Raw genomic sequence first — 72,089 nt, 5'->3', positions numbered from 1 at the left:
CTAAACCTCACCCTTTTACAAAAATTAACACAAAATGGATCTTGGATTTAAATGTTAAATGTAAAACTATAAAACTTTAGAAAAAATAAGTATGTGAGACAATAGATCTAGGGCTAGGCAAAGCATTCTTAGCCTTGAAATCAAAAGCATGGTCCACAAAAAGAAAAATTTACAAGTTGGACTTCACCAAAATTAATATTTGCTCTGTGAAAAGTCCTACTTAAGAGAGGGAAAAGGCAAGGTCCAAACTGGGAGAAACTATTTGCAAAACACCTATCTGACAAAGGACTACTATCTAGAATATAAAAAGAACTCTCAAAACTCAACAGTAAAAGACAAACAATCCAATTAAAAAATGGGCAAAACATGAACAGACATTTCATTGAAGTGTATATACAGATGGCAAATAATCATATGAAAAGATCTTCTACATCACTAGCCACTAAGGAAACGCAAACTAAAACCAAAATGAAACATTACTACACAAATATTGACAATACTTAAGCTGCTGAAGATGTAAAGAAATTCAATCACTCACACACTGCTAGTCGGAAAGCAAAATGGTACAGTCACTATGGGAAAAAGTTTGCAGTTTCTTAAAAAAAAAAAAAAAGGAAACATGCAACTACCAGACAACCCAGCAACTGCACTATTGGACATCTATTTCAGAAAAATGAAGACGTATGTTCACACAAAGCCTGTGCATTAATGTTCATGACAGTTTTATTCATAAAATAACCAAAAACTGGGGGAAAAAAATCTTCAACAGCTGCATAGTTAAATAAACTGTGGTACAACCACACCATGGAATACTATTCAGCAATAAAAAGGAGTAAATTATTAATATACACAACAACCTAGATGGATCTCCAGAGAATTAACCTGAGTGAACAGCCAATTCTCAAAAGGTTGCCTACCATATGATTCCACTTACATAACATTCTTGAGATGACAAAATTAGAGAAATAGAGACTAGATTAGTGGTTTCCAGGGGTTACGAAGGGGACTGGGACTTTTTTTAAAATGGAGGGCAGCAAGATGGCAGAATAGGACATCTGCAGCCCTCATTCTCCCACAGAAACACATTGTCCAGAATAGATCACATGCTAGGTCACAAAACAAACCTAAACAAATTTAAGAATACTGAGATTCCATGTATCTTTTCCAATCACAATGGAATGAAACTAGATATCAATAATAGAAAAAATGGAAAAATTAACAAATACATGTAAATTAAACGACACACTCTTTAAAAAAAACTATTGGGTCTAAAAAGAAATCAAAAGAAAATTAGAAAATATCTCAAAGCAAGTGAAAATAAAAATACAACAAAATTAGTGAGATGCCGAAGAAAACAGTACAGAAAGGGAAGTTTATAGCAATGACTACTACCTACATTGAAAAAAAAGAAAGATCTCAAATAAACCACCTAAATTTATACCTCAAGGAACTAGAAAAAGAGAAGAAACTAAGCCCAAAATTAGCAGAAAGAAGGAACTAATAAATATTAGAGCATAAATAAATGAAATGGAGACTAGAAAAACATTTTCTAAATTGATGAAACTAGAAGCTGGTTTTTGAAAAGTAAAACAAAATCAACAAACCCTTAGCTAGACAAGGGAAAAAAAGAGAGAAGACTCAATAAATAAAATCAGAAATGAAAGAGGAGACATTACAACTAATCTCACAGAAATAAAGAGGATCATAAGAGACTATTGTGAACAAGCATATGCCAACAAATTGGAGAAGGTAGAGGAATTTTTTAGACACATACAACCTACCAAGACTGACTCAAGAAGAAACAGAAACTCTGCACATACCAAATAAAAAGACTGAAGGGGTAATTTTAAAACTTCCAACATAGAAAAGCCCAGGACCAGATGGCTTCATGGGTGAATTTTACCAAACATTTAAAAAGAATACCAATCCTTCTTAAACTCTTCCAAAAATTAGAAGAAGAAACACTTTCAAACTAATTCTATGAGGTCAGTCTGAAACCAAAGCAGACAAAGATATCACAAGAAAAAAAACTACAGGTCAATATCCTGCTGAACATAGATACAAAAATCCTAAAAAAAAATACCAGCAAACCAAATACAACAGCATATTTTAAAAATCATATACCATGACTAAGTAGAATTTATCCCTGTGATACAAGGATGGTTCAACACATATAAATCAATTAACACGATACACCACATTAACAGGATGAATGATTAAAATCACATGATCATCACAATGGATGCATAAAAAGCATTTCACAATATTCAATACCTTTTCATGATTAAAAACTCTCAACAAATTAGGTATAGAAGGAACTTACTTCAATACAACAAAAGCCATTTATGAAAAGCCCACAGCAAACATCATGCTCAACAATGAAAAGCCAAAAGCTTTCTTTCTAAGATCCAGAACAAGGCAAGGATGCCCACTCTTACCTCTCCTATTCAACATAGCACTGGGAGTCCTAGCCAGAAAAATTAGGCAAGAAAAAGAAATAAAAGCCATTCAAATCAGAAAGGAAGAAGCAGAACTACCTCTCTTTGAAGATGACATGATCTTCATATGTAGAAAATTCTAAAGACTCTACAAAAACTGTGGAACTAATAACCAAATTCAGTAAAGCCACAAGATGCAAAATCAACATACAAAAGTCAATTGTGTTTCTATACACTAACAACAACCTACTAGAAAATGAAATTAAAATAATTCCACTTACAATAGCATCAAAAATAAGAAAAAACTTAGGAATAAGCTTAACAAAAGAAGTGAAAGACTTGTAGACTGAAAACTTCAAAACAATGACAAAAGAAAATTTAAAGGACACAAATAAATGGAAGGACATCTCATGTTCATGCACTGGAAGAATTAACATTGTCAAAATGTCCACATTTTCCAAAGTGATCTGAGGATTCAGCACAGTTTCTATCAAAACCTCAATGGCATTTTTTACCAAAATAGAAAAAACAATCCTAAAGTTCATTTAGAACCACAAAAGACCCCAAATGGCCAAAGCAATTCTGAGCAAGAATGACAAAGCTGGAGGTATCACACTCCCTGACTTCAAAATATATTATAAGGCTACATCTCTAGATGATCTATCTCAACCAGTCCCATGGCTTTACACACCAGGTACACACATACAACTCTTAAATTTATATCTTTAGGGACTTCCCTGGTGGTCCAGTGGTTAAGACTCCATGCTTCCACTGCAGGGGGCATGGGTTCGATCCCTGGTCAGGGAACTAAGATCCCACATGCCGAACAGTGTGTCCAATAAAATAAATAAACAAAACTATAGAAAAAAATACAAGAATATTTTTTTAAATTTATATCTTTAGCCTCAAATTCTCACCTGAACACCTGACTCATAACCCAATTGCCTACCCACTATCTCTTCTTGATTGCCTAACAGACATCTACACTTAACAAGTCCAAACACATGATATCCCCCCTCAACTTGTTCCTCTCCCAGTCTTCCCCACCTTTCTTAGAGTTCCCTAATAAATGTTGCAAAACATGGGTCCAAATTCTTTGTTGTTCCAGAGTCCCCTCCTCTTTGAATCTGGATGAGCCTGTGAATAATTCTAGCCATAGAATACGGGGGGAAGTGACACAATGTGAGTTCTGAGACTAGGTCATAAAAGACCACGCAGCTTCTTCCAGGTTCTCTTGGAATGTCCATCCTCAGGGACTGCTCCCTCTCAAAACTCAGCCATTATGCTGTGAGAGGCCCAAGTCAACGGAGAGATAAAAAAAATGTTGCTGTTTTAGTCCACTATTTTGGGGGCGATTTGCGGTAACAGAGAACTGGAACTGATGGTAACTTTTTTCTTTCATTATTCAGAACAAAAATTTTGAAGACATCCTTGACTTCTTTCTTTCTCTCACATTCCATATCCAATGCCTCAACACATGCTGTCAGGTCTCTCTTCAAAATATGTCCACAATCTGACCAATTCTCACTACCTAGTCTATAAAATGGTTCTCTAAAGTTCCTGCTTGAAAACAACAGAAACTGACTCAGGCTGACTTTTGCAAACAAATTTAGTGAAAGGAAATCAGATGGCTCACAGAATAGCCCAAAAGGGATGAGAACCAAGTACAGCAAATGGTCTGAAACCAATGAAGTTTAGGCATAAGGAATCATAGCCAAAGAACCAGCTGACACTGCTGGACACAGAATACACCAGCTTCACCAGCATGAATTCTAGGCTGTTCCCACTCCTTTGTTCTTTGGTGTTCGACCTTGAGGGAGGCATATCTTATTGACTGAGCTTGGTTGATGTTCCTGAGTCCCAACTGCCAGGGGATGGAAAAGGGAGAGTTTGGGCATTTGGGCTTTCATAGTAAGAAGTTGGAAGCCAATCTCCCATAAAAACTCATTTCACAATGCTTTCTCCAAACATAAAAAGTGGCTACAAATTCTGAGCAGCCAAGTAAAACTAAAGTTGATGATAAGTTTTGGGTGAGGAGAAGATACATTTTGTATGGTGAACAACAGGTCCTTAATATATGTTAATACGATGGAAAATTAAGTAGATTCTGAACTAAAGCCTTGGATTCAAGTCCTGTTCTACCACTTACTGGATGTGTGACCCTAAGAAAGTCACTTAATTTCCCTGAGACTCCATTTTTTCATCTTTAATGGGAACAATAATGTCTGCCTTGCTTACCTTATAGGTTGTTTTGAGGATCAAATTAGTATGTGGGCATATTAAGGATACTATTTTCATCTCATTCATCTTGTCTGTTGCCTAGTTGAGGGCCAGCCTGGAGTAGGTGTTCCATATATGTCTACAGAATGAGTAATAGTTACAGAAATGATTGGTAAAATGAAAGCCATTAATTAAGTGATCCTACTAAATCTTCCACCTAGGCCAGAAAAGTGTGATATTGTCACCCAGAGCCAGCCTTAAGGAATATCAGATATGCTTGGGAGAAGACCTTTGACATTGATCATTTTTGCCACTAACCTCTTCATAAAATAAATATGGAAACAGCAGAGCAACTTATCGTTTCATTATCTAGTATAAATTTGGCTTATAAAGCAAATTCCTTCTGTGACAAGGTTTAGGGACTCAGTAATAGTTCTTGAGAATCATTCTAGCATAGGTTAGTAATGTAGCTTATTGTCTAGACTTCTGGCCAATGGATTCAAGTTACTCTGAAAAAACAAGAACTATCTAATTATTATTTAAGTATGGATAATAATAACAATCCTTTAACCAAATCCTTTGGAGATAGATGGTTTAGAATTGAGAATTTTTCAGATATTTGAAACGTGTTAGCAGCAAAAAATCACATACTACATACCCCCAACAGGGTCTGGGAAAGCACCTTGTAATTAAACACAATAATATTTCTGCAGAGGTATGTACAAATGTTCATTCTAAGTGGGATAAAGACTGAAATAGTCTCACATCAGTTCAGTTAAGGCTATTTCAACATGAGATTAGAAAAACTTTTGATTTTCAGAGCTTTTTTTGATTTTAAAAACGCAGACAAGAAATAATGAAGTTGTATTTTTCATAAATAAGGGATTGGTTTTACAGCACTTTGAGACAGAAAATGCTCTACCATGTACATTTAAAGTTCCTACAAGCATATTAATATTAATCTATCTCTTAAAATCATCTATATAAAATCACTTGCACAATATTTTTAAATAACTAATTCAGAAAATTCTGGAATTCAGCCAGAAAGATCACTTATTTCAACCTGCTGCCTAATTCAGCGGATCCCTATTAACAGCATCCTAGCCAGATGTTCACTCAGCCTGTGCAGAATACTCCTGTGGATGAAGAATTCACTTTTCATGTGGTAACTTGCTGTACTCTTGGACAACCTTAATTATTAGAATCAAAGTCAACTCCCCTGTCACTTTTACCCTTTGGTCCTAACTCTGCCCCGAGGATCAGGAAAAAATACTCTACCCCCTCTGCCACATGACAGCTAGGCAAATATTTGAAGTGGCAATCATGTACCACACCATTTGCCTCTTCTCCAGCCTAAACATGTGCTCTAACTCTTCCACGTAAAGCATGGTTTCCTCTTCCCTCACACCCTGAGAGCCCACGGTAATCTTTAACTTATCAATAGCTATATTAAAATGAGGTAGCTAGAGCTAGATAAGCCTCCAGCCCAGAATACAGGGAACCTGTTACCTTCTTTGTAAGCTATATGCCGTATTTCTATTAGTTTAGCCTAAAATTACATTAGCTTTTTATGCAGCATAATACTTTTGTATCATTTTGCATTTAGAGTAAACTAATACCTCCATTTTTGCACATGCATTGTTGTGACAATCCAGGAACCTCCTTTGATTTCTATTTTCAGCCTCAATAAAGGGCTTTCATACTGGTCTTTGTTCGATTAAATCATGTTGGTTTTCATTCCAACATTCATTTTGAATCTTGATTTTGTCTTTCAATATATTAGCTATGAGTGCTAGCTCTGCGTCACCTACAAATTTGATGAGTAGACCTTCTAACCTTCAGTAAAGACTTCAAAAAAAATATTGAACAAGATAGGGTCAAGAGCCCTGTGGCATACCACTAGAGACTTACCTCCAGGAAGGCATCCTCAAGTGCTCACTATCTAAAACAGCCAATGAACCTCATACACAAATAACAATACCAAGCTTTAGATGATATGTACTGAATGAGCAGCAAGAAAAAAACACGGTATACAGAGAAGAAAATGACACCTCTCAGAAGAATCAGACAAGGTTCTAAAATGTAGTAATTAATTTCAAATACAAGTTTGGCTACAAAAGGGCACTTTAAAAGATGTCTCTCCTTCCTGAAATGTGCATATATATGTACTAGGGTTGCAATGTAAAATCCATTTCCTAGTGTGGATATCACCCAGAAAGTTTACAAACACAGTATGAAAGGTTGGTAGGATTTGAAGTGTCATATAAAGGGGAGAATAAACCAAGGGGAAAAATTTTACCCCGTTATGGATAAACTACTATAGATGTAACTTCTTCCAGTGCCTGCTTCACCCCACCCACCCCACCCTAACTACTCACTACTGTAAGCAACCCCAACTTACAGAAATCTATATTTTAAGCATATATATATATATATATATGATTAATTGGTTTTCCAAGGGATTATTCACTTTTAAAATGGGTACATACAGAGGTTCATTTACAAGGTAAGTGACCCTGGTTTAATATATGTTCATTTGATTGACACCCCATTTTTTTTTTCAGAATATCAAGAATACAAAATATCCAGGGTTGCTACTGTTTGCTTATATTGTGTAACAAACCTGATGTTAAACATGACCCTTGAAACTTCCCACATCTCTCCAGCCAGGACACTTTGATGATATAGTAAATATTGCTATGGTTCCCCTTTGAAAAAACAGGACTTAAACAAGCAATTTTTCCACATAAAACTTAAAATTCCCTTCAGAAGAAATCCCTTAATCAAAAATTCGTAACACTTTCCAAAAAATGACGTAACTCTGAAGCAATTGTGGTCTCATGAATCATTTTAAACCATGACAGTTTCTGTTCTCTCATTCTGTTTTCTGTTCCTTCTGTCTTTCTTGGTCTGTAAATTAGTTACAGATAGGAACCAAAAAACCCAGAACCCACTCACTGAATTACGTCAGTTGGAATTAGAACTAAAAGAAAATTCATTTTTGAAAAGGAGAAGCCTGAAAGCTTTTGGAATATGAAGCTAATCATTACAAAGTTACCCCCATTTATGTCCCAATGTTTAAATTACAATATTTAACAATGGCAAGTTCCTCTTGATGAAAGAGTCAAGTAAAAAAAAAAAATTTAACTAAACTAGGGTTAGTCATCATTTCCCCAAGTATGCCACGATATCTCATAGCATTAGTTACCACTATGAGTGGTATCACTCAAGTAATGAGTAATTTAATTAAGTAATAACTCTAAAAAGAGAAGTGTAGAATAAGAGGAGAAAAACTAAAGTATGAGAAAAAAAGAAAGTAAAAAAAAATTCCAAAGAAAATCAGATATGCAAATAGCTTCAAAAAAGAAGTATAAAAATGGCAACTGAAGCTTCAGATATGAGTTGATATTAGCCAAGTTCACTGGGGATGAACATAGTTCGTCACTGGGAACAGCATCTGCAAAGGCAAAAACTCTGTCCTCCCAAAACACAAAATCCTTGCCTTAATCATATGAATCTAGGTAACCTTAGTTGGTTTGTGAATTCCTAAAAATATTTCCACTCACCCCACCTCTATTTTACTGGAGGTTGAAATTCACCCAATTCACTCCCTCCCGGACAAAGTCTCCTACTTAAAAAAAAAAAAAAAAAGTGGGAAGGGAGAGACCTACTAAAAACTGCAACCAGATCAAACATCATAGTTTTGTAGCAGATGTATATAGAATATTATTGAAAGGATTCTCAGAACTTTCACCAAGCCCAGGATCAACTTAATGGAAAATTTTAAGGATTTTCCACATTTAAAATTACAAAGCATGTTTGAAACCTGGTGTTTCAAAACGTGATGTTTCAAAATTATCCCAGGAAATTCCATTATCTTGTCACCGATTTATATTGATAAGGTAAAGAATTTGACATAATGCACTGCATTTGGTTGATGTGAAAACAATGCCCCCAAACCAGGTTTCCCCAGTCTGATAGTTGGAAAACCATTACAAAATCCATTAAACCATCTCAGTAAGCAAGAGAGGAAAGGCCATTTTGTGTTCAGTGACCTATACTCAGCCCACGGCTTATGAAGCAGGCAATGCAGTGAGAGGGCCCTTTTTGACTCTATATCTGATCTCCAGGGAGCCAGTGCTCAACTCTTTCCAGGATAAAGTCTGAAGCACACATTCCTCCAACAAAGGAAGACAGTAAAATACTTAAGAGCAGTTTTAGAAGGAAATAGAAAAGTGAAACATCGGGAATGAGGAGCTTCATACCTGTAATACTTTTGCTCTACACAGCCTACATATTTCTTGTATAATTTGATTCCTATAAAATGTCGTATAAGAAAATAATTTCAAATTGTAATGGAAAACCACATGGTTTTAAGACGCCCAACGAAGCGGGCATAAAATGTATACGTCAAAGGACTACTCTCCGGTTGCCAGTGCTTTTCCGGTACAGATACAAGGGCGAGGCGGGGAGAGGGGGGGATTCTCACACGCTATGTATATACACCAAATCTTTCTACCTTTTTGGGTCAGTGAGAACCGGAACGGCTTCTTTAGCATGTATTCTCCACACAGTTGTGTCAACTCCTTGTTCTGAGGACACACAGACACTCCTCCTCAGGGCACACGTTTCTGACTCAGTTTGGTACAAAGGAGAGGGAAATGGCATCCACTGCCTGCCCTCGGGGTGCCGCCGCCTCGAGCCCGCCTGGACTTGTTGCTCTGGCGGCGGCGGCGCGAAGTCCCCACTCTCCGCCGAACGTGGCCCGCCCTGCCCACGACGAGGGCGGCCTCTGCGGGGAACCGGCGTTCCGGGGCATCCTGGAGCCGGGCGGCGGCGGCCGCCGCACGAGGCCCCCCAGCCGGGCGTGCGGGGACCGGAAGCGCCGCGGGTGCGCCCTTCCGCCTCCAGGACGCGGGGGCCGGCCCGGGAGCCGCGGCGAGCCTGAGGCCCCCGCCGCCCCCCGGGAGCCCTGAGGGAGCGTCCCTCCCCCGGTCCTGCCCTTTGTCTTCAGCTCTCCTCCTTCTCCTCCGCAGGAGGCCAGCGCAGGCCCGAGGCGGGTGGACCAGGCCTGTCGGCCCCACGCGCACACAGGCGGGCCCCGGCGGGCCTCGCGCGAGGAGGGGAGCCTGAGGCTTGGAGGCCCTGCGAAGCCGCGTGCTCGGCGGGGGGCCGGGGGGCCCGGTGAGGCCGCCCGGTCGAGGGCACCCGAGGGCCGGAGCCGACTCCCCGCCCTCCCCCTGCGCCCCGCGGCCTCCCCACCCCCTACTCGTTCCGGGAATCAATAGTGGCCGCTGATTTTTCACAATTGCAGCTGTCTAATTCATCAGTGAATAATTAAATCAGAAGCAGCCAGGCCGGCCTGAGCAGGGTCGGGTTTGGCGTCGGAGACTAGGAGTCTCCCCTTCCGGATCCCGTCAAATTGGGGGTCCAGTTGGGAGATAGAAGGGCGGTCGGGGGCAGGCCTCGCCACGTGCCACCGCTGGGAGAGCGGCCCGAGCCGGGGCGCCATTCAGGGTGGGCGAGGGAAGCAGGAGCTCAGGTGTAGGGAACAATGGGGGAGGGGGGGCAGCCTGAGGAAGAAAGGAGGATGAGGAGGGACGAGCGGCTCCCAGGCCCGCAGTTTCCCTCCATGTGGGTGTTTATGCCGGATGCCCCCCCACCTCTCAGGGACCTCGCGTGGGGCTGAGGTTTCAGTTAAGTGCGGACGCTCTCCTCTCCCAGACTTCGCGAAGGGAGTAGAAATCCACCCTCGGGAGGCGATCTGCCTTTGAGAAAGATGGAGAGAAGTAGAGAGAAGCGCCTAGAAACGGCATTGATTTAGACATCAATCCTGGCCGGCTCCCTCCGCCTCCCGAGCCGCGGGGCCGCGCAGCCCCCTCCCCAAGAAGCGGCTGGGCGCGGGCCCCGGGGCCTCCGAGCTCCGCGGGGCCGGGAGGGCAGGACCCGGGCAGCTGGAGGGCACGGTCCGACAGGGGAGCCGCTCGCAGCCTCCCGCGCGGCCACCCCGCGCCCGCGGCCTCGACGCCGGTCTCCGCGCCGAGCCGGCCGGTCGGCGCAAACACCGCTTCCTCGAGGCCAACAGGTCTCCCCGGAGTCAGGAGCGCCGCGGGCATCGCTCTCCCAACCCCGGCGGCAGGACGCTCTCGGAGCCCGGCATCTTTAGAAGCAGCCAAACCACCTGTGCCCGGCCAGGCCCGGCCCGGCGCTGGATGGAGTGGCCCGCGAGGACCGTGGCCCGCTCCTCGAACGACCACGGCCGACCCTGAACCCTACGGTTGACCAGAGTTGCTTTTTTTTTTACACATGTGGAAGCGAAACAATTCAGAATTTCTCAAAAGTGGCATCGAAGCGATTTTCCAAAGATTAAATGCTCCTAAAATAATCCGAGTGTGTTTTCTATTATACTTTTGATTGTATCACCTTGAAAAATCAGCTCGGACTCCTTGGTTATTTAATATCCTTGGAAGCTGATAGCCCAGGAATCTAAAAAGTATATATCATGCGATTTTTTTAAAAAAAAAGAAATGGTCTGATTCGCATAAATGTTTTATACCCCTGGGTTGGTTTTCAGTTTTCCAACAGAAATATTATCTTTGAAATCGGAAATAATATTTTTCAAGTTTAAAATCTGACCAACTCTTTTTTTCTTCAACTCTTTTTTTTAATACTCTGTACTTTAAAAAAAAAATCAACTGTAGTTAGACGATTGAAATTATACGAAAAAAATTTTAAACCCTCCCATTTTCATAGAGAGGGGAAGTGCTAGGTATCTGTATTAATGTCTAAACAATATTGAATCCTCAATCAAAAATTATGTCCAGAGCAAATAAATGATCGTTTTAAGACGGTAATAAATAAAAGCGACGCCCGTGCTTAGTGTCTCAGAGCAACTTGAAAACAGCTCCACTTTCAAAGAGTTAAATTCGTCCTTTTTAAAATCAACTGCAACTTTTGCCTTCCCTTTGAAAGGACAACAAAAAGATTTCACGCACAAGTTGACCTGAACAAAAGGACCTCAAGCCAGTTATTCTTTTGTGGGGTGACAACTGGAGGAAAGGAAAACTTTAAGTATACTTGGATGGTACTTTTGGAAACCCACTGTAAAAAGAAAATGCGACCGCAGCTCCACACGGTTTAAAACCGAGACTTCGGGGCTGTGGGGGAGAGAGAAATCATGGGACAGGAACTGAAGGTCGGTGAGGAGAAAATTCGTCATGGTTTTCAGATTAACAAGTTGCTTTTTTAAAGCTCAACGTTCTTTTAGGGGGAAAAAAAGCCTACGTAGTTGTGAGTCAGGTTTCCGGCTCCCCGCCCCCCCCTCCTCCCACTAAATATATAAATAAGTAAATCAGCCTTTTGATCTTCGCAGCTTTGAATCCTCAAATTCCCCTTCACTTTTTAAATTTCCCCCAAGAGTCAAATTATTTCTCCCACCAGCTTCCAGAGCGGTAGCAGCCTCTAAAACAGAACCGGAAGGGGGGCCCCCAGAGGAGAGTCTGTTGTGAGCCCCGAATTCGAAGGAAGGAAAGTGCCCTGGCAGGGACTGCAGTCCCGGCACCCAGCCCTGGCGACAGTCATCTCGGGTCCAGATCAGAGGCCCGGGCACCCACCCCGCGCAAACTCCTCCCGCAAGGGGGCCGGGGAACCCAGAGAGGGCAGGGAGGAAGGAGGACAGAAACGTACGTGTGTGTGTGTGTGTGTGTGTGTGTGTGTGTGTGTGTGTGTCCTCGAGGACACAAAACTCCAGCAGTCCCCTCTCTGAGGGAGTGGAGGGTGGCGATCAAGGTCGGCCGACCTAGTCCCAAGCCTTCTTTAAAACTAGGCCGGCGGACGCGCAAGAAGCTTTGCTCTGCGGAGGTCGGGATTCCGGCTGCCGCTGCCTGTCCGGAGTCGCCGCCCCGAGCAGGTGCCAAAGCTCCTTGGGGTGGGGTCTCCTCCACCCCTCCCCTCCCCCAAGCTCGCCCACTCCCCGCGCCTGGACTACTGAGGCTAGGTGGGTTAAGCCCAGGCCCCGACACCCCGCTGGGTTCGCCCCGAGACCCTACTCCCCACCTTCGAATCCAGGCACCGGGGCTTAGGGCTCCGAGAGAACGCTCCCCCGGCAGGGAGGGCTCCGGGAGCTTCGTTTTTCTTTTCCTAAGAGGCTAGCTGAGGGTGGGAAGAACACTAACAAACGCCAACTCTCCCCCGACCCTGGCGCAAAGTGTCTGTCCGTCCACCCAAAAGTCCAGGGCAGTCCCCCGCCAGCTCTTCTAACTAACTTGGCCTTTTCGATTTTAACAATATCCACGCAGAGCCAGAAGCAGACGAAAAAAGACCGGTTCGGCCTCAACACCTAGAAAACTTTTTTTCACACTTTCCTAGATTCACCTGGAAACTGAGAAGTATCAGTGAATTTCTGAGCTCAGAGGCCGAAGGGAGTTAGTGGGGCTAGGCTTCGGTTTTGGTTTTCTTCTCCCTGTGCTCAACCAGCCCGAGCTTTCAGGCAGAAGAAAACTGCAGCTAATGGAGATATCAAACAGAGCCACAATTCCGAAGACGCCTTTTCCGCCACTAGCACCCACCGTCCATCTGCAAGTGTAATCACAGAATTGCGGCGTCTTCATCACCAGGGGCTGCGAGAAAAGGGGAGAAAATCCTCCGTCATTAAAAGGAACCCTCTATTATCACTATTATTGTTTGTGTACAGTAACATAAGAATGTCCCCCTCCTCTTAAAATTCCCCCACAATATTAAAACAGTATTTGTCGTTAGATTCCTACAAACGCTTGAGGCCTTTCTGGAAAACCATTACCATTCAATGGCTAGAAAATTGCTCTCCTTCCTTTAAAAAACAAAAAAAAGGCACAGCAGCAGATACAACAGACAACAAAAACTTTCTCCTGCATAATCCCTGCTCATGGAATGACAAAGAAATGATATTGACTTACCCCTGAACGGATGATGTGTTTGATAAGTGGGGGACTTTTTCGAAGGTTTCTGTTCGGGAGCTGCACAGACAGCTGCAATTCATGGGCGACGCTGATTGCCAGAAACGCTATGGATTGGCATGGGGTCTGCAGCTCACAGATCCTGATCAATACCCCTACACTCACACGCCAGATGGTTTGGGGAAGGACAAAAATAAAATAGTCCAAGTCAGCCCACCATTATGTCTTTTTGTATTGCTCTGATAAACCTAGTTGTAGCGCAAATGCGTTCCGCCCAACACAAAACCTTCTTCAGGATTTTGAACATTTGGGTGGAAATAAGCAGCCCCCGTTCTACCCAGGGTTTGGACTGTGGTTACAGTTGTTTAGTAAAAACAGAGCTGTTGGACCCCTTATCCAGATTGGGTTTACTTGTGGTGTGTTTATTTTTTTTTCGTGAATAATTTATAGGGTCTCTGTATTAATTGAATGTTCACGTCTCTCTCCCTCTCAGACCCTTAATATTTTTTAGTGTGAAAAAACATATGAAAAGTCCAGTAAAATTTTCCAGTCTTTTTCTGCACTTGCTCAAATTCAATTTTTTTTTCTTTTACGGTACAATAGCTTATATTTGTTGTCAAAGCTGCATTTTATTTACAGGCTTCTTTTGAATCATTTAAGTGTTTGGTCTTAAAGAAAATCGGCCCTGCGAATGGGGTATTCTAAGTAATGGATATCCTGCTCCTGATATAATGGCTGGTGCAACTGTTTGTCCAGATTCTAACAGTCGTGAAGTAGCACTTCTGCTGCCACATTTCTATACGGTCAGGGGGAACAGGAATGTAACTTCAAATTAAAAGAAAAAATTTTGAGTCGTAGAACTTCCGAAGGTTAGAGCATGTGTGCTTAACAAGGGGTGGTTAGAAAGCAACTCTTCCTTTTTATTTTCTCGAAGAACTATAGAGAAAAAAATCAAAGATATTTCAAAACATATTTGAAAATTGTATTAGTACTGATATTCTTAAAATTATCTTCAAGTAGATACTATTTTTCCGGTTTAAAAAGAAAGGGAGAAAACATGCAAACTTAATTCAGTAAAAATTAGGATGCTGAGTAAACAAGCACATTAATTTTTCTTTTAAATGGGTTTTGGGTTGAAATATAAAACCTCAAACGACTATCAGAAAAACAACGTGAAAAGTCTGCTTTAATCTAGTCCAATGAAATTATACACAAAGAAGCCAATACGATTTCATGATTTCCCTGAGATCGCCAATATTGATCGAGGGAAGGGGAGGGGAGGAGGGAGGGAGGAAGGAAGGAGCGAGGCAGCGAGAATATGCAACTCACCTTTCAACTCCCCAGCACGTGACTGCTCCCAGGCACACCGAGGTGGAATACCCAGCAGCAGATTTATCCTGGTAGCCTGGTAAATGAGTTTATAATTTTGAAATTTTATTTAAATGGCAATTTATTTGCCTTGGTTTCTGAACGGAGGCAGTGCCTACCAGATGTCCCAGCCTGGGGTCAATGGCCAGTGCTTGAGCCTGAAGCCAGGGCAGAGGAGGCTGCCTTCGGCACTGGGGCACATCAGACAGATTTTTCCCCTGTCTTGCTCCTCTCCTGCCTTATTTCAGTGTCTGAGCACTCCTGGACCAACGGGATTGCATTCTTATGAACTTTTGTTCAACTCGGTGTGTATTTCAAACATTAACTTTCAAATTATCCCAAATGTCCAGCTGCCATATATAAGGTGGGGAGGGGGAAGAGAGATGGTAGGAGAGGTGAGGGAGAGAGGAAAGTCAGAGAAACAGAAAACCGAGTGATTTTACCTGTCTAGTACTGTGACATTAAAAGATGTGAGCATCTAGAAAAGTATGTCTAGCAAAGCAGGGGATCATCCACTTTCTTACCCAGGCTTTGATATCACAAGAAGAGGCTATTTGAAAGAATAATTGGCACGGTATTGGCCAGAACTCAATAAAGTTGATCTAGAAATAGTGTCACTGTACGTTCATGTGACAGCATGATGTGGGATGGGGTGGATTTTTTTGCTCTGTAGCTAGAAAAGAGAGGAGGGCAGCCGTAAAAGGTCACCAAGACTAAGAACTGTTTTCCAAATGAATAAAACCTTTCTCTAGCGCCAGGGAGGCATATACAGTATTCCAGACTGTGTCCTTGTTTTCTTATCAAGTTTTCTCTAACAGCTGGAAGTTGTTGGAGGGGTCTGTCTTAAGGAGACCCCCTGCTCTTCTTTTGACAGCTGATCAAAAGAAAATAGGTCACGCTTCTCCAACTTATGTCCACCCTGTCCTTAATTACTGTCTCTTTAAACAAAGGCAACATCTGCGCAACCTCAGCTAGCTTGAATCTTCGCAGGCAAACAGAACGCAACCTGCTTCGGAAGAATCTGTTTCTTGTAAGGTTTTCAATGCCGAGTGGCTCTCTGCCTTCAACTACCCCCTCCACCCCAACCCGGGCCGCAGAAATCTCCACCTTCTCTCTACACCCCCGCTCCACTCCCAGTCGCCGACCAGGGGTTACTAAACAACGGCAATCCTGGGTAGATGAAGGTACACTTTTCAAAGCTGTGGCTTGCGAGCGTTCTAGAACTCACCAGGGCTCTGGTCTTTTCAGAAACAAGGTTTGGATATACAGATATGGGCTCCATGTCATCTATCCACAGCCGTAACCCAGGGCGTTCCTCTCCCGGGATTCGAGAGACGTGTGTGTGTCTGTGTCTGTGTCTGTGTGTGTGTGTGTGTGTGTGTGTTAGGGGAAAGATCCGCGAGTAACGTCCCGGACGTTTACATACTCCCTACCCCCAGGAGAAGTTTGCTAACTAAGGCATCGGCAACAACCCTGCTGTACACTACCCCCCTCCAGCCCCCGCCCCCTCCCACCACTCCTTTCCAACTCGCTCGCGCAGCAAGCACTTGGTCACCTTGAAACCGTAGCTCCTGGTGTTCTAGTTTTGTTCTGCAATCTAGCAGGGGCCCTTCTGAAGGCTCATAACTGAGAGATTTATGGGCTCGCCGGGTAATTAAATGATGTTATTGTGTTAACTTTGCAGGCATTACTGCGGCCCGCGCCGCGGGTGGGCTTGCGTCCGCCGGCCGTAGCTCGCAGGCAGCGAGGGCGCTGGAGTTCCTTCGCCCCGCAGATTCCGCACTCCCCAGTCTCGGGAATTTACCCTACATTAGAATACATTAGCGCCCGCATTTTAAAAGGCTAAACTACTGGCTCCCAGCTAGGGACGCTTAGGAAGTGGCTTGTTAGGAGACGTGGGATTGTTTTTACACCAGCACGTAGCTGGAGTCTTTCCCTCCTGGCTTGCCTCGATAAAAGCTTTGGGGTGAAGCAAGGGGAACTGAAGCAAAGCCCTTTAGCCCAGGTCGCAGCAGCTCCGGAGAGACACAGAGCGGCATCTTTAACGTAATTTCTCTCCCTCACTCGCTCTCTCGCCTCTCTCTCCCCACTACCCTCTCTTCCCCTCCCTCTCTCCTTCTCCTTGACGTTTGATTCCAGTGGCAAAGGAGGAAAAAAAAAAAAAAGGCACAGAGCCGTCAGCCAAACCTGAAACGCGCGGCCCCGCCCCCTCCTCAGCCATTGGCAGCTGTGCGCAGAAGGCCCGCCCCCCGGGGCAGTCGCGGCCACGCAGTGGCTGCTCGCGGCGCCCATCGGGCACTGCCCCGCCCCGGGTCCGGGAAGGTAGGTTGGCTGCCCCGGCGAGCGGCAGAGCCCTTCTGGACAGCTCCCGCTCACCCAAACAGAAGACGTCGGCGCCGGAGCGGGCTCGGACATGGCGAGGCAGCGCGCCGCCCCGAGCGGCGGGACTCGGTGATCCCTCCCTCCTTCCCCGCCCCCTCCCGTCTCCCGCACACACGCCCCGTCCGCCCCCACCCCACCCCCACCCCGGACGCGCCCGCCCGCCCGCAGCCCGGGGCGCACACCCGCACGCACGCTCCCCCTCCACACGCTCACGCACTCCCGCGCCCTCCCTTGCTCCCGCGGCAGAGCTCCGCCACGCGCGCCTTGCCAGCCCGCCGGCCGCCCCCGCCGCCCCCGCCGCCCCCGGGCCCCGATGGACTGAATGAAGGCTGCCTACACCGCCTATCGATGCCTCACCAAAGACCTAGAAGGCTGCGCCATGAACCCGGAGCTGACAATGGAAAGTCTGGGCACTTTGCACGGGCCGGCCGGCGGCGGCAGCGGCGGGGGCGGCGGCGGGGGCGGCGGGGGCGGCGGCGGGGGCCCGGGCCATGAGCAGGAGCTGCTGGCCAGCACCAGCCCTCACCACGCGGGCCGCGGCGCCGCTGGCTCGCTGCGGGGCCCGCCGCCGCCGCCGCCGCCGCCAACGGCGCACCAGGAGCTGGGCACGGCGGCAGCGGCTGCAGCGGCGGCGTCGCGCTCGGCCATGGTCACTAGCATGGCCTCGATCCTGGACGGCGGCGACTACCGGCCCGAGCTCTCCATCCCGCTCCATCATGCCATGAGCATGTCCTGCGACTCGTCCCCGCCCGGCATGGGCATGAGCAACACCTACACCACGCTGACGCCGCTCCAGCCGCTGCCGCCCATCTCCACCGTGTCGGACAAGTTCCACCACCCGCACCCGCACCCCCACCACCACCACCACCACCACCACCACCACCAGCGCCTGTCGGGCAACGTCAGCGGCAGCTTCACCCTCATGCGCGACGAGCGCGGGCTCCCGACCATGAACAACCTCTACAGCCCCTACAAGGAGATGCCCGGCATGAGCCAGAGCCTGTCCCCGCTGGCCGCCACACCGCTGGGCAACGGGCTGGGCGGCCTCCACAACGCGCAGCAGAGCCTGCCCAGCTACGGGCCCCCGGGCCACGACAAAATGCTCAGCCCCAACTTCGACGCGCACCACACTGCCATGCTGACCCGCGGTGAGCAACACCTATCCCGCGGTCTGGGCACCCCGCCCGCGGCCATGATGTCGCACCTCAACGGCCTACACCACCCGGGCCACGCTCAGTCCCATGGGCCGGTGCTGGCGCCTAGCCGTGAGAGGCCACCCTCGTCCTCTTCGGGATCGCAGGTGGCCACATCAGGCCAGCTGGAGGAGATCAACACCAAAGAGGTGGCCCAGCGCATCACCGCCGAGCTGAAGCGCTACAGCATCCCACAGGCGATCTTCGCGCAGAGGGTGTTGTGCCGGTCTCAGGGGACTCTCTCCGACCTGCTCCGGAACCCCAAACCGTGGAGTAAACTCAAATCTGGCAGGGAGACCTTCCGCAGGATGTGGAAGTGGCTGCAGGAGCCCGAGTTCCAGCGCATGTCTGCCTTACGCCTGGCAGGTAAGCCCAGAGGGTCTCCTGGAGCCAGGGTGCTGGGAGAGGGCAACGGGGTGCCTGTGGCCCCGGGTGAGGGCGCTTAGCCACATCTCTGGGTTCTCGTCTCCTCTCCTCTCCACACTTCCTGTTTCTTCTCTATTTCTTCTTCTGTTTCCTCTTTCTCCTCTCCTCTTCTTTCTGTTCTCCCTTTCTCTTACTTCTCTTCCTTCCTCCCTCCGTGTCTCCCGGGCTTCCTGACCGACCCCCACCCGCATTTTATTCGCACTTTGCGCAACGTGCCAACTCTGCCCTCTTCTTCCGACCTTACCCAGCTGTGGGAGTCGCGATGGGGGTGCACCGTGTCCGCTAGGAGCCCTCTCTTTCCAGGACTCACAGGGAAGGGGGATTGCCTTTATTGGAAACCCTGTGCACTTGAACTCTTGCTTAGACAATACATTTCCGAGCTTGCTTAGGCAATACATTTCAGTTTTCCAAGCTGCCTGGTCTCCCCATATGGAGGCAGTTGGTGGGCGGGGGAGGGAGCGGGGGAGCGGGAGGCAAACTTGTTTGGTCACTGACAAGAGTCACAGCCTTGCCCACGCGGAGAACGGGTGACCAGGATACAACAGCGCTTCCCGAGCCCGTTTCCGGCCTTGACATTGGCACGGGGACTTTATGATCGAAAGAGCGGGCTGGGGCCAGCTCCCTTGTCTCTGCCCACAGTGAGGGGAGGGTGCAAGGACGAAGGTTGGGACTGCCACATCCACCTCTCTGGGAGGACGGGAGAGGAGCAACTAAGAGTAGAGAGCGTCCTGCCTCACTCGCCGGCCGCCCTTGCCCGGCTCCCAGCGTCTGCCAGGATTTGCCGAGGTTTGGGGCTTCCGGGAGAGGCTGAGAGCTCGCGGGAAGAGGTGCAGAAAAATTAAGATGCAGGTTAGTTAACGCATCTTGGCCGCGGGCTACAGGCTCCACCTTTGCATTAAGCGGACGCTGATTGTGCGCGTGGCTCGGCGACGGGGAGGGCTGGCGGCCGGCGGGAGAGGACGGGTCGACGCATTGGTTACATTGTTCTGTAGCCGGCTTAGCTCTTTGTGCCTCCTCTAGCGGCAGAGCCGCGAGGTACAGCCCTCTATTGTTCTAGGAGCGCAGAAACCTCCTGTGTGGGCGGCGGGAACCAGAGAGAAAGGCGCAGCCGTGGCTGCGACTGGCACACAGTTGCGCGCACAGTTGCGCGCTTTAGTGCGCACAGATCCAGCGCGGTGCGCGTGGCAATTGCGCTGCCCCCAGGACCCTGCCACGGGCCAAGAGGGGCAAAGTGTCCAGGCGCCCCACTGGGGAGGATGCACGGTACCCGACTGCAGGCCGAGATGGGCAGCTTCTTTTGGACTGAGGCTGTCCCTCCCGATCGTCGGATTATCTGGGGGACAATTCGTGGTGGCAGTGATTTACATAGGTGCGGGTAGTGGGTAGCGCGCGGTTCCGAGCCGCACACAACGCGCTTCCGGAGCTGTGAGCTCAGGCTTCCTCTCCGGCTCCCCGGGGCTTTCCTCGCACCGCTGAGCCTGGTTTATAGGGTGCACTCTACCTACGCCGGACAGGGCTGGGGGATGTGACAGGCAGCGTGTTCGCCCAGGCTTGGGGAGGGGGCGTTTCCACTCTGACAGCCTCCGCCTTTGCCCGCTGTTGGAGGATTCGGATCTCCAGTCAGTAATCTCCCCGCCGTGTTGATCTGAAAAGGTAAAGAAACTAGCCCCCCCCCCCCAAGGGCTTCCCCACATCGGTGGACTCCAAATAGTTCTGCATGGATTTAGAAACCTATTTTATTTTTCTCCTCATTTAGCTTACTCTTCATCCTCTCCTACAATTTTCTCTGATTGCTCTTGGTTTCTCGCAAAGAGTAAGCAGTGAATAGAGAATATCAGTGAAAAACTGGAAGCTTACTGACAATTCCAAACAATGTGGTACCCCTTTGTCTTAGGCCCCTGAAAATACCTTTAGTCCCTCACGGGTGAGTTTTAGCAAGGGCTGGCTTCTTGGGCACAGGCAGCCAGAAGAGACTTGGCAGCTGGTCTTGGGGAGGGGGGACCAGGGTAAGGTAAAGGCAGGATGACAGCTATTCTACTCCGGCTGATCTCAGAGCGCTGCCGCCCCCTCACGCCTGTCCCGAAAAAGACAGAGATTTTAAAAACACGTGCCTTCTGCCAATGTATGTCTGAAAGTGATTTGGAAAGTAATGCTTTTCTGGTTAGCCGGTCTCAAGCATTTTTGCAACAGCATTGCTGGGATGAGGGAGAGTGTGGCATCCCTGGGGGACCCCAATCCCACCACCCACCACGGGAGAGTCCCGGGGCCACTCCTCAGGGGCTGGCCTTGGGCAGCATCGGGGATTTTCAGAGTAGGAGCAAGAAAGCCCCTTCAGTGGGAGTCTGAAAGCCTCCTTCAGCGACTGGGAATTTCCTGCGAGGGACCCCGCTTTGCTCAAGCATTCAAATGTGTGTGTGTTTTATTACCCAGAGTTGAAAGGGGACAAGAGCTTTAGCCTTTTTATCTGGGCATTTGATCAGCAACTACAAGTGTGTTGAGTGGTTATTATTACATAGGAGGCTTTTCAGTTTGGGGTCAGTAGATCAGTCTCTTCAGACACTGATGCAGAAGCTGGGACTGGTATTATGTGCTTGGAGCGCTAGGGGACGGGAGCAAATGGAGAAGAAAAGCTGAGGCCTTCTCCTCCAGGAGTATGGATCGATCTCGCCAGGACGCTGCCGAGGGCCCACACCATTGAGCTCTGGGGGTTAAACAATCCCAGTGACTCTACAGGGCAGCTCTGCCTGACTCCCAGGCCCGAACCTCGCCGAGACCGACCAGCCCCCTGTCTCATCGAGACCAGTTCTCTCTCTCAATCTCTCTCTCCCTCTCTCTCTCTCCCTCCTTTTAATTTCCCTTTCTCTTTCTCATTTTGGGTCTTGCCAGAGGTAAGCAGATAGGGGTTTGAGGGACCACAGAGTTAAGATGTCTGATTTCAGCCAGTGTCGGCAACCTCACCCTTAGGTGAAGTACACCCCCGTCTCAACAGAAGCGCCGGCCGCCTCGGTGTATCCACAGCCCGGGATAGCATTTCAAAAGGGAAGGGAGAAGATGGGGGAACTCAGATTGCCTCAACAGTAGATTTCAGAGAAATGGGCTCCAAGTGCACGACTTCGTTCATAAAGGGTGGCGAGGGCCGAAACTGCAACCATGCGGCCTTGGGTCTCTTCCGCGGTCCCCGGGGCTGGCTCCCGCAGAGCAGTTTTTATTAACCCGGCAAGAGGGGGCGAGGACAAACTCCAGCGTGTTCAAGCACAAACCCTCACTGGCTTTGAGCCCAGGAGGCCTCTGAACTAAGCACACACGAACCAGGAGGGACGGAGAGAACCCAGGCAAGAAAGTGGATGGGCGCCTCGCGGAGGACGATCGAGACCCCGGTGGCGGGAGTGGTTTCCTCCAACAACTGGAAGACAGAGCAGAGACCCTCCGACGACACACCCTGCCGAGGTTTCCGCCTTCTGTGAGTCGGGCTCCCGGAGCGGCCCGCCCCGAGCCTACCTCGCGTCCCCACGGCGAGCGGACGCCCGGCCCTCCCCAGGCAGCAGCTCCCAGCGGCCACTCTGGAGCCAACTCTGTTGAGGCAGAGGAGGGCCCTTAACCAACCCAACGGGATGTCGCCTGGGCCACCTGACGCCCGCGGCAGCGGAGCGTGGCCAGGGCAGAACGCTGCGGCGCCTGCCAGGGGCACCACGTGCGTGCGCGGCTCATTTTGGCGCCAGGGGACGTCCTCAGGCCACCCTAAGCCTAGGGACGGGGGCGGGGACCTCATCCGCAGAGACCCGCATCCCGACTCCCACCCCTCCCTTTGGTCAGCCTCTCGGCCGGGCTCAGCCGGTCTCTCCCGAAGGTTTAGTTCGGGGTCCGAGCGGGAGAGGCCGAATGTAGCCCACGTCGGTACGGAACACAAGATGTTTTCTCCTGCTGGCTGGTCGGATTAATAATTGAAAAGCTCGCTACCATCCTTGCTTGGTCGAGTCCCCGGTGCCTCGAGAACACCTTCCCAACTCGCATTAAGGTGGGCGGGAGCTGGGCCGAGCCGGCGGGACGCGAGGGAGGGTAGTGAACCCGCGGGCGAGAAGTAGCCCGGGTCGCCGGGCACCCTCGATGCGAGAGGCTGCGCATTTATTTTTATTCCAAGCTTTCCACCATGTGGTTATGTCACTTTCTCAAACAAATGTGTATATGGAGGGAGATCGATGCTGATAATGTTTAGAAGATTAAAAGAGCATTAATGCTGGCAACAATAACGTAAACGTGTGGACCCAGATTTCATTGATCTGGAACTTGATCCGGCGCGTTTCCAGTAAGCCCGACGGCGCCCTTTTCCCAGCAGAGCGCTCGCCAGCGGCCTGGGTCCCCGGCGCTCCCGCCGCGCTGCTTCCCCAGCTCCAGGCGGGTTCTCGGGTCTGGCCGCTGCTTCACCGCGCGCGGCCCCAGCCCGCCGCTTCCTGCTCGAGGTTTCCTGCTGTCGCCCGGCTGCCTGCCCTCTCCCCCAGTCCCCGCGCGCGCGCAACGCCGCTTTCTGCGCTCCCTGCCGCGGGCTCTGCGGGTGGTTGGTATACCGAAGGCGTCGCACGGGACGGCGCCCGAGTCCTCCCAGTCCTCTCGTGTAAGCAGGGTGCCTTCGCCTCTGCCCCGCGCGGCCCGCATCTGGTCCAGCAGGGCCGGGGGCAACTTCTTTCCTCCATGGAAAGCATCCGGGAAATTTGGTCTCCTCTCCATATGCGGGAACGTCCAAGCCGAACTTTAGAAACGACGTCTCTAAAGAGAAAAACAAATATCATATATTAACGCATATATGTGGGAACCTAGAAAAAATGGTACAGATGAACTTAACTTGCAAAGCAGAGATAAGAGACACAGACGTATAGAAACGACGTCTCTAAAGCTGCCTGCTAACCTCGCAGCTTCCTGATCCGCGGATCCGCTCCATCCTTGTTGTCATTAAGAAGGAACATTCTCATTAAATGTTCCCATTCGCAGACTTTCTACACTGGTGCATTAGTTGGAGAGTTAAACGAGGCCCCAGTGACAATGGCCTGGGCGTCATCCCTCAGAATGGTCTGCTCTGGGCTAATTGGGTCAACCAGAGAAGAATCTTGTTTCTTGCCCCGGCTGGTAAGAAACACCAGACTGGGGAACCGCACCGCCCCAGCTCCCCTTCCCACCAGCTGGAGAGATCTTCCCCTCTGAGACGCGGGACTCAGGCCTGGCCCTGGTAGAGAGGTTTTCTCTGAGACACCTGCCTTGACGGGAAAAGAAAGAACTTCAAAGCTGTCCCTTCCCTCTGGCAGGAAGACCTCCACATCCTGCCAACCGCTCCTTTTGCCAAATGGCTTATTCTTCCAGAAGGAACACTAAGGTGAATGAAAGAGCTGGGACGGTAGTGGGGGTGAGATAAGAACTAAATTGTTCGGGTTTTTTGAAATTATAAATTCTCCAGTTTTAGAAATACTAAGCTTTTCCTTCAAGAGAAGGTTTCAACCTGGACGAAAAGGAGTGTTTTCCTTCCTTCTCCAAGAACGAAATGAGAAAAAGGAGGAAGGAAAGGAGGGAGAAAAAAACCAAATCTTGCGTTATTCTGCTTTGCCGTGTGGCAAAGGGGAAGCAGTCATTTCTTTCTGTCCTCCCCAGAGATAGGGGGCATCTTCCTTCCAGTGGGTTTCCTTAGAGAAGGGAGCTTTGATACAGCTCCTTGATTCCTAGTCAGAATGAGCCCTACCCCTCTTCTGAAAACCTACAGTGAACTAGGTCAGGTGATCAGATACAGAAACCAAAAAGGGTGCGCTGTTTCCTTTTGGTGCAGAAGACAGCGGGCCCCTCCCCTCAAGCTCCCGGTGAAGGGCTCTTAGGTTCTGGGAGGGGCGAGTGGGCTTTTGGAGGGTGGAATCTTAGACTTTCCCCCAGCCCCATCTTAGAATCCCCAAACAGGGCTGGATTCCTGGTGAATGGTGAGGGTGGGGCAGAGGGGAAACTAAGCCCCCCAGATTCTCTGTGTCTCTGAGAGCAACCCCACTTCTCTCTAGAGACACGTGTCTGCCCAGAGGTAATAGGGGACCCTGGGCAGGGTTTACCCTCTTGAGCTCTAGGCCTGACCCCTGAGGGGGAAAGAGGCTGCCTCTCCAGCTTTCTTCAATCCAAAATTTCACTTCAGGGTCGCCTCTTGGTTTTCTGAGCTTTAGAACCTGTTTCTAAAGGAAAATCGGAGGAAGGGGGTTGAAGAGTTCTCAGGAAGAAAGCACTGGACACCACCACACTATTGCTGGTGACTGGTGTTGGTAGAAACTGTCTTGAGGGAAAGTGGTATCGTGTAGGGGTATCCCTGGAGGAATGGAAACCTCAGAGGAGAAGCAGAGGGATTTCGTTTCTGGGCTCTTGCCAAAGGAAGGAAAATGAGGAGGGAATAAATAGAAATAATTGTCTGGATAAAGGGCCCTGGGGAAAAGGGTGAATATTGAGGAACCCTGGGCCTTAAACTTCATCTACAGCTTCTGCGTTATCCTCGTCCCCAGCCCTCTCAGAGACCCTTGTTTTTCCTGACCTGGGGAAAATTGCTTCCTCTGAGGGGATACTTTTCTTGGTGGGGGGAGACCATTATGAGGGAACCCAACAGGGATATTTATACTGTCAGGTACAGAGCCTGCTCAGGGTGGGCTGGGGACCCCTCAGCACCCCCTTTCATCACCCAGTCTGTCCCCCTAATGCACTTCAGTGCCTCTGGGAAAAGCTTGATTTTTGATTTCCAAGTCTCACTCCAGGTGAAGACTCTGAGAAATGTACACAGGTTCTTGTAGGGGCAGGGAGGAGGAGCTGGGGAGGTTGACTGGGTAACTCAGCCCCTCTGATGCGTGGCAGGGTACAGATGGGCAAGGCGTGGAGGCGGGCTGTGGGCTGTGTGGACAGAGCTTGTCTCACTGGGGGAGAAGTGGACATTGTGGACATTGTTGTGAAAAACCGTCCTACACAAATTGTCCCAGAGGGAAGGGAGGCTCTGCGTTCCACCTTGGCGCCTCTCTCGCCATTTGAAGATCCATTACTCTTCTGTAGAAAGCAGACTTTGTTTGGGTTGGAAGCACACCTCCAACGTAATTTAATCAGCATTGGACTTTGGCTCATGTAATCAAATATACATATACTTTCTCCTGCAGGAAGAAAAATAATTTCTCTGTAACTGGTATTGACTTGAAGTCATGTAATCTCTGGAAAGCATCACGTTTTTAAAGGGCAAGGTAAAATTAAGGGGGAAAGAACCCACAGTTTCAGTGGTTTGCCTTGTAATAGCTAAGAGAGCCAGTTACCGCCTAAGAAAGGACAGAAGGAGAATTCTAGAGCTGAAATGCATGGGCTGCTCCAATTGTAGGTATCCCGCTCCAGCTTCCTCTGTGTAGTCAACCTCCCAGATCTATACTGGTAGGAAACAAGGTTGACTGGCTCACCAGATCCTAGGAATTTGGGCTTTATGTTTATGTTGGGTTGAGGCATCTTCGGAAGAGTCTGGAGCTCCGTTGCTTGCTCCATTTTTTTCTTTCCTCTTTGGAGAGACCACAGGCGGCAGCAGCAGGATCCCAGTGGGCAGCAAGCCCACTCCACCCCCAGGGCCTTGAGCCTTAAGCTCTGCCCTAGAGCATCCCCCTAGAGCAAGCTTGGACTCCCCACCCCCAGGGCGAGGCTCTGGGCTTTACCCAGGTTGGGTCTGTTAGGGAATCTGTTGTAAACACAGATCCATTGATTTGCATTTGTCAGAGAGTAAAGTTAAACCAGTGAAAAGAGAAGCCCTTACCCTTTTATGCAGGGCCAGGGAAACCTTTCATATTGATCCTATTGATCCAACCTTTCCCTTTAAGGAAACCACATAGTTAAAGACCCTCATTCAATAGATTTACCCTTTGTGCTTGTGATATTCCTTTAAGTGTTCTCATCTAGGATAGCTGGGCATTAAGCCCACACTCCAAACCAAACAAAAATGAAAAGGGGGTAGGAGGGGAGGAGTCAAGAGGCAGAATTGTGGGAAGTGAAACTGAATCAAACTGAAATGTGTAATGACTTGATTGGGGAATGTTTTCTCATTCTTCTAAGATGGCATGCAGGGATAAGGACAAAATAGATGGCATTTAGCGATCTCCTCTTTTCTCTTCTCTTCTCTCTCTTTCCCTCCCCCCAAAACAAAATCTGTTTAGATGCTAGAGTAACAACATCACAGGAACATCATTTTCTACTGTAAAATTATTTCAGTCAAGCCACTAGCTTGGTTCGTTTACACTGGTTCACTTAATGGCAGTGATACTTCCACAAAAATTATTTTGGTTCATTTGTAGCAAATTGGGAATAAAATTGTCCCCAGAAATGCAATATTTTGGACTCTGTATATGAGCATGAACACTGAAGTCACTTTCGAAGAGAAGGGCTTGGAGTCGTGTGTTCTGATGGAAGTAAGTAGAAATCAGACCAGGAGTAGGGTACAACTTTTTCTTATTGAGCAGCGTAGATGGAACAGGAATTGCTAAATATTGCTCAGTACCCTTTGTGTTTGCGGAAATGAAAATGAAAGTCCCCTTTGTTTCCAGAACTGTTGGCATGATCCGTTTTTATTTCTTCCTTGACCCTTTTTGTTCTGTAAATAACATCCATTTGTGATTTTTTTTTCAACATGTTCCATGTGCTATTCCTAATTGGCTATCTCTTGGGTTGTGTTCAGACATTCATGTTTGTTTTATGTGATTGAAAAATATTAATGATTCCTTAGGTGAGCTAATGTATTTATCTGCTGAGTGAGTTCAAAGGGCAGAGTTCAGCTATGGTTCAGGTTAATTGAACAGGAAGCAGTGAGCTTTCCAGTCTGTGTTGAACAAGGGACCAGTTCCTTAAAATATCACACTCAGCAAACACACAATTTCAGTGTCTTCATCCTGGAGTCTGATGTAAGAGGCTCAGATCAACTTGGATTGCTTGTTTAAAAACCCAAAGCAAAGCACAGCAACTGCAACAAAGCCCCCGAGTCCCCCTCAGGGAAGAAGAGTTTTCTCATTGGCTAATTGCTTTATTGGTAGCACTGACCTGCAGAGCAGCTGCAGGGGCCTGGATGAAGGCTTAGGCCTCAGAATAATGTGCTCCATTAGAACAGGGCAAGGCATTTTTTGTTTACTCAATTGGAGCTCCCTGCAAAGTGCCATTAACGCCGGCCCGACCGCATGTGTGTTGCAAAAGGCAAAGGTCACGCCAGTCAGGCTGTAGGCACAGCCAGCTCTGCCGTGGTGGGAGGGAGGGCATCCTGTTGGCATTGCCCTCTTCAAGCTTGGCCCAGCCCCATGGGCCCCTCCAGGGCTTTGACCAAAGCAAGCACTTGCACAACTTGTTTACATTTCCCAATTGCTGAATCATGTTATTGATGATTACACAGTTTTGATCTGAGCACCATCAATCATACATGAGAAAAAAATCCTCCCACTGACCCTCTCTTTCTTATTTATGTTCCCTTCATCATTGTGTATTACAGTAAATAGAATTGTGCAAACGGTGCTTTTTAGCAAAGTGCTTGGATCAAGAGGAAGACAGACCTCCAAACCTGGCCAGCGGGTTGTTTAGCAGAAAGGAAGTTTGAGGTGGAACCAGGAGCACAGTCAAGGCTTCTACCAAAAGCACCTTGAGCTAGAGTGCCACCTGCCGGAAGTCTTCTAACTGCAACAAGCCTTGCACCTCTAAGGCCCAGGCTCTTTTCTTCACTTTGTTCCTAGTGTCTGTCTCTCCATTCCCCACCCTACTGACCACTACCCGTATTTTCCTAGAAATTTCTTAGGGGACTTTCTCCTGGTCCTTTGGAACTCTAACCTCTGCCTCTCCGAATTCGTTGCCAAGGAGAAATCAGAGGTTTTGCTGTGATGGGTAAAGGTGTTTCGCCCACCCTGCATACTGAGGTAATAGTCTCCTGCTTGAGAGATGAGGGGCAGAAAAGGCAAAAAATATCTGTGGGAGAGAAGAGGAATGGTTATGTGTGTAAGAGAAACGGCTCAGTTGATGGTGCCAGTGAGGGCTGTACCAACTGTAAGGTGCTCTGCAAAGGCAAAGTATTGTACGAAGGAGGGGGGGTGAGAGAATTAGTATGGGCAGGGAGGACATCAGGAAAGAGATATGCCAGATCGGTGAGCCAGAGGTGGGCTCTGTGAAACCCCCTGGGAAGAGAAAAAGTGAACCAGCCATTCTGCAGTTGCAAAGAAGTAAGCCAGTGAGCTACACTTGGAGCCAAACTGTGGCGCTGGCTGTAGCTCTGTGGGCGGCAGCTGTTTCCAGACTTGCCTCACGTGGATCTGGGCCCGGAGCCCCTGACAGCCGGTCGCCTGTGTGTGGGTTGCTGCCTCCACGCCTTGATGCAGGCTTCAGCACCACGAACAGCGCCACGGAGAGCCCTGGCAGCGAGCGCGCCCAGTCCGGGGTCTGAGCAAGTTTGCATCTCACCCCAGAGAAGGGAGATGGGTCCTCTACCGGGTTAAATCCGGGCAGGGCCCCGATCAGTAGCTCCAGCTCTCTAGATCTCGGAGCCCCAGGCAGAACAGGGCCTCAGATTTTCCTCCCTCGGCCCGTGGCTTCGTTTCTCTGTGGGAGGTCAGCGATAATAAAGGGAGAGGAGGCGATGGCGGTGAGAGGACAAAAGATGCTAAAGGACCCTTTCCTTTCCAAGAGGAAGAACATTACCTCTGTCGGGGGCGGAGGGATTGAACTGTTTTTCTCCATGTTCCTGGCTTCTGCAGGCGCTGACTGCTACTCTCAGCACGGTATTTCAGATTGAGGGTTTCCTTTCAAGGTTTACGGTCTGGCTGCCCTACACACAAATATACAAAAACGGATTTCCCCTCCCCCCCCACCCCTGCCTCCGCGTGAGTTTTGCAAACGTGGTTTTCATTATATGAAGCAAGATTCTCACATAATATCAGCAGTAATGTTGCCAGGCTACCTCCAATAAATCTAGAAAGTGGGTGTGATTTCTTGAGAGTTTTCCTTGATGGGGCTGTCTTTAAGAGGAACCTGTCCACCGCTTCTGTGGGCCAAGGGTTGTGTGACTTCCTCGAGGCCACACAACGGAGTCACATGGCCCTGGCCACGGTGAGAGCTGACATTAGGCACTGACCCCTGACTCTGGCTGTTTTCAATCAGTAGCTCTGCTTTATTTGTGTTTTTATTACAGAGAAAGGAGGCAGGTGGGTCCTTTTGGTCTGTGATTAAGCACAACTCCCATCTCTTTAGGTTTCTAGTAAAATGGCCCTTGACTTCCCAAAGCTAATTAAAATGTAAAACTTTTGCTTGATATCAAGAAACTTTAGTTCAAGCCTAATTTATTGTTAAGGTGGTTCTCGGGGAGGTGGAGCATAGGAACAGACAAGTGTATCCCCTTTAAACAGAAAGTCAAGGGCATGATAAATGAGATTTTCTTCCCTGTGACAATTCATCTTTAAATTCCAAGTGACTCTTGGATGAAAGGAAGAAAATCCAGCCCCAAACAAAACAAATCTGGTAGAGCATTCACTCTCAATGTTGAAAAAAGTCATTTTCTGTGTCTAAATACCTAAACTCTTGCTCTATAAATGAGCAGGAACATATTTGAATTAGATCTAAGAACTGGTTTTAAATCTATTTGATAAACACTGATTACAGCAGTTTCTTCAAGTCATATGATCTTTGAATTTGCAGGCATGCATTTCCTAGTAGTTGTTGGGTTACACTATCAAAACCTTTTCCGGTAAAACATGGATTTGACAGTAAGCAAAGCCTTTTTATTTTAAGTCTATTTTATATGCATCACTGCATCTTATTAAAATAAGGCCGTGCACTCTGCCAGGCCTTATACTAATGCATTTCCTTTCTAGTGAACTCAATGTGGTTTTTAAAAGATATTTTGACAAGACTGCAATGTAAACAGTACCTCCCCAATAGTCTTCTTTGACTCCAAATACTAAAAAAAAAAAAAAAAAAAAAGTGTGGATTAAAAGAACTTTTTGTGTTTCTGAAACAGAGCGACAGATTTCCAAATCTAAAGGTTTTGTTTTTTTTTTTAAGTCTTGGATTCAGATGCCTCCTAACATATACCAGAGTTTATATCAATTCATGTTCAAGGCATGAGAGTGAATTCTTTAGTCACTCTCGGTGTTTAACCCTTCTCATCCTTTTTTTTTTTATTATTGTTCTGAAAAGAAAGAGACACTCTTCCTGTTGAAAACCAATTCTTTGACGGCATTCTGGGCCCCTGCCTCTCCTACCTTCTCAGGACCCAATCCCTTCCTGTGTTTATAACCTCTTCTTAGCATTTTCCCATCCGAATTTTTGTGCTCCAGACTCTCCTGTATTTTTTTTTTTTTTTTAATTTAGTTTTATTTATTTATTTATGGCTGTGTTGGGTCTTCGTTTCTGTGCAAGGGCTTTCTCTAGTTGCGGCAAGTGGGGGCCACTCTTCATCGCGGTGCGCGGGCCTCTCACTATCGCGGCCTCTCTTGTTGCGGAGCACAAGCTCCAGACGCGCAGGCTCAGTAATTGTGGCTCACAGGCCTAGTTGCTCCGCGGCATGTGGGATCTTCCCAGACCAGGGCTCGAACCCGTGTCCCCTGCATTGGCAGGCAGATTCTCAACCACTGCGCCACCAGGGAAGCCCTCTCCTGTATTTTTTTAATGCTCCCCCCAACACCTGTTCCAACTTTAGCTCTTCCCTCCCTTCACTTCTAGAAAGAGTTGCTATAACTCAGTATCTGTTTTTCACCTCCCCTTTCAGTCCCAGCCCTTTGCTGTCTCGTTCTGGCCACTCCTGTTTGCTAAATCTGCTCTTACCAATGTCACTGTTGAGGTCTTTATAGCTAAATCCAATGGATGCTTCTCAGTTCTTACCTTAACTTGGCCTCTCCATGGCATGTGACACACTCCTGACCACGCTTACTGAAATACTGTACTGTCTTATTTTCCTTTTTGGAATTCTGGCTATTGCTTCTCGGTCTCCCTTCTGGGCTCTCTCCATCTAGCTCAGCATTCAGGCCTAGGCTATTCTATTTATTCGTTCATCATACTCACCCCGGAAGATTGCATCTGTTTGGTTGTCATCTTGCTATGCTGAGGACTTCTAGGTCTCTCTCCAGCCCTGATATCTCTCCTGAGTTCCAGGTCCCTATTTCCTTCTGTATCTGGACCTCTTTGCCTGGGTGTCCTCAAACTCAGTCCATCTCAAAGTGAACTCATTTTTCTTAACCCCCAGCCCCCATCACCACCACCACCAAATATGAGTCTCTTCTTTTATTCTCTCTCTCTTTCAGTAATATCATCTTGTACACAGAATCTCAAGCCAAAAACCAGGAAGTCAACTCAAACTCTTTCCTTTTCCCCCAAGTCAGCCATCCTAGCCATGTGGATTATACCTCCTAAATATCTGTCTCCATCCCCTCCACTGCTGCCCTCGCTGGAGGCATTACCAATTCCAACAGCCTCCTGACTGGTCTCCCTATCTCCAGTCTTGCCTTTTCCCATCCATTTTCCAGCCTTAAGCCACAGCGATTTTTCTGGAATCCAAATCTGACCACAGTACACTGTTGTTTAAAACTCTTTGTTAGCTCCCTTTGACCATTGGTGAAGGTACAGATCCCTGAGCAGGACAGACTAACCCCTGCTCACCTCCAGCCTCATCTCCCATCACTCCACCCATTTACTCTGCGCGCAAGACATGCTGCACTTCTAGCTCCTCAAACACACCAGGCCATTCCTTTAGCCTAGAACACTTTTCCCCTCACTCAGCTAACCTCACCTCAAAATCTTGGCTTAAAGTTCCTTGTCTTTAAGCGAAATCTTGGCTTAAAAGTCTAGGAAGTTTTCTCTGGTCTCCTAAATTGGGATCTCCCTGGACTACCTATCCCATTTCACATAGAACACAGATAGGACTACCTATCCCATTTCACATAGAACACAGATAGGTATCACCTGCTTACTTGTCAGTGTCCTCTCCCTGCCCCAGATTGTAGGTTCTATGAGACCAAAGATTGGATAGAGCATGTGATAGGCAGCCAGTAAATATCCATGAATAAATTAATGAAGACCTTCATATGACATTGTTTCTGCCCATTTTACTCCCCCAAGTTAGTGGATGGCATTCGAAAAAGAATCATCAGTGTTGGTGCATCATTTGGAGATAGTATTTCATATTTGATGATATCGAGTTCTCATTGATGTCATTTTCCTTCTAAGCTAAGATACTACAGGTACGTATGAGTTTTAAAGGGAATCTTGAAGTGGGGTTAAACCTCCTATCCAAAGTTTCAGACTGGTATCTCCAGTAAGGTGAGGGATGTGAAACGATCACTAAACACTAGACTAGGGTGTTACCAGCTGACTCCAGTCTGCCAAGGTAACCTGCTCGAACAGGTGGTTCCTGCTGTCCTGCTCATACACTGCCCTCTTCACCACATCGACGTCCCTGCACGCTCTCTTCCTGCTGCCCGAAGTGCCTTATCTCGTCCGTCCCTCTCCAGATCCTCCCCGGCCACCACCTCAGGTCCTCCATCTCTGAACGTTCCCAGCAAACTCTAGCCCATTCTTTTTCCTCCCTTTGCTCCACTCTGGTTGCAGTCATCTGTTCCAAACTGCATAGCAGCTTCTTAGCTGGGGTCTTACACCCCTCTCCAGACCTCTCCTGTATCCCTTCCCTGTGGCTCTGGAGGGGAGATGCCATAGCCCTGTGCCTCCCACAGCTGCTGTCCATGGCTGAGCACAGAATAGGCATTTTTTTTCAACTGAGTCATTTGGTGCATTCCTGCCTATTTTTATGGACTCCCCTAATTTCAGTCACTCGGTTGGGGAGGTGGGGGAGTTAGGTTTTGTATGTCTCCTTATAGCTGGCATTCTTTTCTAGCCTCTACTCTTTTTTTTTTTTTTTTTTTTTTTTACATCTTTAGCCTCTGCTCTTCAAATAGGAGTATTCTTTTTTGTAAATATTTTGATCGTTGACAGAAATACTTGCTTACACAGTCAAAAATAGATTCCTGAGTTAACCTGAAATGACACCTAAGCTTAATATGGGGAAAACAGTGCTCATGATGGCTTGGTAAATACCAAAGGTGGTTCTGCTTCCACACACAGCTGAAAATGTTACCCATTTTAGAATATTTGAGGCTGCAAACACATCAGCAAATCAGAGGGACTATTTTCCTCTTTTAAGTCATTTTAATTATCAGTAAACCAAATTTGTATTTAAATGGCAGTAACTTGATACGCTACAAATTCCTAGATTTTTATTGACTTAAATTTACCTGTAAGGAAAAAAGCCAGAGGTCAACATTTTTGTAAGTTTACCCTTTTTCTTTCTTATTTCCTTTTATTTTGGCAAATGAGTACGTAACGTTATTTGAGATCTTTGAAACCCAGTAGTTCAAAGGTTTTCAGGGATATACACAGTTCTGCCTACATAGTACTGAACTAAGTAATTACACATGGACAAAAATTAACTAGCTTTTTTCACCTTTGATTTTATTGGAATTTTAAGATTTGAGTGGATAAATCTCACTTATCTTTATAATATCCATACAGGATTGAGTGAAGAGAGGTTTTACCATTATCTCAACTTTAGTGAGAAACTGAAACTAAGATAATTTGCTGTACTTCTTAGGTGGAAATTATACATTTCCTGGAGATTTTTTTTTTTACAGTTACGTTTTGACATTCATATTACATGAGTAACAAAGTATGAAGACCAGGCATATATGAACAGAATGTTTAAATTAAAATATTCCAGACCTTTTTTTTTTAAATGCCTTTAATTGAGTGCTTTGCTGTGCTGCATGATAATGAGGTATGCTTGGTAAGCAGTTGGCTTCAGTGACTGTCATCTGTGTGCCTTGCGTAGCCAAACCAAGTTTCCACTGACACAGACGCAGAGACAGGCAGGGGTGGGCAGAGCAGGAGGCAGCTCTGAGGCCTCTCTGAAGAGCCTTGAGCCCTTATTCAGAGGCTGCCCTCTTCTCTGGCTAGGGTACCATGGCCTGGACATGCCTGGCACCAAAGAAAGACCACACACTCCTTTTTTCCCTTCTTCCTGGTGCCTCATCTTCCTCCTCTGCCATCCTCCAAAGGAATTAGTTGGGACCTGGAAGAGAACTGCTGAGTTCGCCCTCCCTGACCAGTTCTCCACCTAGAGCCTCGGACTTGGGCTTCCATAGACAGATTTTGGAAAGTCAATTGAAAGGGCAGAGTTGGGGGTAGGTAGGGATTGGATTGGAGGGGAGAGGGAGGAAAATCTACAGTAGAGATAGGTGGGCTTTTCTACTGGAAGCCACACCATCTCAGGAGCCCAAGTATTCTGCCTCCTTAGAGCTCCAGAAGCCCCTGGGGTATGAGCATCCCTATCTGAGACGGGGAAGGAGCCCCAAGCTAAGAAGAGAGGGAGTCTATGACAGGTCCTGGGAATAGTGTCTGTAGGACCCAGATCCTTCTATCCTAGGCTGTTGGGAAGGGATTGGAGGCACCAAGCATTCCTTTCTCCCTGCCTCTTTCAGAGCTGATCTTAGAGAAGTAGCAGCAGGGTAGCAGAACAGAACAAACGATCTTTGGCTTTGGAGTCAGACAGGCTTGGGTATTAATTATAACTCTTCCATTTACTAGCTCTGATTTAACCTCTCTGAGTCTCAGTTTCCTCCTTTGTAAAGTGGGAATAGTATGTCCATCTCGGAGAACGATGTAGGTATGAGAGATGATCTGTATAAAGTCATTGTTAGGTAACAGGCTGATCAGCTCTCTTCAGGACTTTCCCACAGAATTCCTTGCCTAGAGTGATGACCTGAGGGGATAAGACGGCCTTGGATGTTGGGGAGGAGGAGAGAAAGGAAATAAGGTACAGATTTTATTGAACACTTATTACGTGCTATGTATCAGTTACCTATTGCCATAGTAATACTAAGTAGCAAACCACCCCAAAACTCGTGGCGTTTAACAATAAACATTTTCCCTACCCCCCTTCCCCCTTGGTAACCATAAGTTTGTTTTCTACATCTGGGACTCTATTTCTGTTTTGTAAATAAGTTCATTTGTACCATTTTTTAAGATTCCTTATATAAGCGATATCATATGATATTTGGGGGGAGAGGAATAAATTGGGAGATTGGGATTGACATATACACATCACTATATATAAAACAGATAACTAACAAGAACCTACTGTATAGCACAGGGAACTCTACTCAATACTGTGTAATGACCTATATGGGAAGAGAATCTAAAAAAGAGTGGCTATTTGTATATGTATAACTGATTCACTTTGCTATACAGCAGAAACTACCACAACATTGTAAATCAACTATACTCCAATAAAAATTAATTAAAAAAAAAATAAACATTTTTTTCTCACGTATCTGCAGGATTCAGCTGATCTAGGCTGATCCCAGCTGGGTTTCCCTTTGTGGTTTGGCTGGCTTGATCATGTGTCTGGGGGTGGCTTTGTTCCATGTTTCCTATCCTGGGACCACTGGGGTAGCCTGGGTATGTCCTCACGACGATGGCAAAGGGGAAAGCACAAGCAATAACATACTCCGTAACATTCCATTGGTGAAAGCAAGTCGCATAGCTGAGCCTAGAGACAGAGTGGGGGGCACTTCCAGATTCCATGGCAAGGAGCCTCGTACAGGAAAGGGTGAATTGGAGTTTGAGGGGTTTTGTTTTTTTGTTTGGTTTTTTTGCCATCTACCTCTTACCACATATTTTAGCTCACTTCCATTCTTGCAGGAAGCCATTCCTATGGTTGGGATAGGATAAGGACAGCAGATTTGGCAACAAATAGGAAATAAGTGTGGAAGTATTTCAAAACCCTTTATTACTTTATACTTTATACAAGTAACAAACTATGCCCAGCTTGTTAGAAGCCATGTTTCTTTGTACTAGGCTGATCTGTGGCCATGCCTGACCTGCCCTCTAGATGGTAGCAGGCAGGGAGCCCGGCTTTGCTCTCCTTCATCTTCCCTTTAATGCTGGCCATAGTTGGCACTCAGTAAGTGCAGGTGATCCCCAGGGTCACACAGCTTTGGTGTCCTAACAGGAGGTCCCTTCTAGCCCCACCAGATGACCACATGTACCTCTACATGTATTTTAAAATAAGACTTGATTTTAAACTTTTCTGTTTTTTTTTTCACTGAAATAACCACCAACCATCTGAGGAACAAAAGTCCAAATCTGTTGCCTATAGAAGTTAAGCCATCCAGTCCAGATCCCCATTATTCTGTGCAGACAAATTCCAAACAATGCCAGCACTTTATTCATTTTACCAGTGAATACAGAAGCAATTGGAGGTGATATCAAAAATATCAAGAGATTTACTCATTTGTGACTCTAACAATGTCTAAGGCTTGTTGAGGGTTGTTTTTGGTTTTTTGTTTTTTTAACCTTAGGTTCTATTTCTGGCATGCTTTTATTTTTTTAAATCATAAGCAGTGTTAAAAATACTTGACGGGTTTTGTCTTGGTTCTTCATGTGGGTGTTAAGAGATGCCTTCCATTAGTGAGTATGCCTCAGATAATGTGTTTATTTGCATCTTCCTCCTTCTCTGCCTGTCCCCTAATGGTCTGGTACACAGAGGGCTACTTGAGCTGATTTATATAGCTCTCAGTTGCTCTCATTTGCGCATACTTAATTCAGAGAGGTGATCATATTGATTTCCCAGGCCCACTTTTCAAGACATTGTACTAACACAGATATCTTAGCAGCTCTAACTACATTGTCTGAAAAGGAAAACATTTTAAACCTTTGGAAGCAATTTTGATGGACATTTCATTGTGTTCTATATTACTTACCTAATTAAATTTCCTTCACATCGAGGTCTGTTTAAAATTCAATTGAGAAATATTTTCGAGTTCCATTGGGCAGATAACTTTGTTTAGCTGGATTTGTTCTGCATGCATATGAAATGGCATCCTATGAATCAATACCCAGTGCTTATACTTCCCATGGATGTGAAGAAATGACACCCTTGTAGGCAAATGTAGTCTCCTGTTATTCATAACAAGCTGTCCCTGGTTACTGAACTTGTTCACCCTGTAATTCCAAAAATTCCTTGTGTTTTTGTGCCTATGGTTTGGCAGGCTGATTTGTTCGAATTCTGAGCATTGTGAACGAAATCTGTAACTTCTTTCATGGATTAGCTGGAGTCCCGGAATTCCTGTTTACAAGTTCAGAGTCCAGCTCAGGGCCACTTGCCCCCTTTAGGGCACACAGAAGTCTTATTTGCATAGCGGAGGTGGGTAGAATTCCAGATTGAGTTTGAAAGCAAATAAGGTAATCGGTCTGAGGAGTCATCCCCAGTGGAAGAGGTGTGATTCCTGATGTTTTGTATCTTTGGAAGCAAAACCCAGGAGAAAGGCCTTATCTCTCAGTTCCACCCACCCTGCCACTGAAGACAAGAAAAACAGACCCTCCTCATCTTTTATCCTGGCTAGCCATCCCATTCAGTTCTGTGGCAAAGGACCCTGCAGTAACAGAGCTGTAATTGGAGAGTTGGCATTCTATAAGCACTTCTTTAATATTAAAAAAAAAAAAAAAAAGTTCCAAAGATGTACTTCTTGTTGCATTGTTAATTAGCCTTTAAACATTTCAGAATTAATTAGAATCTTCAAAGTCTTCAAGGTTTATCTTGTTTATCTCTGTCTTAGTCTACTGTACCAAAATACCACAGACAGCTTATCAACAACAGAAATTTATTGCTCATGGTTCTGGAGGCTGGAAGAGCAAGATCAGGACGCCAGCCTGGTTGGGTGAAGGCCCTCTTCAAGGCTGCAGACTTCTCATTGTATCTTCACATGGTGGTAGGGGTTAAGGAGCTCTTTGGAACCTCTTTTATAACGGCACTAATCATATTCAAAAGGGTTTTCTACCCTCATGACTTAAGCACCTCCCAAAGGCCCCACCTACTACTGTCATCATATTTGGAAGTTAGAATTTCAACATATGAATTTGGACGTGGCACAGATATTCAGTCTATAGCAATCTCTGTGCCTCAGATAATAGTGGGTATATCATAAGGTTATTGTGAGTCTTAGATAAGCTAATGCATATAGATGCTCAGAACAACTGGTCGATTGTGAATGCTTGCTAATTTAGTCGAATCATTATTATTACTATTAATTGATTAATATTACCTTTGTAATTTCTCTGTACATAAGCAGGAGACTTGGCCTGGGTCACCAACTCTTCCATATTTTTTGCATATCAAGAGTATTGCTTGGGACTTCCCTGGTGGCGCAGTGGTTAAGACTCCAAGCTCCCAATGCAGGGGGCCCGGGTTCAATCCCTGGTCGGGGAACTAGATCCCACATGCATGCCGTGACTAAGTTAACATGCTGCAACTAAGGAGCCCGCCTGCTGCAACTAAGACCCGGCACAAGCAAATAAATAAATTAAAAAAATATTTAAAAAAAAAAAAAGAGTATTGCTTGGCGTTGTCATCAAGAGCGTGAGCTTCGGGGTTAGACAGATCCAGTTTAGGTCCCAGCTACGCCACTTACTAGCTATGTGACCTCATGCAAGTCATTAACCTCAGAGAGCCTCAGTTGCTTCCTCTGTAGAATGGGGATAAGCTTGGTGCCGACTAGATAGTTGGTGTGCGGGTTACATGAGATACCATAGTGTTTAGCACTGCACCTGGCACTTTTACATCTTATCTCCTTCATACCCAGGATAATCCCCTATTTCACGTGGACAGGTCTATCCTTCAGCATAATTTTTGTCACTTTCACCAGTGGCATTTGTGACGAGAGAGATTGCCAGACACAACATTGGTCTTTGGATGCTCTCCTTGCAAACTGGTCAAACATGCAGCAGCGTTATTCACTCCTGCCACCACTCCCTCTCTCCCCCACCCCCATGTCCTTTTAAGACTCTTAACAGTTACAGGCATTTCGCTAAGCTCGTGCTTAGAACGCGGAAGTCTGCTGTGCTCACGGTAGGTTCTGACTGCATCCTTACTGACTTATGTTGGGATAAGGTCCATTTGGAGAGTGTGGTATGTGTTGAGCACAAACTCTACATTTGCTAGAATTGTACAGCTGTACATAGAAAAATTACAGCTCCGCCAGCAAGGCTCAGCTTATCTTATATCTGCATCATGATCGCAGGTTTGGGAGTCATTTCAGAAAGCTGTTTTCTCCCACGTCCAGGTAGCGATGAGGCGAAAAGTGCTGAGTACTGTTCCCTCTTTTCTGGCTTCAGTATGGCTGGACCCTGCCTCTTTCTCCTGTTCCCCAGATCCACCACTCACTGTGCATTCACTTGGTTCTCATCTCACTCCCTGAAGGCTCCTGTCTTGGTTCATGCTATCATCTTTATTCCCAAAACCAGGAGGCTTAACATGGAAAGGAAGGAAGGAAAGAAGGGAGGGAGGGAGGGAGGGAGGAAAGAAGACCCACAGACACCTCGCTGTTGCTTTTCCTGAAGTAGCAACTTACCTGCTAAGAGAAGATTTTGAAGCCGTGGGCTTCCTCTGAATTCTCAACACACAATTGTTGAGACTATTTAAACAGTCTCTAGAATCCTTTTCTGACCCCAAATTACTCCGAAGCATTAATTGTCTTAGTGGTTTCATGGCCACATTATTTCATATTCATTAGTGTTTTCATGAAAAATGATAACGCTAATTAGAGCGGCTACCGGTTAATTCACTTGGTGATTCATTACTCTCTCCCCTCTTGGTGTTCTGCATGTGGTCATCTTGGAGAAGGCATCCAAGGAGTAATTGCAGCTCTATTCCCTGAGTGATCGCCTAATGCCATTAGTTCTGATCCACAGGCACATCTTCAGCGGCTCTGATGGGGTCTGGTTACAGCTGCACCCTCGCCCCTGCCCTTTGGATGCAGGGTGAGAGGGGAGCCTGCACTCAGGTCTGGTCCTCTGGAGGGGGTCCAGGGCAGCAGAGGGGGCCGAGTTCCCGGTGGGAGGTGAGCACCACTTTAGCCTCCTCTGGACCCTGAGGTCAGGACAGGATAGTGCTCAGAGAAATCTGCCCTGAGAACTTGTACTTGGGAAGGAATAAGGAAAACAAATTTTCTTCGGTTTTAGCAGACGTGTGGCTAGGCACGGGCTAGACTCTGGAAGTCTGGTTCTCTCTCAGACCTCTGCCGGCCAGTTCTCTTCTTAAAACGTTTATTTGTCCTGACATCCATTGGGATGGCAGCTATCAAAAAGCCCAGGGAGTGTGCCAGCCTATGATAGCATCTGCAGCGAGGCAGTCTATCTAGGAGCAGAATTTCTGAGTCATAGCGCATGCATATATTCAACTATATCAGATACTGCCAAACCGTTTTCTAACCTGTTATGCGAATTTACACTCCCACTGGCAGCTGGGGAGAGTTCCCATATCTTTGCCAGCAGTTGGTATTGAGAGATTTTTACATTTAAGCCACTTAGGTGGATGTATAATGTTGTTGTTTTAAGTTTATAATTCCTGGATTACTAGTAACTTTGAGGGTCTTTTTATATAATTGTTGGAAATTTGGATTTCTTCTCCTGTAAAGTGCCTGTTCAAGTCTTTGCCTGTTTTCCTATTGGGATGTCTTGACTTCTTGTTGATTTCCAAAAGATTTTATATATTCTGAGTTCAGGCCCTTTATCAAACATATGTGCTGCAAATATCCATGGCTCTCCTCTCTCTCTCTCTCCCTCTCTCCACTCTCTTATTTGTGTCCTTTGATATACAGAAATTCTTAATTGTAATGTGCTCTAATATTTCAGTCTTTTTCCTTTGAGTTAGTATTTTTTTTAGTCTTGTTTAAAAAATCTTTCTTGAGATATGAAGATATTACCCTATATTATTTTCTAAAAGCTTGTTTTGCCATTTACACTAAGGTCTGTGATCCATAAAAAACTTACTTTTTGTGTATGACATGAAGTAATGGGCCAAGAATTAAGCCCCTGCCCCAATGCCTATCTAATTACCCTAGCTCCATTATTAGAAAGAATACCTTTCCTCATGTTCTGACGTGCGAATCTTCTCATTAAATCCCATATCCATAGGTGTATGGATCTGTTTGTAGGCTTTCTGTTCTGTTACACTGGTCTAGTTGTATATCCTTGTCCCAATACTACACAATTAGAGTCTTATTAGAGGTCTTGATAGTTAATACAGCAAGTCCTTCCATCTGCTCTTCTTCATCAAGAACAGCTTGACTAGGGAATTCCCTGGCGGTCCAGGGGTCAGGACTCTGCACTTCCACTGCAGGAAACCCAGGTTCCATCCCTCGTTGGAGAACTAGGATCCCACAAGCCATGCGGTGTGGCCAAAACAAACAAACAAAACCCCGAAAAGAATAGCTTGACTGTTCTTTGATTTTTTGCATCCTCACATTGATTGTATTTTTTTTTTTTTAATTTACTTATGGCTGCTTTGGGTCTCTGTTGCTGCGCGCGGGCTTTCTCTAGTTGTGGCGAGCGGGCGTTACTCTTCATTGTGGTGCGTGGGCTTCTCACTGCGGTGGCTTCTCTTGTTGTGGAGCACGGGCTCTTGGCGCACAGGCTTCAGTAGTTGTGGCACACGGGCTCAGTAGTTGTGGCTTGCAGGCTCTAGAGCGCAGGCTCAGTAGTTGTGGCGCACGGGCTTAGTTGCTCTGTGGCATGTGGAGTCTTCCCGGACCAGGGCTCGAACCTGTTTCCCCTGCATTGGCAGGCAGATTCTTAACCACTGTGCCACCAGGGAAGTCCTCACATAGATTTTAGAAGCAGCTTGTCAAATCCCAAAAACTGAAAGGAAAGAAAGAAGAAAGAAAGGGAAGGAGAGAAATCTGCTGAGATTTTTATTAAAGATTTGGTTGGATCTATAGATCAACATGGAGAGAATTAAACTTTTTACAATATTGAGTCTTCCAATCCATTTATTTAGTACTTTTTAATTTCTCTAACAAAGTTTATAGGTTTCTTTGTCAAAGTTTTACATACCTATTGTTAGATTTATTTCTATGTACTTGATGTTTTAATCCTATTATAAATGGTATCGTCTTCGTTTTCTGTTTGTTGTGTTATATAGAAATACAGTTGATTTTTGTCTGTGGATCTTGAGTCTAGGAACCTTGCTAAATTCTCATATTCATTCTAATAGTTTATCTGTGTATAATCTTGGATTTTCTATGGATGTTAATCAATATTGATGTTTGTATGTTCATCTTAAAACTGACCACCTTATTGAGCTTTCTTATTCTAATAATTTGAGTATTGAAGCTTTTGGGTTTTCTAGGTTAAAAAATCATATTAACTTATTTTTATGAGGGTTCTGTTTCTGCCTAGAGAAGCAAGATAGGGTAGCTGTTAGGTACAAGGAGTTTGGAATCTGACTACCTGAGTTTGAAACCCAACTCTATTACTTTCTATGTAATCTTAAGTAATTTGCTTAATCCTCTGTGACTCAGGATAATTAATTGTAAACCACCCTATAGGTTGATTTTAAAAATTAAATGAGTTAGTACAACTTCAAAAACGCCCATCAAATCATGAGCACTGAGTTTATGTTGAATTTTGTCATTTTATTAATTAGTTTCATTCCTTTTAAAATTCCCACTTCTTATTGTTTTTTCTTATTTTATTGCATTGGATACTTTTCCAGCATAATACTGAATGATACTGGTGCTTTCAGGCCTCACCTGAAACTTAACACATTGAAATGTTCCTTCTAGGTTTTTTTTTTTAGTTGTTTTGTTTTTCATAATTTGACATATATGTAATCATCTTTAACTGCACTTATGAATCTGGTATTAAATTCTACAAGGGGGAGATAATTTTCCAGTAGAAATTCCTTTTTTCAAACTATGCTGTTTACATAATGATGAAAATCATTAATAATGGAATTATTTCTTTTTAAACATCATTGAAATCCTGTTGCAAAAGGAGGCACTGACCCTTCTACCTTCCTGAAGATTCATTGGTGTAGCCTTTCCAAAAAGGTGCTGATTGTTAATGTAATGATACCCCTTTGGATGTTTGGGATATGTTCAGGGGTATTCATAGCCACATGGAGCTGTTGGCCAGTCCTTTTTTAGGACAGTATCACATTCTTGAGCTTTTAATTTTGCTATATTCCAAGGAAGCTGGAGTATGTCTTCAGTTTTCTTTTCATAAAGAGTATACAGATACACTTTTTGAGTCATTATATAACTAAGAGTGCTTCCCTGCAGGAAAGACCACCTGAACTGCATAAATTCTAACATTACAACTATGGTATCAATTTTGCTCTTAATTTCCTCCAATGCTATGTATTTCTCATTTTCCTGCAAGAATTTTTTTTGTATTTCCCATCTCTTATCTTAATTGTGTTTTTTTTATTACCTACTATTATTTATAGAGTTCTGTCTTGTTTTCTTCTTAATCATTTTCTGTTCCTGTTTCATAGACGCCATCTCTTTTTGCATTATCTTGAGATACCAAATGATTCTCTAAAATGTTCTTTAAGTTTCTATAAGATATTTTCAGATGAATTTTCTCTGATTTCAGATGGTGGCCTGTTTTTCTGTTTTCCAGTATTTTCCATCTCTTTCCTTCTGTCCTATGTATTTATACTCAAATGAGAAAAACCCAGTCAGGCCTGATACAGTTAATAGGAAGGGTGTGTGTTGTCCTCACAGCCTCCTTTCTGGATGTCGGTGCACTCACCCTTGTAGACCTACACTGAATTGCCAATTGATGTACCTAACCCAGCTCCTACAGTCTAACCAGTTTTCTTGTAATTTGGCCCTGCTGGACTGACATGGATTCATCTCCTGCGTCCATTCCTCAGCTGCTGACAAGCTGGTCAAATGGTGTATGTGCATCAATCCCCAAGATACCAAGGGCCAAATCTTCCTCTTGTCCTTACGCTCACCTGGAGCACTCTTTGGAAACTATACCTCCCAGGGTTCGATCTACCACTGGAGTCCCTCTTCTACCCACCCCACCGTCAATTTTTTTGTCCAATTGTTTATTGAGAGTTGCAGTTCTCAATTAGTAGGTAGAAGGGAGTGGACAACACTCTGGCTGTTTCTAAAGGCATCACCTATCAAGTTGAGTGATGGCTGCTTAATCTGAATTTCTGAACAGCTGGAGGACTCAGGTGTTATTTTTTCAATTCAATTCCATTGGCCTTGTGTTTAGGTGTGAATTCCTCAGAAATGCCCCCCCGTGCAGGTTGATGGCAGTCCTAGTGTTCAGTTCGGTGAGTTTTACCTTTTATTCTAGGTCTTTGAGATCATTTTAGTGGGAAGTTAGGAGAGGCTGTACTGGGTTCTCCTAACCACTTTTAGTGAGATGTTCTATCCAGAATTAAATATTTGTATTAGCAACTCACAGCTTCCTGGATAGCTTGCCGAGTACAGATATGCAGCCGATCTAAAGGTCTGTCTTTGCCAGGCTTCTTCGTAGGCAGAATAGATGACCAGGAATCGTGATTTCAAAGGGTGAGTGCCCCCTAAAGATTTATTCTAATAGCCAAGGGGGAAATAAAAACGCCACTGAACTGGTAATAAGGGAATCTGGGTTCTCAGGGCTCGGTCACTGACTCCCTGTGGTCAGCGTTGGGCAAATCATGACACCTCTAAGAGCCCCAGACTCCTTATATCTAAAATAAAGGATAGGACCAAATGGTCTCTAACGTCCTGCCATTCTAGGACTCGGTGGTTTTACCAGCTGGCCTGGAACATCTGCTGTTAGAAACCTGTTCCTTGGGGCTCCCCTTTTACTCGCAGAGTTTCTGCTGAAAGGGAAGCCGAGGAGGAGAAGGCACATCCACGCTGGGTGAGCGAGCCCCAGCTACAGGCAGAACCTGCTGGGAGGGACGGTAGGAGGAGCGGGTAACTCGGGTGCAGAGGCCTGGCGACCCTCCTCTGGAGATCCGCCCTCTGGGGCCACACTGGGCCTCTATATAAGCAAGTCTCAGGCATCAAAGGACCCCATTTGCTGAGTCCCCTTCAGTGACTTTGTATTGAAGGGAAAATAGGGATAGGAAATTAAACTTGTTTTCTTCAGAGGATGTCTTTGAGGCAAGGGAACTGCGAATGGGGACCGGATGGCTGCCTCTCATGCGACAATAAATAGACCTGGGAGGTGCTGGTTTGTGACAACCAACATGTTTATAACCCAACCCAAGTGAAGTCACGGGCGGCGGGGTTTTGAGGGAGCGCAGAGAGTTAGCACTTATCACCCATGATTTCCAAATGGGAGGAAGAGGGCACCACAGGGATACCCAGATGGGCAGAGACGTGCCCCAGGTCAGAAGTGAAGCTTAAGGTGGGGCTCAAGCGTTCCGGGCAATGCCAGGCTTCCTGGGGTTGCTGTCTTTTCTGCACTTTGGATGCGACCCCTTCCAGGGCCTCCAGAATGAGGGGTGTGTGCTCACGCATGCGTGGTCCCCTGCGCTCCTGTTTTTTCTCCCTCCTCTCTCCTTTCCCTCTCTCCTCTTTCCCTCCTGCTCTGGCATCTCCCGACCATAATATTTGCTCTCATAAGCCAGGCAGCAGCTACCTCACTGGCACATGGGTTGTTCAGCCCAGAGTGCCTTGGCTGTCCAGGATAATTTGCTAAATGGTTTAGAGGTTTTTCTCGCCAGGGAAGGCCAGTTAGATGGGAGTGAAAGGAGGGATAAAACCCCAGGGACCGAGAATGACTCCAAATCCATTCGCGCAGTGCAACTTGCCTGTTTCTGCTCTTGGCCACCCAAATGGACGCTGGTCTGGATGTCACTGGCTCTGCTGCCTGAGCGATGGGCATCTGGTCTGTGAGAAAAGCCAGCTCCAACCTGGAGACAAAGCCATTAAGTTTCCCGTTTGACTCAGGCCAGGGATGTTTGGAGAAACAAGAGGGAAGTTGGAGTTTAGCTCTCAGGGGCCAAGTTCACCCTACCGGCTCTGTGACCATCTGGACCAAGGTGGCGTTCAATAATAAGGTCAGGAATCAAAGAGAAGCAGGGAAAACTGTAAAGCATCTAACTGCAAACTACTTATAGTTTCCAAATTTTAAAGAGCACAAGATAATCAAATGATGATGAAAAGATCTTGTCCTTTGCAGCCCCTCTCCCTTCATCAAGCCCTCCCGCCTCCCCGGTGAGTGATTGGTGTGCCACCCTCTGGCCTTAGTGGCCAGTGCTCAGAGCCTGAGCCCCAAGTCCTGTGTGTCACACCCCTCCTCTCCAGGTCCCTGTAGCAGTGTGCCAGCACCTCTCCCTTTGCTGGCCCGAGAAGCCTGCATTGATGGCATTGTTCAGCACTGATGGCTTCCCGAACATTAAATATGTACTATCAGAGTATGTAACTCTTCTATTCTTGCTTCCCTATTTGAATGCAAGGGATGCTGTTATTATTTTAAAAGCTCTTGAATATGCAAATTAGTTCTAGAGGAAGGGAGCTTCCTGGACGCCATCACTCCTCCCATCCTGACAGTAACAAAGGGAAGTAAAAGGAGTTGATTTCCCTCTTCTTACCTCAAAACCCCACAGGATTCTCCGAACAAGGCTGGATGTACAAATATGACCTTACTTTTGTAATTGATTTTTCCAGCATAACCCAGTTGGTTGCCTCAGTTGATCTTTCCAACCCGACTCCAGCCCCTGTGGGTGTGCCCTTGTTGCTGGAGCGGGTTACTCTCCCGCTCTGCACAGCCCTTGGAAGACAGCAGCTTCAGGCTTTCCAGCTGAAAGCTGGAAACGATTCTCCTTCGGCATCGTTTTCAAACCCAAACCCATATACTCGGAGGTTAAGCGACCACGCTGAAAAATGCACACCCCGATGACTTCCTTCCCCACCCCACCTGGTGCCCTGGCAAGATCACATTGAACAATTCAGGGAAAGTATTCACTGAATGCAAGGAGAGTAGAGCATGTCTGCATTATTTATTAGGGGCTAACAATACCCATCGTATGTAGAATGTATTTGGACATAAATTAGTGATGTTAGGAAACATCAGGGGTCCAAAACCTATTAGGATCTCTGACACGTATGTAAAAACACATCACAGTCCTACCTTTTCTACGAGGCTGGGAATTGGCTCTGAGACAGCTTCACAAGGAAAACAAAAATCTTTAACCTTTTGTTTGCTATAAGCCCTCTGGACAGTTCATCTACCGTTGAGTAAGTCTTGGCAAATCATTTCAGACTATGAATTCTTAACCTCACTTTCTCACCCCTCTTCCTCTTTCTTCTTTCTCTATGATGGAAGGAAGGATATTTACATTTACTGAGCACCTACTGTGCACACCAGCATTACAGCTAGCCCCTTGATATCCAGAGGGGTTTGCATTAGTATCCCTACTTTATAGATGAGGAAACTGAGGCTCAAGGTCATGCAGCTGATAAGTGGCCAACGTGGAATTTGAAACCAGGTCATGACTTCAAGCTGAGATTTCTTACCCTACGTTTGACTCCCTGCCTGGGCAGGAAGGCAACAGCTGTTCTTTGCTTCTTTGTCAGCTGTATATCACCACAGGAATGCCACATAACACAGAACCACAAAACCGGTGGCATAAAGCCATGAATGTTTATTTTTGCTCAGGAGTCTACGGGTCAGCTGGGCAGTTCTGCTGGTCCAGGCCACGCTTGAGGGGTCTCAGCTGGGCTCGCTGCAGTCAGCTGCTGGGGCAGCTGGGGTGGGCTGACCCAGGCTGGCCTGGGCTTGTCGTGTGGTGGCCGGAGCGCCAAGAGCGTGAACAAAGCACTCGGCTTCTCGAGGCCTGGGCTGTCCCTTCTGCCACATTCAGTTGGCCAAAGCAAATCGCCAGACCAGCCCAGATCCAGGAAAGACAGACAAACTCCTTCGCGTGCTGGAGGGGAGCTGCAGAGTGACATTGCAGGAGATAGGGATGGTGGGAGGAGAAGAATTGGGGCCAATTTTGCAATTAGTCAGCCTCAGTTCCCACTGTGGGGCTGCCTTGCTTCCTTGGGGGCACCTGCTTCCTGGAAGCCTCGGCTCCCCCATCTCCAAGCCTGCGCTCAGAGCCGTTTCTCATGTGTACTGAGGACGTTGTACAGAATGACTGCGGAGGGGCCCCCTTCCAAAGGGGAAGGGGTGCAGTCAGTGTGGCAGGGGTTAAGCCTTCCACTGACCGGATGAAGCTGAAGCAGGAGGCTTTGAGCATCAGCCAGCACAGGAGGGGAGCCTGGGGGCGGGGCAGCCAGCCTGGGGGCAGAAACCACACTGAGAAAGATTCTTCTAGGCCTACACCTGAGACTTGGGCACTTCTTGCAGATACCTCTTGGAGGGTGGCTTTCCGTTGCCCATCCGTGAGCGTCTCCGGACATGGTATCATGTTCGTGGAGCCAGAGTTCCCCTCATCTGAGGGGGCTCGGCCCCTCACCTCCCCACGGGGCTCTGCAAGCACCTCTCTTCGTCCTGTGTGTTTGTGGTTTCCAGGGAGGAGGGTTGGAAGGAAGTCCATTTCCGCAGGACACCAGGGCTAACTGGTCGACACGGGAGGTGATGCCGGGCTGTGGGGGAGGAGGAGCGTGGAGCTGGGGGGCAGGAGCGGGGAGGAAGGGGAGCACGGGGGCAGAAGAGGGAAGGGCCGCTGGATTCCTGGAGGACTGGGACAGGCCAGAAAGCTCATGAGAAAGAGACAACCAGTGGAGAGCAAACAAATCGGCAAGATCAGAGATGAGAGGACAAGCCAAAGGGGGCCTACGTTTCCAGAGCTCGACACCACATTGTACCACGACTGCCCTGCCGCTAACTCACGCTCGGCACCTACTCAGACCACCTTCACCAGCAGATCATTCATGACCCCTGCGAGGCGGTCCTGGAGGTTAAAGACACAGAAGCTTCAAGTCCGGAAGGAAAGAAAAGCCCCGATTCCATTTCCCACTAAGGCAGGTGGGGTAAGTATCCCCCAAAGAGGCACCTGCCCAACATGGGACTTGAGAGGCAGAGTGGATTGTGTATAACAGCTCGCAGGTTAACAGCCAACGATGGCCTTAATTCGTCTGACCCCTCGAGGAGATGTCACTGAGGAAGATAGCATTTGTACGGTACCAGGTGGAGGGAGAGGACCATGGAGGGCAAATCCATCCGAAGGATGGAATGGACCCGGCAATCATTTCTGGTCCAGTCACCACAAGGGAGAGGGAGGCCCAGTGATCATACCCAGGTCACACGGCTAGTGAATGGCAGAGCTGAATTTGAACTTAGGTTGGATGGAAACTGCCCTGCCCTCATCCATTTTAGTCTTCTCCCCGCGTCAGTTACCTCAAGAAAAACAAAACTACAAAGGCTTTTGTTTCAAGTCTGTAATTCATTTCCATGAGACATTTTCCTTTCCTGTCAGTTTGTTGACAGGAGCCCGAGGGACCCTTCCGGTACTTGTAACTCTGTAGCAAATCATGAGATGGGGCCGGATTCTCCAAAAACAAATGGGAGCGTTTCAGCCCAATACAGCAAAAGTTGTTCAACAGGGACCTGAATTCTTGGGGCAAAATCCCAGTAGCGTGGGTAGTTTCAGCTCCAGAGCAGGGAGGACCGGGGAGTCGGGCCGGTGTTGGGTGCCTCTTGCTTCCCCGGCCCCTCAGGACCGAGGGAGGCTGGGAAGGGGTTTCCAGGCCAACGTCTCAGCCCTGGCGCTAGTCGTGTCACCCTAAACAAGTCACTGAACCTTCACCAACTGCAAAATGGGAATCCACACCTCTGCCCCACGTTCCCCTCAGAGAGCTTGTGGAAAGTGCTGGGACTTCCCCGGCGGTCCAGCAGTTAAGACGCGCCGATGCAGGGGACACGGGTTCGATCCCTGGTCGGGGAACTAAGATCCCTCATGCCACGGGGTACAGCCAAAAATAAAAAAATAAAATAAAAATAAAGAGACAAAGTGCTCATGGGGGTCCAGACCTTGCCTGCCTCTCAGGCCCACCTCGCTGACCTCTAGCTCCCCACGTGAAACCGACAGCCCCAGACCCGACAGGAGCGCCGACGTTCTGTGACTCAGGCGTGAGGATGGAGTTATGGGCGGAAGGAGACGCGCAGGGGCCTTGAAGAGCTGAAGCCCCTGCAGCTGTGGAACCAGGCGTTAAGGCGAAGCGTGGGTCCAGGATGACCCCCGGCCTGGATCTGCCTCGTAGAGCCAGCTCGTTCCCACCCACCCTGACCCTGCAGACACTCACAGCCGAGGTCGCTCCGTCCGCCCGGGTCTAGGCACGGGCCCTCCCAGAGGAGACCGAGGCGAAAACCAGGCAGGCGGCGGCGAGGTGGCGGCCCTCCCCAGCTTTGCTCCTCCGTCCCAGCCTGCCTCCCTTCCCCTCCCAACGGCTCGGGCCCTGGCTTCCCATGGCTCTCCACCCCTAGCAGGCAAATACCAAAGACCTTTGTCCCAAGAAGGAAAATTAGGGGTGGGTGAAAATGAGGCTTTTCCATCAAGAGAAACGACACAGTCACTGCCCTCTGTGGTCGGCGCCAGGGCCCTCCCCGCGGTGACGCACTGCTTTTAGTGGCCTCCTTAATATTATTTTTTGAGTCTCTGGTACCGCCCCTCACCCTGCCTCACCTCCCTTTGAGCCCCCTCCTGATGGGAATGACTTCTGGCTTTACAACCTTGCCACGTGCCTGACGGGGCGCGCCTTCGTGCTGCCCGTGTGCGGGCGCTGGACAGCGCTGTGGCCAGTTCCCCTGGGCGCCCGAGGACAGCTGGGCTTCTGAGAATACCCAGGAGCAGCCTGACCGTGTGCGGAGCAGAGAGAACGGGCCAGTGGTAGAGAGAAGTTCTTCCTCCTCTCCTGGTTTAGGAAGATCAGCTCCAGGGAAGTGGCGCATGCTTGGAGATGCACTTTCGTCTCTGACCCTCTGAGGGTGGCCACCTGGGAAAAGGTGAATTGGCATCTCACGATCTCGGGGAGGGCTTGTGCCTTGAACCAGGGCTTCCCTTCTTATTATTTCACCCTGGGAACCCAGTGGTTTGAAAATTTTGTCTACTCAGGACCCTACTTAGGCAGTAGCTGTCACCTCTGTTACTAATGACAGATGCCTCTATCTGTATATACCTGCCAGTCCCAGGTCCTGGTCCACGGGGGACAGGCAGCCTCCTCCATCTGAGCTGATATTGTTCTTGCCCCCAAAAGGAGGGAAAAGGCACTGTAGCCCCAGTAGGTAGCCTCATTGTGGGCAAAAGCAAATGATTTCTCCCTGTCTTTGAAACAGAAATGAGCCCTCAAACCTCCATGACCCACACAGGGACCACTTCCCCAGGAGAGGAAGGAAGATGGAGAATGAGGGATTTCTCTCTCTTCCCGTCAGGCAGCACACACACATCTCCCCGTGGTACACCCTCCCTGCTTCCTTTCTAGAAGAGGGAGGAGAAGCAGATCCCAGTGCCTGCAGGAGTCTGGGCTAACCTCTCACCCTCCTGGAGCAGAGTTTATTGTGAGTGGCAGGAACTCACTCCATCCACACCACTGATGAACACCGTCTGCTGGGTTTCTAACACACATTCCTGGGCTGTAGGGAGCTACTTGGCATTTCCCTAGCTGTTTTGAAATGGGCATTTGTAGCGTGTAATGTTCTAACACCAAAACCATTTACACTCTGACTGTGCCTCTGGGCAAAGCTAGCTTCACACTTTGTCTGAGAAATTCTGAGGTTCCCACCTTCCTGCCAGCTTCCAGACATCATTCAATCTGTCTACTTTTTCTTAGACTTTCAAAGCAGGTGTTTGCCCTCTTGTTTGTATTTTCCTTCAGCTCCTGACTAACTGCTTTTGTAAGAATCATGAGGTGGCAACTGCCAGCTCAAGTGAGGACTTGGGGCAGGTTATGTACCTGCAGCCTCATTATTTTGGGCTTTTGGACTTGCCGTACATTGGCAGACCACAGGCTGCAGCTTTGCATTTGTTGGCGTAGAGTCTGTTGGCTTTGGAGAGCTGTTGGGAAGGCATACACAGGATCTGATGATCTGTTCTCTCTTTGCAGGTTGCTGAACGTTAAACTTTTAACATTTGTTTCTTAAATCATATGTAGATATATCTTCAAGTATAACCTGACAGGCTAACATGGACCTGCATCAATACTGTCTAAACTCCCTATTAAAAGTGCAAATACACCACCACACCAGTCAGAAGGACCATCATTAAAGAGTCTACAAATAATAAATGCTGGAGAGGGTGTGGAGAAAAGGGAACCCTCCTACTCTTTTGCCGGGAATGTAAAGTGGTGGAGCCACTATGGAGAACAGTATGGAGGTTCCTTAAAAAACTAAAAATAGGACTTCCTGGCAATCCAGTGGTTAAGACTCCACGCTTCCAATGCAGGGGGTGTGGGTTCGATCTCTGGTCGGGGACCTAGGGTCCCCCATGCCAAAAATTAAAAAAAAAAAAAAAAACTAAAAACAGAGCTACCATATGACCCTGAAACCCCACTCCTGGGCATATATCCAGAGAAAACTCTTAATTTGAAAAGATACGTGCACCCCAATGTTCATAGCAGCACTATTTACCATAGCCAAGACGTGGAAGCAACATAAATATCCATTGACAGATTAGTGGATAAAGAAGATGTGGTACATACACAGACACACACGCACAGACACACACACACACACACACACACACACAATGGAATACTACTCAGCCATAAAAAGAATGAAATAATGCCATCTGTAGCAACATGGATGGACCTAGAGATTATCATATTAAGTGAAGTAAGTCAGACAGAGAAAGACAAATATATGATATCACTTACATGTGGAATCTAAAAAATGATACAGATGAACTTATTTACAAACAAAAAATGGACTCACAGACGTAGAAAACAAACTTACGGTTACCAAAGGGGATAGCAGGGGATGGGGAGGGAGAGATAAATTAGGAGTTTGGGATTAACATATGCACACTACTGTATATAAAATAAAGAACAAGGACCTACTGTACAGCACAGGGAACTATATTCAATATCTCCCCAGATTCCAGAACACTGCCCCTCCAGGTGAAAGTCAGAATCTCTGGGGGGGTAGAACCTCCGAGGCTACTGTGCAGATAGAGTCCCTCTAAGGTGCCAATGGCGTGGGTGCCATTTCTGTAGGGGAGAAAGATGGACAGACCCAAGGGCTGGATTCTTGCCCTGGGTCTGCAGCCAACTTGGAATGTGACCTCAGGTCAATCGCTTACACCCTCAGGTCTCCATTTATTTCATTTTAAAATGAGAATAATTGTGCTGCTTATCTTCCTCAGGATTCCTGGGGTTATGCAGCCAGAGGGACGGTGGGGAGGGAGCGTTCACACACTTTGCCTCACGTAAGCCTCTACAGAGTTGAGCACCTTATTTCCATTATGCAGATGAGGAAGTCGGGGCACTGAAAGGTTAAGTCATTTACCGAGGTCCCAAGTCTTGTAGGTGAAGGAGCCCAGGTGAGAGAATCCAGGCGTCTGGTTCCAGAACATTCCATTCCATCAGGGTGCTCCTCTGAGATTTTAGAAATCAGGTAGATGCTTGCGAGTCAAACCAAAGCATATGGGCCAGCAGCAGCTGCATCACCTGGGGGCTCGTTAGAAATGCAGGTTCTCGGGCCCCGCCTGGGTTGACTGCCTCAGAATCTGCATTTGAGCAAGCTCTCCAGATGATCCCTGTGCACCTTGAACTCTAGAAGCGCTGTTGTAGAGGATTGCACTAGAGAGAGGAAGTCTACAGATGAGGTTATGGTAAATATCCAAAACTCCAACAAAAGTGTAAGATCCTCCCAGGGATAATCAAAGAAGAAATCATTACCGGGAAATTCCTGTGGGAGAAGGGTGACTGTAAGCCGTTTCAGCCCTTTCTCTCTGAGTTCCCATTTCGGGGGAAGCGCCCCTTATCTGAAAACATCCAAACCTCCCAAGAGAATGGGGTTTTGGATAGAAACATATTGTTTTTGTGTATGTGTGTGTTGTGTTTAATTGTCAAAGGTAATATGTTTACTTTTAGAAATGAGAGAAGGAAAAATCAGGAAGAGAGGGTTTAGCAAAGCTGACATAGCCCAACAGTGTTCCTTTTTGAGGGTTCTCCGGCTCCTGCCCTTTTTATCATAGCTTTTCACTTATTTCAGGAGTGATCCTTTATGGCAGATAGCATCCACCAGGGAGGATGGCCAGTTGGGTAGGGGGAAGTTCAGCTTCCAGAATATCTTTTCTATGAGTGTGGGTCCTTAGGTTAAATCCAAAGACCCATCAGTTTGAAGGATGTTCCCCTGATACTCAAACTGCAGCCAGCGGCCCCACTATACCGAATGCTCCCTGCAGAATGCAAAGAGTAGAAAATGGCCTGACCCAAAGCTCAGAAGCAAAACTCACAAATCAGGGCTTTGAGAAGTATGAAAAGGCTTCCAGACGGCACTCCAGACTGCTAGGCTTAGGGGAATGTCAGTTGAGTACAAAGAAATTCTCAACCTGGGGCCGGAATGTCCAGTAGGATTTGATCCAGGGAAGGATGCTCAAAGCCGGCCCTCTGCTCCCTCCTCGCCTTTCCTGGATTAGCTCTGTTGAGGCGGCACAAAACCCCTGGATGAGCTGCGGTTTCTGTCCAGTGATTTTAGCACATGTTCCCATGTTTAAATTTGTGATTTGTATGCACAATATTATTTAGCCCTTAAAAGTGACTTTTCTGAGACCCAATCTGTCTGTGAAGTGTGCAAATTGCTGCAAGAGTCAAGACACCACTTGTCATCAGCATCCCAAGCATTCGTTTATGTCCGTGGCTCCAAAAAGAGCCAGTCGGAAATATCACACAGACCTGATCCCTGCCTTCTAGAAACTTGTAGGGTAAGGCAGAGGTAGTGACACATAAATTAATGTCCTGGCTGCATATGGCAGCCCAGATGTGGATACCCATCTACTGAATCAGAGACTCTGCATCTACTGATTGACACATCTAGGGCCATAAAATAATCCACTGTAAATTTGAGTTCTTTTGCCAACCTCAGCCCTGGTCTTCTTATATTGGCTTCACTTCAGACCAGCCAAATTAAAACTGGTTAAACCAATTTTTTCAGAGTCTTTCCCTCCCTGTTTGATTTTTTTTTTTTTCTCTAAAGTCTAGAAGAAGGGGATTTGGGGTCGGGATGATACCATCACTCTGTCACTTCTAATTTCATTCTGTTAACGATTTTTTGAGTCGCGAGGGTGGAAGCTTTGATTCTGAGAAATTACGCACTTTTAAGTTTTGACTCCGGAAAGTCATTGTGGCTCATCTGTAAACAATTCTAGCGGGTGACTATAAAAGAGGAACTTAGTAACCAGGCTTCCCCCTGGGGAAGTCATTGATCCCTTCAGAGCACCTGATTTCACAGATAAAGGAGGTGGGGGTGGGAGTGGGGGCTAGGGAGTGAAAGAGAAAGCAAGGGCGTTTGGTTCAAAACCAGACTGTGTAAACAGCCCTGCTCTTTCCTCCTTTCTCCCTTCCCCCACTAACCGATGCTTTCCATCACCTGTAGATGAACTGGGAAGGCTGGTTATTGACAGCTGGGCAATTTGCACAATAAAGTTTAACGGTTTACATCCCCTTTGACTTTACATCCCCATTGACTTTACATCCCCATTGACTTTGTCAACGTTCTCAATGGATCACGTTCTCGGGTGCCGGTTCTCACGCTCGCACTGACTCTCTCCTTCTTCTCTTCCCCTTCAAGCGTGCAAACGCAAAGAGCAAGAACCAAACAAAGACAGGAACAATTCCCAGAAGAAATCCCGCCTGGTGTTCACCGACCTCCAACGCCGAACGCTCTTCGCCATCTTCAAGGAGAACAAACGCCCATCCAAGGAGATGCAGATCACCATTTCCCAGCAGCTGGGCCTGGAGCTCACGACCGTCAGCAACTTCTTCATGAATGCCCGGCGCCGCAGCCTGGAGAAGTGGCAGGACGATCTGAGCACAGGGGGCTCCTCGTCCACCTCCGGCACCTGTACCAAAGCGTGATGGAAGGACTCTCAGTTGGGCACAAGTCACCTCCAAATGAGGACAACAGATACCAGAAGAGAATGCAAAGGAAAACGACGCTGGATTCTTAGCTGGGGCCCTTCACTGGTGATTTGAAAGCACAATTCTCTTGAAAAGAAAATTCTATTCTAGCTGTAATCATAGGCCAGGTGTTCTTTTTGTTCGTTGGTTTTTAATGGCTATGGAGTCCAAGTGCAAGCTGAAAACTAATCTCTTTGAACCGGACATTGTCCTCTGAGCGAGTGTGCTAAGCACCTCAGAAACCCAAATGGGGCCTTTCTGCAGCAAGTCAGTTTCAGTGTGGTGTCAGTCAAGCTCAGGATTGCTTAGAATGTCAACGGTCCCACTTTGAGTCCTGTCAACCTCTTGCAGTCAAAGTTCCCATGAGTAATAGTGGGACTTTGAATGACCTCATTTGCTTTCCAAGTGCTTAGCCTCATCATACCATAGTTCACCAACGTTCACAGCCATAACATAAAAAAACATCAGAATGACAATTACTGAGCACAAGTTTTAAATATGGAAGTTAAAAAAAAGAATCCGAGGACCTGTTTTTCCAACTCAGGCATCTTTTTCATTGAATGGTTTAGAAAGCTTTAAGTTGATCCAGTTTACAATTTTCTTTTCCTTACCTCCTGGAAATCTCACGTGGTCTTGGATCCATCAAAAGAAACCAGATCAGTTCACTTGAGCTCAAAGTATCAAGCACAACGAAGATAAACAGAGAAGTAAGGAAGGTTCTGGATTCACCGCATCTCGATTTTCAAGACATCAATTAGGAAGTCATGAGGGAATCATTGGGAATATGGCTTCAAGCACATTTTGCAGTTTGTTACAAATTCTGTTTGTACATAATGCAGACGCACACTCAGGAGGCCAATTTAACTGTTACAGTACACGGAGCAAATGCAGCATTTTAAAAGATCTAGATTTTTTTAGATCATAAATGTATCCTTCTTGGTTATCTGTCACCTGGTTCCTCCTATTGTGCATTATGACCACCACATAATACATTCTCGCTCTTTCAGATTTGGGTTGTTCCCTTGTCCATCCCATTGGTAGGGACGTTTTCAGTGTTTCATAGCAAGGAAAAAATAAATAATTCAAACCACCATACGTGTTACTCATAACCGTCATCTAGTCCTGAATCTCTTCCATTGTTGAATAATCTAGCAAAACAGCTGAATAAATCTGGAGAAAACACAGCACACCAAAGAAGCAGAATACTGCAAACCAAAGACATTTATTACTTGCCATTTTCTAGCCTGAAAAATACTGTGATTACTTCTTAGAAGTCAGAAAACCTCTGCAACTCCGAATGGCATTCAGCTCTTGCATTTGGTTCATCATCGGGCTGAGTGGACCGGCTACACCAAGGATGTTAGCCAAGCCACCCAGCGAGTGGCTTTCTGGTTCCTGGCTGTCACCTTCCCACGGCAAATGGAAGAGTGCCCACAGAACCCTGGGAGATTGCAAAGGTCACCATGTGCATATTTACCAGTGAATGGCCCCAGGTGGGCACCACGGGGGTGTTCAAAGCAAGCCAAACACTGCAATGATTCTTTACAGACACTTGAGACTGACTTTTTTATGAATTGCTTAATCGAAACCAAAGAAACTTTTTCTGCACCTACTTCTGCAACAAACAAAACTGTCCCATTAAAATGAATAAATAAATAAAAACGTAAATCACTGAAAATCACCACCAACGAGAAGGAAGCACGCCAGAAAAGAAAAAAAAAAAAAAACCAGAAACAGAAAAACAGCGAGACACACTGTGTTCAAACAGACTTCTTGGGACATTTTTTGGAAGCAGATTTTAAAGAAAGGGTTGACACAGGAAGAGAAATAAGGAAAAGCCTCCGTGGCTGCTGCTTCATTTGACAACTCATGCGGTAATCTTAAAGTTGAAGATTGTCTTTAATTTGTGCCTATGCAGTTTTTCAAAAGAACACGGAACAGAGCAACAGAAACCTCAACAGCTACAATACCAAAGATGAGGATTTCTCACACCTTTGTTTCAGTTCATTATCTCCTCTTGCCTGGCTTAAATACTAGTAGCGCCTTTGATCTGTGTAAAGGTAATCAATTTTGTTTCTGAGCAACGAAAGGAAAAGGTCATTTGTTTGATTTTATTGTTTCCCTATCATTTTGTTTTATGGCTTTCTACCCAACATGGAATCTCTCAAAAGGTTCCATGGACTCCAAGTTTAAGATGTTGGGATACTGAACAGTTCTCCTCTCTGCTCGGCAGAGCGTGGGGAATAATATTGTCACTTGAACGTTCTATGCTTAATCCTTAGCCTTGGTTCCTTCTATGTTCAGAGTCTCATCATCAGGGGAGGGAAGGGGAGTGAGGGTCAGGGGTAGGGGTCTTGGTGACACATCCTCTCCCAAGCCACAGAACCAAAGAATTTATAGAGGAATTGACAAGCCTCATCTTCATGTGATTGCTACATCCTAACAGGGCTTCATTGGGGGTGGGGGAAAACGTGTAAAAATAATTGTCAGTTTCTACTTTTCTATTAGCTTTTTAAAAATCAGCTGTAAAGGTTGCATTTCTAAAGAAAGAGATATATATAATATATGAATACATATATAGATTCCACTTGACACTGGTGATAACCCAAAGTTATTGCTGTTCAAATTCACGTCTTGTTTTTGTCAAGTGCTTCATTTCTTAAGTATTCAGTTCAGAACTTTGCTCATTTCTCATGCCATCCCGGAGTATATTTGCTGCTGTGGATGATTTAGAGTATTCAGATTTCTGTGAAAATTCCTGGGAAAGTTTGAAAGTCAAGTTCAAACATTTCAACAGTTAACCTGTTGCTAAGTGGATCCATGAGACGAATGAGTTTTATTTGTATTTTGAGTCTTCTCTATTCTATGTCTCAACCATGATCAGGGTGGTGAGTGAGGTCCATCCACCAGTTCTGGGCCGTGACCAGGGAGCGTTCATCTTCTCTAACTGCTGGGAAAGCTCAGTGGTCCATTCCCACCAGTTACAGAGATGAGGCCAGCCCAGAGGTCTGTTCTCCAGGAACGGCCCTGTCCCATCAGGGTGTTCCAGATGCCCCTCAGTAAGTAGATCCACCAAAGGGACTTCTCACAGGGGGGAGTCCAACTCCTGCTGCAATGGGTTGACCAGGTTTCCTCAGGGTGGTAATGACCTATTTGTTTAGACAAGCCCGTGTGCAGCCACGGCTGGCACTGGGGTGAGGCAGCAGTGTTGCGGGGTGCGGGTGTCTCAGTCCTAGAGAGAAAACACAAGGCAGGGTTTGGGGAGAACCCCAGAGTCCTGCCCTTGGGGACCCCACTGTCCATTGTGCCACCTCCTTCCTCCCACCGTGTGGGTCTCCCTCTGCAGGGCAGCAGCCATGCAGCCACGAGAGAAGGCGACTTTCCATGGCTTCTGTAACTCATCCTACCTGGGGATGTTCCTTGACTTTGCCCTGTGTCACTTTGTCTCTTGCTCATTCTCCATGTCTCCTTTGTCAAATGACCAAGAAAAGAGCATATTTCAGCAGGGGAACTCTCCTATGGGTTGATCAAAATGAATTTCAACTTGGGTATCTCTAAATGAATCCTTGTGACTCATGGCCAATGGAAATGCTTGGTCTTCTAGAGATTGGATTGAGGAACCAAGCCTGCTTGCTTTGGTTAGTGATCCTTCGGCATGCTAATGTCAGCATTTGGGTCTCTGGCATCCTCTGAAGCTGTCTAAACTGAAAAAGGCTGCCTTTGTGGCCTGAGATTTCAACCCTGGTCAAACCAGGTGTAGTCACATACACCCTCAGTGCTCCTGGTGACCAGAGAAAGATGTCATAATGTAAAAAAAGGCAAGAACTTCCCTCTAGGGACTTTTGATAACTGTCTCATACCAGATAATGCCATACCAGAGAGAAGTGCTTGCTTCTAAAAAATTATTTACGTACATATATAAATACATGTGTGTATCTATATATTTGTGTATTGAAAAATTAAGCCCTACAGAATTTCAATTTGTTAAAAAGCTGAAAGAAAAAAAAAAAAAACCCTGCAAACTGGAAGGTAATGGAATTTGACCCAGTAAGTTTCCTCAAACATTTTTAAAACTTATTTTAAGTTAATAATTTCAGAAAAAAATAACTCTTTGGACTTCAACGTTTAACCTGTTGGATTGAGGATCCATTTCCTCAATCCAAGAAAAATTCCAGGCGTGCCTCAGCCATCAGCAATGAAAGGGGCAGTGTGAAGGGACAGTTCTGAACCAAAATTCACATTCTGGAAGCAACAGAAATCCAAAGGCTATTGAGTGGAAAATTCTTTATTTCTTTAGGGAAATAGGCTTGCTTACTTTTGTTTTCAATGTGATTTTGGTCCTGGGGATATAATTCTTTCATTCCAAGAAATTTTTATTAAAAAAAAGAGCCAATGTATTTCTTTTTTAAAAGAAAACAGCAACGACAGTAAAAACTCATCCACAATATTTAAAGGCTTTTCTAAAATGTAAAGTAGTGTGTAGGTTGTACCACTTAACAGTACAGGCGGGAATGAGGCATGAAGGAACCAACGTGACACTTTGAAGAAATCAAAGCATCACCTCTGCAGTGTCTCTTTTCCTGCAGGCTCTTGGCAATTATGGGCTTTGGAAATTCAAGCTAATTTTTATTACTAGCTAAAATAAAATCAAAATTAGGAATAAATCTGATACACACACATACATACATTTTTGTAAATCAAACGATGTATTTCAAAGCCAAATAGAAATACCTTTTATTTTTTATTTATTTATTTTTTTACATCTTTATTGGAGTATAACTGCTTTACAATGTTGTCATAAATACCTTTTAGATGATCAACCATTTTACTTTATCTCTGCTGGGTGCCCACCTAGTCATGCCAATAAATTAAAGTTGAACAGATTTTTTTTAAATATCATTACTGGGTGCAGGGGGGACACTTTCCCACTTCTAAAAATACTGGTAGAATTATAGAAGCGTCTGTTTGATTACCGTTACCAAAATGTCATGACAGTATACCTTTGTGGTGAACTCTGTTTTTCAGGAGGTTGTATAGTAGGAATTTTTAAACATAGAAGAAGAACAGGCTGAGTTCCAGTATTGTTGAAGAATAATGGAGTATATGAAAAAGTAGAGAAAAAGAGGTGATACGTGTGGTCAAGGTTGACCCCAAAGCCCAGACACAAGTACTGTGATGATAATTGTCACGATTCCTAACAGATCAGAGCTGATTTTTTGATGCTGTTGCTGCTGATGCCTTGTGATTCAGACTTGTTAGCCTAACCAGGAAGAGAGGGTGAAAGATGGTAGACAGAAGAGGGATAGAGCTGTTATGTCTATAACGTTCGGACGTTTACCTGTAAGACTGGAGAACTTAATACTTTTGTACATTTAGTTAACACCAAGTCACCTCTAAAACAACAGGAGATTCTAGTTTTCAAATAAGGCCACAAAATCCATACTAAAGGAAGAAGGTGCACCCAAGTTTGCTGTATAAATCTCATAAGTTAATGACATTGGCTTTAAATATGGATGTCCCAGTGCCTATTTTCTACCTTTGATTTGTTTCTTTCCAAGGGCAGGGGGAAGGGAAGGTTTGTTTGTTTTAGAAAGTCTCAGAATGGGTTATAAAATTATATATATATATGTGTGTGTGTGTGTGTGTGTGTGTGTATATATATATATACATATACATATACATATATATATATTAAAATAACATAGGGCTTCACATAGGTAGACACAGAACTTACAGTTGAAGCTGATGGGCTATTCCATGAATCCCATGGGGACCGGAAGTGTTCATTGTTCTCAGATACCAAAAAGGTTCTGACAGTCTGAGGCAAGTTGAAGCTTGAGCCTAAGCTTTCCTTACCAGTTTTGAGTTTGGTTGCCTGGAATTAACCCGCTAATTCCCTTTTAGTGGAGAAAATGTGTATAGGAAAAAAAAATGACACATTGCTACAGGTCTGTTCATTCCATGGAAGTCTTCCACTCTGTTCCATCTTTAGCAGAGGCATTTCTCCCAGCGTAAACCTTGGTAGATGAGTCTGCCTAAACCTTATACAGTCTGTCAGCTTGGGTGTATACAGTTTCAGATGTACCTTTCAACATGTATTCTCATAGACATCCTCACAGCGACACACATTGCCTCTGAGTGTTCAGACTGCACAGACACGTGTGCACAGACAGCTTCATACGTACATAAATAGTCATCTGTTACAATAAATACATTTAAATGATCATTTAACATGTATGTGGTACTTCTACAATGTACATTGTTTTTTATTATTTATTGTAACATTGAAAACTAAAGTGCAGGAAAAAAAAAAAGTATCCCAGCATCTTCATTCTGTACACTTGGAATTACCTTCATTTGGGCACATCCAAGATAAACTCAACTTTCAAGAAAACTTGGATATTATTTAATCATCTGTGTAAGAATGACACATGTGCTCGATGACTTCGGTTGAATAGCTTTATTCTGGATCTCTCATAACTAAAGCTAAATCCAAAGACCTGAAAAAGGACACACACCAAAAAAAAAAGAGAAAAAAAAAAAGAAAAAGAAGGAAAAAATAGCAAAGTAAAGCGTGAACTAATAAGGAAAAAGTGAGTTCTGGTTTCCAGGGTGGAGAAAATGGTGACATGGTCTTGGGGGTGCTGCACTAGCTAGAGCGGGGAACGTGGTGATTTTTTTTTCATGCTTGTCACACTTAAATGGTCTTTTTGAACATGAGAAAATTTAGACGTTAGAATTTCCTGCTTTATTTTCATTTAGACTATGGAAAGAAGCTATACATTTTGTCCATCGAAAAATGAAGACAGTCAAAAGAAACCTTTTTTTTTTCCCTTCATCTCTTTGGGTTATGACCCAACAAGCTAAGTACCATTAATGTAATTAATTTATTTAAATTAGTTTTTAGCACACAAATGTATAGGATTTTAGTAATTATTTAATCATCTTTCTTTACTTTGGTTTTACTCTTTGTGCTTATTTATGAAAACCTAGACCAATGGTGCATCAGAGATGCACAATCCCTTTTAGAATTCCCTTGAAGTTTTGCTTTATAAAGCAGAGAAGTTCTGTTACAGACAGGGAAGAAATACAGGTTACAAAAAAAAAATCGAGGTATTTTTCCTTCTTGAATTAACTTCGAAAATAGTTTAAGTAACAGTGATTAAATTATTTAATTTAAGTTCACAGCCCCACCTGGTACCAGGCGAACTTCACCTTTTAATTATTGGGGCCCTCAGAGCCTTCATATTGTAACTTATTTATTTAACTTATTCAGCATCTGCAAAAGGTGCACGATATAGTTTATATTTTTTATTTAAAACAATAGAGAGCACTGCAGTTTGTTTGCTGTCAGAACAACAGAGCAAAGTTTGTGGACAAGCAATGACTATTCAACCCGAACCTGTGCATTCAGAAAACGTTAAGCCGAGACCCTGCTTCACCAGCCTGGATTTTGGGGCTTCTGTACAGAAACTGGAAAAAATAAATTAAAAAAAAAATCAGAACAGCAAAAAGAGAGAAACCCTTAAACTAGCTGCTTCCAAGAATGAACTCTGTGTGCGTGTAAAACAACAAAACAAAAAAGGAAAAAAAAAAAAAAGCAGAAAAAAGAAAAAAAAAAAAGGAAAAACTTTCTATTTCTAGTGAGAACCAAAGAAGGCTACCTCACTGACTTTTTCCATTTGTAATTTTAATCGTGTTGATGACACCAAAGATACCAAAGATTTCTTTCTCTGTGCGGTCTGCATTTTGCTTGTGCTCTTTTATAATTTTAACTGTTCTCTCTGACATATGGTATGTACAGCCACAGCTCAGATACCCCAAAGGAATAGTTATGTATGCGACAGTGGCTGCTAATTTGGAAAGGGATATTTTCTGTGTTTCTCTCATTTGTTCGCTGTCCCCTCCACGTGTTCAGGATGCAAGTTCAGATGCTGCTGTAATTGGATTCCTGAAATTCCAACTCCAAATTGGTGAAGAAGACTGGTTGGAAGTGGCCTTCAGTCCCAGCTCTGTTCCCTGCTTTGGAGCTATCGCAGTCGAGATTTCCAATGATTGGACCATAGAAATTCTAATCATTGAATAGTAGAGCTGGAAGGGACCTTAGGAATCTTTTAGTCCAGCCCCTGGAGGCCCGGGGGAGTGAAATAGTTATCCAACACAAGTATCTATCTAGAGGCAAAGCCCAGACAAGCCTCCTGCCTTCTCCTCCAATCTGTGCCCGTTGCCCAGCGCTGCCTCTGCCTGAGATGGGCCACACGCTGGCAAAGAGGAAGGGGGCCTGGGGCTTGTCACTGAACATTTTTACTCTGTAAAAATAGTCACAGGCATTTCAGTATCTGTCTAGTTAGAATCTCAACATAAAGTCACATATGATCAATTGCTTGTAAAGGTGGCCAGCCTTGATTTATTAGAGCTCATAGAGGGGTTTTCAGCCTGGAAGTACACACTGATCCAGTGAGATCACTGTAAAACCTCCCCATTCCAGAGTGTTGTATATATAAACTTCTAATTCAGTGAGAAGAGAAAGTTCATTCTTGGTCTGTTGAGTTGAATTATTACGCATATTTTTAGGTCAGTATTTATCAGAGAAAGGGAATTTGATCACTGTTTGCACACGTGACATTTAAGCTGTTCAGCTTTTTCCCTTTCCCCTTGACTTGATACATCATTTCTAGGGCAACTTTTTGTATTTATGAGAGAACTTCTTTAAGCCTTATCTCATTGGATGCTGAAAAATTACTCATTGGAGACAAAAGATGACCTCAAAATTTCAGAGAAATCGATATGCCAGTTTAAGACATGATTACTTAAAATTGATTCTCTTTTCCCTTCTTACTCATGAAATGAATTGGTCTTGTTTAAGTTTCTTCCGATTCCATTAAATGATTAAGTCACTACTAAGATTCAGTCATCCCTGCGATTTGTATGTTAGCCGATGAATCATTCTCAGCTTTTGACCAAATGGGTTTCAGACATAAGCAAAGACCGGCCTCTAGTCCGTATGGTTCCTTATTGAGTACTAGTATTTTGCACTTCACATAATGTAGTTCTCTTTTAGCTTTTTAAGAGACAATTTAGACAAAGAAGCTAAGAAGGGAAAAGACCAGTCAACTCATCCGATCCCTGCATCCAGAGTGCAGCCAGTGGAGGAAATCAGAGGCTAGGTTGACAGATGTTAAGAAACCCTCACTTACCCCCTTATTGTAGTTTGCAAGCACCGTACTGACACATGTGAGAGTTCTCTCCTGTCCAAACAGGCTCAAAGCTCCATCTCCCCTCCATACCAGGCAGAGATGTAAGGCCTGCCTTCCAAACAGCAAATTGCTTTGGTTTTCTTCCCAAATTCCTATTGGAAGTAGAATTCTCCAAATACCTGGGAGACACAACAAAGATCTTGTCATTGAGCAGCGAAGTGCTCCTCTATAAGCCAACACCACCCTCCCCAGCCTTCCGACCACCGAGCCCCTACAAGAGGGAACCTAGGGAGACCGATGGCAGCCTGAACACAGAAAACATCCCCGATTGGCAGACCTCTCCTCAGCAATCCCCCCTCAGCCTCATGCTTCACTTGCAAAGTGTGACGTAACCACGGGACGAGTGCCTTGCTTGAACCAAAGCAACGATTTAGCCAGTCTGGACTTCTCTGTGCTTTTTTTAATCCTTCCTGTGAATACCTCAGCTTCCACTGGGCCGCCATACAGTACATTGGTGGGCTTATTGTACTGTGGTGCTTTGCATTGCAACCCTGCAAAGAACGAGATTTGTACTAATACCAAAGGTTTTTTCTCTGTCTATCTCTCCTCCTCTGCCTTCCCTGTTCTTCTCCCTTTTCTAGTTCTTCACGGTTCCAAAGCTTTAATATGAACCTGGGCATGTTGGCAATGCAGACCGCGCAATTCCTTACCGAATTTTCTCAGATATACCTCATAGATAATAGTGTTTAGAGTAATGTTATTATAGCGTATGTAATAAATTATTCACTGTTTCTTTTGGTAACTGTGATTTAAAAAAAGAAAAAAGAAAAAAAAAGCTTTATACGTTTTAGGTTGTGCTTTTGTAATAGACGAAAAGGTGCGCTTAAAAAAATATGTATGTTCTTTTTTTTTCCCCTTTGGATTTTATTTATTCTGGATTGGGGAAAGTTGCAGAATGAGCCCAAAGTTTACAGTTTCATATTTTGCTGAAGAAACAATCTGTGTTCATTTGCTCTGTTGAAAAAGAAAATTATTATTTTCTACATTTGTGCTACTTGGTCTGAACAATTAATTGTCCTGTGTTAACAGTGTAGTATTATAATTAGCAACTGCCAATCAGTGCTATAATTTTATGCATGAGGCTAAAAATTTAGCAGTGTGATGCATTGTGGTCTTAATAGCAACATTTTTCATTTTGAACTAGATCTTCCCCTTTGGTTCAATGGACTTTATTTATGCATGGGCGCCAATTGTTCGTTAGCGGTTGTGGAACAGTTGTGTATACATTAAACTGTGAAAATGTACACAGTTCAGCCTCAGACAGTGGTAATATTGGTTTTATTGGGAGATGTCTCACCTCGAAAATACCTTGACCTCTGTTGGGATTTCAAAATGAGTCAGATTAAATCGAGTTCAAATGCTATGAGAAGGGTCATTCCAAGTTTGAGTTCGCCGACTCACATTCTGCAGTTAGATCCTCAGAACCCAGCCATCTCACTTCCATGCGAGAGGGGTTTGGAAACAAGCATTGAAAAACAACCCTGCATTTTAAGTTTCCACGAAAAGGAGTCATTTTGGCTTTATGTTCATGACCTCAGACGTAACTGGCTATGTGTATGGAGATGCAAATTCATCCGGCTGTAGCCTCTCCTGGATCTTTGCTTGGGAATGGCCACTTTGTGCTTGGTTTCTTGGAAGAATACTAGAGTATTTTGCTGTCAGGTCAATTCAAATGGCATCAATATCAATGATGATTCTCTGGCTTTTTGTCCATTCTCCTGGACAACTCCACAAGCTGTTCCAGTCTTTTGGGCAAAAATAGATGGCCATTCCCCAAAACATAACCTGTGCAGCCGTATCGTGATTTTTCCGCCCTAGAGTGAGAGATGATTCTAATTTACTCTTTTCTGCCCAACAATGTTACATCTATCCTAAAGGGGGTATAAGAAGGTTTGAAATCTAGTTTAGGAAAACCGTCTTTGTTTCAACTCCCTAATTATCTGAGGCCCCTATATCTCAAAAAGTATCTTTCACTTGCAGTGGATTGGGCAAACTCATTCTTTCTTATATTTGGGTTCTGAGACCCATTCTCAAGTTTCATACCTATTCCCCAAATCAATATGCTTGACATAAAGCCAAATCAATTGCCAAGCACACTTTATTTTGCATAGGAGTGCAGCTTAGGAAAGAGTGGTGGGAAAGCAGCAGACTGCTCTGCAAAATATTGGAAATCACCAACGGTAGAGCGTTCATATGACCTGTCAATGAGAATATATTGAGAATGCGCTTTCATTAATAATACAAAGAAACATTTTATTTGGACTTATAAAGTAGATTGTGATAATGAAAGCTTTGTAAGATACAGTCTTTTTTGTTTCTCCCCTTATTAATCTGCCAAAGATGGGAATGGATACAAGAATTTTAAGTTGGCTTTTGTAAGACAGTTAATGATTGTAGTAGTGCTTAATCTTCCAGAAAGCTTTACGTGTTCTTCTGCAATAAACCAAATCGATGTTTGTTTCAGTCAAGTTCTCCTCACACTCACAAACCTACACACAATGCAGATGTTGTAGAATCTATGAAGTTCAAATGTATTTTCGATCCAAAGTAAACAGAGGAGTGTCTGAGACGTGAGTGTGCCCAACAATTTTTATTACGAGAGATGCATGAGTCTGGCTCACTAGGTTTGCCAAGAAGACTTGTCTTATGAAACTCGAGGTATATTTTGTTATGCCATTTTATGTCCTTTTCTTTTTCAAACTTTGTGGAAAGTGATGTTGAATCAAGTGTAAGCTGAGTTTTCCAGACAACTGAAGTAGCTACATCGTGAATGTTATTTTGTTATTAAAGGGTTTTTACTCAATGCTTTGTGCCGGTGGATGTCCTTTTCCTTGGAGACACAGAACTATGGAATTACCTCAGCTTGGCCTGGATTTCACTCCTGCTCTCATGGGGACACATGGGCCTGGCCTGGGAAATGAAAGGTCATGGGCTAGAAGGTAGAGTTTGGCTGTAGGAGGAGATCTCCATAACTATCAGCTTTGAAGAGAGCTGGGTCCAAACTTTCTAACCTCACTTTCTTGACCCCAGCACTTCTCTGAGATACCTTGGCCTTAAGCACATGCCAGCATGAAGGCAGACCCCGATTCTTACAGGAAAGACAAGGAAGAGAAAATAGCCATCCTGAATCTTCTGTCGCCCACCAGGCACTCACCTATCCTCAAGCTGGGCTCCACCAGTCAAAGTTGTGGGCGGTCCATCTGGTTGGCTTTACCTGCGCCATCACTTTACTGCAAAGGCTCCAGGTCCCCACAATGCAGTGGGGCTCTTCTAAATCAGAATCCCCCTCATCACTCTTCCTCTGCACCCTGGTTTAGTGAGTCCATCTACAGCTTTGGCAAATAAGTATTTGGAAAACCAAAAAAGGTGTGAATGGGTTTTTCTGTCCTTTTGTTTCTAGTTTATATTTTGGCTATTCCTAGTTCTCTGATCTGGAAAATAGACAAGAGAAAAGGAGACCCCAGTGCCTCTCTGTGCCTGGCTCCTCTCTCAGGGGGCCGTGCACACTGCCCATGTTACTGGTCTTTCTTAGAGGACAGGCTGAACCGTAGCTATTGAGCCAATCAAGAACATGGCCCATCAATGCCTCCTTCATCTCTGCTTGGAAGTCCTAGTCTAAAAGCTATACAACTTGGGGGTTTCCCCTGTCTCCCTTACTTTGACCCAGTTTGGCATTTAGCTTCAGAGTCTGGTTGCTGTCTAGGAAAGTTATTTTCAAATTATGACAGGAAACCTGCTACCTGGGAAGCAGGGTTAACTCTTCAATGACTACCTAGTCATACCATTAACAGATACTTCCTTGAAGCTAGAATATTACTTCCTTTCTTTACTACGTCATTTTGTGTTTACACAAGTCTAAACGGGGCCAGCAAACTTCTTACCACGAAAGGTTATAAGACACCTGGCAAGTTGGAATTCCGGAAGCAAGAAGACGACCTTCACACTGACAGAATGATAAAGGACATCTGAGTTTGGCAGGCAGGGGCTGAGGTGATACAGACATAATCTTGGTGCTGGTTTCTCTTTTAATCCATATTTCCAATCACCAACTCTTATTTTTCCCCCCTCAATCCTAGAACCATTCAATCTCTCCTCTCCTGGTCTCAGATGCCAAAGAATTTCATGGGCAAAGATGATTCGGGATTGACCAGCATTCCCATTAGTTCTCTTCTTCACCCTTTGCTTTTCTCCAAGAAGGTGTTTTCCTGGACTGCAGGGAAAGAGCCTGGCCAATTTTTGCATCCTTCCTATTCTAATACTTCTACCCAAATTAATATTTTACTGGTACAGGTGCTGTAGATTCTTTCTTGGTCAGTGAATTCTTACTAGAGAAACTATCATCTTCCCACCAAAAGTGAGTGAGAACAAGTTCCAATATCTTTTCTTTCATTGGTTTTTGTTCTCAGGATTGAGTCAGTTTGGGCTATTTTCTCACTTTAGACCCTGATGACCTCAGCTGTATTAATTTGGGGTATTAAAAACACCTTTTAATTTCACATGCTGGCCTGTGGGGCTTGAATCCTTTCCAACCTGTTGGTTGCTTTATGGTTTTGAAAGTGGCTAAAATGAGGGAAGGAAGAAGATGGAAAGTGAGAAGAATTTGCCCCAGCTCTATTTAAAGCTTTAAAAGGGAAAGAAAAGAATAAGCCACGGGGAAATGGCCATACCATGGTTAACCATCCCTGTCGGAGCCTGTGCTCAACCATGGGGCTTCTCAGTAAGCTTTTCCAGAAACCCAGCCCTTTAGTAGAAGTCCAGGTACCTTTCATAGGTCTCTATCCAGATTCCAAGATAAGAGACCAAAGAGTCACATGCATAGCTCTTGTTCTAGTTCCTTGCTTTTGCAGATATTATCTCCAAGAAAATCACAGGGGAAAACTTTAAACTTTTATTTTTAGTCAATCCCTTTGACATCACCTCTCCTACTTAAAATCGGGAAAACACACCCCTAAAATTTGTACTCCCGTCTGTTTTGAAAAAGAAAAAACCCACACACTAGTTAATTCACATTCTTATTTTCTTTTCACCCTAAGCTATATTTCCAAACATATAACCCAGATTTTGCCCCATCTCAGACATGTTAAGTCAGACTGTGCTGAAAGATTTTCCAGGGATGGTCAACAGGGTAAGTGTTCAGTGGCTGCCCTGAAATCCTGGTGAGGAGGAGGATCGCACACCATTCTCAGGGGGCTGCTCACCCCTTGATAGGCTCCCAGTGCTTTGGAAGATTTCTTTCAATGTTAATTGCATTTTCAATTTCACTCATTTCCCACCCTGATGTTTTGTCTGCAACATTGCTTACACTGGATTCTTTCTATTTTTATTCCTCTCATTAAATGGTAGTGCTGTAAATTCTGCAATTAATGTCAAATAAACTGCTTTCATTCATTGACCATGTCTCAGCTGGCTTCTTTCTCTTTCCATGGAAAGGATTAAGCATCCTTCTCTCTACTGCATCCCATTGTGGTTTCATAAAGAACAGTAAAGTTGCTCTGCTTGGTAAGACTGCAACTTCTTACCTCTGACAGGATGCAAGGCACATTTTATCATCACCTTATCTGTCATCCATGCCATCGGTTACAAAAGCTTAGGGATGCCCCTGTAAAGATTACCTTATTCCTAAACCATTAAAACTTTAGAGATATAACCCATCCTAACCTTATCCTTATACAGATTCCGTATGAGCATCAGACAACAGGCAACCTCCTAAACCAAAGATGGAACACAGGATCCTTTAGGGATCAGACCTTCCTTGCATTCCCCAGGGGTTCTGGCAAAAGGTTTCAGAGATTCTTACATTCTGCGCAGACAAGGGAGTGCAGGAGGTATTCTCTCTCCAACCCACCTATCTTAACACCTTTCGTCTTACCGTCACCAAAGTCCATTGGTCACATTTCTCATGATAATTGATAGGCTACTATTTTCACCATTAAGATGCCACTTCTGGTATTCAGTGGGCTAATTAGCAGAGCCTGGCGTTGAC

General features: G+C 45.5%; 1 protein-coding gene across 1 annotated transcript; it reads left to right on the top strand.

Moving 5' to 3' along the window:
- Window positions 1-17,592: 17,592 nt before the first annotated feature.
- On the top strand, window positions 17,593-71,498 carry ONECUT2 (one cut homeobox 2). Its single transcript, XM_082354997.1, has 2 exons — window positions 17,593-18,900; window positions 56,521-71,498. Exons 1-2 carry the CDS (start codon window positions 17,664-17,666, stop codon window positions 56,805-56,807), a joined length of 1,524 nt encoding a protein of 507 aa, XP_082211123.1. The 5' UTR covers window positions 17,593-17,663; the 3' UTR covers window positions 56,808-71,498.
- The last annotated feature ends 591 nt before the right edge of the window (window positions 71,499-72,089 follow it).

This window comes from Balaenoptera borealis (assembly GCF_965194805.1).
Source record: "Balaenoptera borealis genome assembly, chromosome: 14".
NCBI lineage: Eukaryota > Metazoa > Chordata > Mammalia > Artiodactyla > Balaenopteridae > Balaenoptera > Balaenoptera borealis.
The sequence above is the reverse complement of the archived record's forward strand: the minus strand, read 5'-3'. Positions and strand labels throughout refer to the sequence as shown.

Coding starts and splice junctions, on each gene's coding strand:
- ONECUT2 (XM_082354997.1), top strand. CDS start 17,664: ATGAAGGCTGCCTACACCGCCTATCGATGCCTCACCAAAGACCTAGAA. Junction 18,901..56,520: donor GTCTGCCTTACGCCTGGCAG/GTAAGCCCAGAG, acceptor TTCCCCTTCAAG/CGTGCAAACGCAAAGAGCAA.